The 72,089-nt window shown below is 35.9% G+C and overlaps 1 long non-coding RNA gene across 1 annotated transcript; it reads left to right on the top strand.

Annotated features, from left to right (window-relative positions):
• The first annotated feature begins 34,369 nt into the window (after window positions 1–34,369).
• LOC129534681 (uncharacterized) lies at window positions 34,370–63,179 on the top strand. The gene is made up of 3 exons (XR_008681356.1): window positions 34,370–34,423; window positions 43,093–43,203; window positions 63,138–63,179. It is a non-coding gene; the product is annotated as an uncharacterized lncRNA (long non-coding RNA).
• Window positions 63,180–72,089: the final 8,910 nt, after the last annotated feature.

Here is a 72,089-nt window from a genome sequence, read left to right as displayed (position 1 = left end):
CATGAGATACCCAATCAAGCAGAGGAGTGACTAAAAAGGCACACCTGAACTTTATGTCTTCTGCAAGTTACCATATTAATCTTTTCCATCTGTATCTAAGCCCTTGCAAAGACAATCTTTAGTAACTGCATTAATAATTTCAACCCAATGTATTCTTCATTTCATTTTGACAGAATAAGAATATGCAAAAATGCAAAGACAATTGGAAAGAAGATGGCAAAGAGGTAGGTGGCTTAGGGGTTACTAAGTAGCTGGATCAGTTCTGGTTGCTGCTTCAGATCTGTTCTCCTTTTCCCACCCAGCTCTGTAGCCCTAGGCTGAACTGTATGCCCAAATCAACAGAATACTTCCCTTTTGGCTTTTGCTTAGGTTCAGCCTAAAAATATCATAACCAGAAAGGAGAAAGATTGAGGTCCAGCTTTCCATTCTTCTTTCTCCATCCAAGATGGGTTACCTCAGGCTGGGTTATTTGACCAAAAGTCACTGATTCTACCAAGAGATTCTCTTAAATACCCCTGTGCTACCTCTTTCTTCCTCTCTCTTTGCTGATAACTACTGTCTCTCCCCAGCTTCTAGGCTTGGGATGGTGATGGCGTGTGGTGTCCCGCTCCTTCCAATCCTGGGAAGGCAATGCTTTGTGGTTTCCTTGGCCCTTGGGGACCACTTTATAAATAGATTCCTGATTTTCCCCAAATCATCCAAATTGAGCATGCCATTTGTTATCTTGTCAGGACCCTGACTGGTTGGTCATTGGTACCAGGAGTGGTGTGAGGAAAAAGGCTCTTAGAGCATTCTGTGATTGAGTTCATCCCCTTTGGAGATATGCAGGGCAGCCACCTGGTTGTATGCGGGTAGGGCACAGATATCCTGTCCTGCAGTAGAGTCTTGCTTGGGATGGAGAGCAGCAGGGGACCATGGCCTGCGGAGATGAAGTGCCTGAGGCCATCAGTCACACTGGAATCCAAAGTGATTATGAAGGCAGGGCCTCAGCTGGTATTTTGATGCCTCTATAATGCAAGGAACTGAGAGATGTAAAGCTGTTGCACATTTGACGGAAAATACAGAGGCAAAATTAATAACTTCCCGTGACAGATTTGAAAGAGTTCCTCATCCCCCTCAGTTTGAGGACAGACACAGGTGAAGACCAAGCTGAGGGCCTGATGTAAAGGTTGTTTACACTGGGAAAATAGCACTGGTGGGCCTAAGGTGAGGGATAGGAACATGTAAGCAGACACCTAAGAGTCTGAGAAATTCAAACCTTGGTCTCCTTGGGGGAAGCAGCCCTCTGCATAAGTGAATTCCAACTGTCTTTCCTGGGCACTTGCCTACAGGAAGCTTCCGAAGACCCAGAGCTACCACCACTGCTGCTTTGAGGCCCATGGGCCCATGGTGAGATTTAGATCCCTTCATAAGTCAAGGAGGAAAGCTTAGACCTTCTGTAGGAGGAGCTCACCCACACTCCAAAAAGCTTATAGTCCTGTATAGATTCAGCAGTCTGCAGAGTATATATGGTATCAGGTCCTAAAAGAACTATGACAATAGAAGGCCAGATGGGACTGGATTAATGAAATGAGCCCATTACTTTTGGATTTAGGGTTCAACGAGTTAAATGAAGCCCATGATGGTGGCACTGACTTTCTGTGGTTGTGAAATTGAAACCCAGATGCAATGCTTTCATAAAAGAAGTAGGCTGACAAGCTGAGCACACTAGAGAAGCCTCAGCTTGTCAGCCTGCTTCTTTTATGAAAGGAGTCAAAGTTTCTGAAGTGTTAGCAACAAGGTTCTTTTCTGCATGCAAAAAGCCAGTCACTGTGGACACTAGCTTTTGCAAAAGAGAAAAGATTTCATTCACAAGGCTGCCATGTGAGGAGACACAAGAACAAATCTGAAATCAACCTCCCTAAAAATAGGGCTTGGGGGTAGTAAGGGATAAACAGCCAGTCTAAAGTGTGGACAAAGGTGATTGGTGGGTAGGAAAGATGAGATAATCGGGGTTTCTGTGTAAGTGTAATCAAGCCACATGGTTTATCACAGGATTCAACTGCATGAAATAGTGGCATAAGCATGACCTGAGGGTGGTATTTTTGGCCCTCTGATGTTAAAAGGTCACTCTTCAAGCACCCCAGCAGGCCTAGTTAAAGGTTGGTGGTCTCAAGCAGCTTAAACTGGACAAGAGCTGCCCCCTAGTTCCTGAAAAACAATTTTGAGCAACCGTAACTATCGTGACCCACAGTCAGGTGTCTATAAGGTGGGTAGTGGAATTTTAGAATCAACTGGAAGTAGGCAATTAAAAGCAAGCAAGGCAGGTTAGCTTTGGTGGCTTAATCAGGTGACCTTTCAGTTTCAGGAGAAGGCATTATTTTAAAAGGATTTGGTGCAAACTCTCACCCCTTGTGTAATCAAAATCTTCAGGAGGGCCCCCAAGGCACTACTCTCTTCTTTGATACAAAAATGCTTCAGTGAGAAGTGTCCCAGCATTCTTGAAAAGGTCTTGTTGACTGGGCACTGTGACTGAAGGCTGTAATCCCAGCACTTTGGGAGGCCGAGGCGGGCGGATCATGAGGTCAGGAGATCAAGACCATCCTGGCTAACACGGTGAAACCCCGTCTCTACTAAAAATTAAAAAAAATAAAATAAAAAAAATTTAAAAAGCCAGGCATGGTGGTGGGCACCTGTAGTCCCAGCTACTTAGGAGGCTGAGGCAGGAGAATGGCATGAACCCAAGAGGCGGAGCTTGCAGTGAGCCGGGATTGCGCCACTGCACTGCAGCCTGGGCTACAGAGCGAGATTCTGCCTCGAAAAAAAAAAAAAAAAAGGTTTTGTCTAGGGTTTTTATGTTTTGGGATTTTACATTTAAGTCTTCACTCTATCTTGAGTTAATTTTTGTATAAGGTTTAATGAAGAGGTCCAGTTTCTGTTTTCTGCATATGGCTAGTCAGTTTTCCCAGCACCATTTATTAAATAGGGAATCCTTTCCCCATTGCATTCAGGACATAGACATGGGCAAAGACTTCATGATGAAAACACCAAAAGCAATTGCAACAAAAGCCAAACTTGACAAATGGGGTCTAATTAAACTAAAGAGCTTCTACACAGCAAAAGAAACTAGCATCAGAGTGAACAGGCAACCTACAGAATGGGAGAAAATTTTTGCAGTCCACCCATCTGACAAAGGTCTAATATCCAGAATCTACAAGGAACTTAAACAAATTTACAAGAAAAAAACAAACAACCCCATCAAAAAGTGGGCAAAGGATATGAACAGACACTTCTCAAAAGAAGACATTTATATGGCCAGCAAGCATATGAAAAACAGCTCATCATCACTGATAATTAGAGAAATGCAAATCAAAACCACAATGAGATACCATCTCATGCCAGTCAGAATGGTGATTATTAAAACGTCAATAAACAGTAAATGCTGGCAAGGCTGTGGAGAAATAGGAACACTTTTACGTTGCTGATGGGAATGTAAATTAGTTCAGCCACCGTGGAAGAGAGTGTGGTGATTCTTCAAGAATCAAGAACCAGAAATAGGATTTGATCCAGCAATCCCATTACTGCATATATACCCAAAGGAATATAAATCATTCTACTATAAAGACACATGCACATGTATGTTTATTGCAGCACTATTTAAAATAGCAAAGATATGGAACCAACCCAAATGCCCATCAATGATAGACTGGATAAAGAAAATGTGGTACATAACCACCATGGAATACTATGCAGCCATAAAAAAGAATGAGATTATGTCCTTTGCAGGGTCATGGATGAAGCTGGAAGCCACCATCCTCAGCAAACTAACACAAGAACAAAAAACCAAATCGCACATATTCTCACTCATAAGTGGGAGTTAAACAATGAGAGCATATGGACACAGGGAGAGGAACAACACACACTGGGGCCTGTCGGGGGTTGCGGGGGCAAGGGAAGGGAGAGCATTAGGACAAATATCTAATGCATGTGGGGCTTAAAACCTAGGTGACAGGTGCAGCAAACAACCATGTCACATGTATACCTATGTAACAAACCTGCACATTCTTCACGTGTATCCCGGAACTTAAAGTAAAATTAAAAAAAAAAAAAAGTTGTTGTCATATATAGCTCTGAATGAGGAATTAATGTTGAGAATGCTGAAAGTGGAGTTAGATTCTTTTTTTTTTTTATTTTTTATTTTTTTGAGACGGAGTCTCGCTCTGTCGCCCAGGCTGGAGTGCAGTGGCACGATCTCGGCTCACTGCAAGCTCCGCCTCCTGGGTTCACGCCATTCTCCTGCCTCAGCCTCCTGAGTAGCTGGGACTACAGGCGCCCGCCACCATGCCCGGCTAATTTTTAGTATTTTTAGTAGAGACGGGGTTTCACTGTGTTAGCCAGGATGGTCTCGATCTCCTGACCTCGTGATCCACCCGCCTCGGCCTCCCAAAGTGCTGGGATTACAGGCGTGAGCCACCGCGCCCGGCCGGAGTTAGATTCTATAGTTGTGAAGTAGGTTCACTGTGCACAGATTACCAATCTGTAATTTCTACCACTTGCCTGCGTTCAATGAGACAGAACACTCACACAACCATTTAAGGAAGCCACTTCATTGCTCATATATAGGAAGCAAGAAATAAAAGAAGCATAGAATTTATGGCAAGTCAGTCCTTCAAGGCTCATGAAAAATGCAGGCTGAATGCAGTATTGTCTGGACATGCCCCATGTCACACTGCAACTAAGTGACTCTGAATGCATTCCACTCTAGGTTTTTTACACACTGAAGTCATTTGATTCAACGGGCTAAAGCATTGCAAAATGCAATTTTCTTGACGGAATAGGAATGGATCCCAGGCTGTTCTGAACAGACCCTCCTTCTCAGGCTGTTTCATGCTCAGCACATTTTATCATTGTTCTAAGAACTACAAGTGGGAAAGGCTGACTTACATGAACATTAGTGGACTATCTGATGTTCTGGCTTCTCATTTGCTTTAGCCAATAAGAGGTCAAGCAGAAGACTGGAGGGAGGTGGGAGGCTGAGCTATTGAATCACCTGGCCTTCTTCTAAGTGTGTGACTCTGAGCTGGCTGCACTCCTCAGCCAGGGTTAAAACTTCTGTTAGGCACTCCTCTACACACATCTCTGTCATTCCAGGCTCTGGCCTCTGCTCCTTCCAATCCCTTCTGGTCTCCTGTGCCACAGTATTCCTATGATACTGCACTATTTCTTTTGGTTTCTCTGTATCTTGCATACCTCTTTAGCCCCTTAATTAAATCCACCTCAAATTACCCAGTTTAAATGTAATGTCTCTTCTGTTCGGTTTTTCAGAATCTATGATTGCTACAAAGAAATAAGCAAGCTGATTCCTAACTTCCCAGCAGGGAAATCTGCAAAGCATTGATGTATAGAACCAGAGTCCTCAAAGACCCAGGAATTGGCAGGAGCACTTACCAGTGGGATTAGTATTGATGGGGTGGGGATGAAAAAGTAAGTTACAGTGAGTATAAATGGCTTGAAAGGATTTTAAATGCTAATACCCTCCTCTAGTTCCTTTTAGCTAAGTGACCTGCCAACCCCTTGCCAACCCTGAATTTTTGATTCCTCAGTGGAACAGAAGGTCTCTGGGCTGAAAAAAAGCTGGCACAATTGAAATTGCTGATACCATGACCAAAAAAGAGGAGTCCTGGGAATTTTCCTCAACTGAATCCTTAACAAAGAGCCCCTCTACACCTCTTTCTCCATTCTCCCCAAGCATGCTGATCGTCAATTCTTTATCTTTGAGTCAAATGCTGTAACAATTTTTCTCCGGGTAATCTAACCAGCGGAAGGGCAAAGAATACAAAATAGAAATGAGAGTTTGCCAGCAAATAGCCCATGCTTACCCTTTCACAGTAAAGCTCAGGCTGCACAAACCACACATGCAAGATCTGAGCTGACGGTCTCTGTTTTGTTGCTCTCCAGTACAAATTATGAGCAGTGACACAATGATTTCCAGACGTTGGAGAAAAATGTCTAACAGAAACAACAGACAGAAAAATACTAAATTGGAGCACTCTTGGCAGAGAGAAAAATACCTCAACTCCGCCATTAGTATCTTCAGAAATATAAATTATATGGCATCCACAAAACAGAAACATGAGCTTTCAGACAACATAAAGGTGCCCATGGAAATTGAAAACATAACAGCAGAAATAAACACCTAAATAAAGGATTTGGAAGATAAAGTGAATATAACTCCTAGGAAGTAGAGGAGGAAAGATAAAAAGATGGAAATTATAATAAAATAATTGCCCAGGAAGTTCAAACTCTGAATAATGAGGAATCTGGAATGGGAGAGTTTTTTAAACAATACAGATGAAGATATTATTAATAAATTAATTCAAGAAAATTTTCATTTACAGTAAAAAATCCTTAAATATGTGTATATTGGAAGAAATAAATCCAGAGCAAAGTACATCACTAGGAAATTTCAAAGTACTTATGACCAAGAGAAGATTCTACAACGTTTTAGAGAGACAAAGAGAAAAGCAGAAAGAGAGAGAGAGAGAATATGTAAACATGTGAAGAGCAACCTTGGACAATAGCATTCTCCTGACAATTCTGAAGGAATATAATACTCAGCCTCAAATTACATACCCAGGCAAGTTGTTAAAGGGTATGATGGTAGAATAAAAATATTTTTAGATAGTTAAAGTCTCAAAACATTATTGCAAGGGGTTGGGCCATTTCTGAAGAAGGTACAAAAGGATGTACTGACTGCATATGTGAGTGAGTCAAGGAAATGAATATACAGGATCCAGGAGCCAGGCTATCCGGTGCAGGAGGGAGGCAGAGGTCTCTCCTTGGGGCCTCTAAGAGGATGGTAGCTGGGCCCAGGAACAATGGGACAGCAAAGACAGAAGGTCAAGAAATGTCGTCAAGATGCCATTGGATTACTTTTTCACATTTAGAGTGAAGTGGATTATCACAGGTAGCAACTGTACCTCAGGTCAAAAAACTGAATATTGCCACCATCCAGAAGGCTCCTCATGTCCCTTCATAATAACTGCTTATGTTTCTTCTCAGAATGTAGCTCACATCCTACCTTTTAACACTATAGTTTCCTCTCTAATACTTAAATAGGATTATAAATTCATATCCTCTTTTGGCTTCACTTGTTCAATATTACATTGTGTGTGGTTATTACACATTCATTTTCATTACTCAATTGCATGAATGTGCACTAATTTGTTTATCCATTCTACTGTTGGTGAACATTTCGGTTGCTTCTTGCTTTGTGCTATTACAAATAATGCTGCTACCTGTGATTTTGCATGTCTTGGTGCATATGTGCACGCATTTCTTTTGGATATACATCTAGGCTGTAGGGTAAGCTTATGTTTAACTTTAATAGACAATTATATATTGTTTCCCAAAGTGACTATAACAAATTGTGCTCCTACCACTAGTGTACAAGAATTCCTTTTGCTACATATTTTCACCAACATAAGTATTTGTAGTACTTTTAATTTTAGTTATTCTGGGGTGTATATAGTGGTTTCCTATTGTGTTTCTACTCAGCTACTAAGTGGCATAACCAATAAACAATATCAAGGATATAGGACTGCAAAGTGTGATCTGTACTCTAGAGCTTGATGTACACTAATCCTGTAAAATTGGTGAAGTGAAATTTTTAAATCTCATATTTCCATTGAAACAGTATAAGTAAACAGCAAATGTATTGTCAAGTATTCATTTTTTTCCTCCAAATTTCTACTACCTAGGGCTAGTTTATGCAAACAGTGACCTATCTGCAAGAAACATTATTTTTTAGGAAAGAGATAATTCAATGCAAAAAGAAAAAAGAAAGGAAGGAGGAGTGGGAAAGGAAGAAAATGAAAGAGAAAGAAAGAGAGAGAGAGAAAAAGAAAGAAAGAGAGAAAGAAAGAAAGAAAAGAAAAGAAAGAAGAGAGAAAGAAAAAGAAAGAAAGAAAGAAAGAAAGAAAGAAAGAAAGAAAGAAAGAAAGAAAGAAAGAAAGAAAGGAAAAAGAGAAAGGGAAAGAGAAAGAAAAAATGAGCTGCTTCTTTTTATTGTTGACATGGCATATTTTTAACAATCAAATTTTCCAGAACAAAATAATGATATTATTCAAGAAAATTATTTATATTTTGTCAATATAATTAGAGCTTTAAATAGATGAAGCCTAGAGAAAATAAAGTATACCTGTGTATATAGCTTTGTAAGATAACGTATATCTATATTAGTCAGAGTTCTCCAGAAAAACGGAACCAACAGAATCTCTGTCTCTCTATCTACTGATCTAATTAGCAGACTTATTATGATGAATTAGTTCACATGGTTATGGAGGCAAAGAAGTACCACAGTTCGCTGTCTGCAAGCTGGAAACCCAGGAAAGCCAGTGGCACAGTTCCAGTCCAAGCCTGAAGGCCTGAGAACCAGGTGAGACAATGGTGTCAGCCCCAGTTGATGTGTTGAAGACCCATGTCCCAGCTCAGCCAGTCAGACAGAGGAGTTTCCTTCTTAGGCAGTATTTTCCTTCTATTCAGGCCTTCAACAAGCTGGATGAGGCCCACCCACATTGGGAAGGGCAATCTTCTTCACTCGGTCTACTCAATTAAATGTTAATTTCATCCAGAAACACCCTCACAGAAACTACAAGTTTTAACCAAATATCTGAGCACTCCGTAGCCCCGCCAACTGGACACATGAAATGAACCATTGCAACATGCAAATATGGCTAAAGATCATGAGGTTACCTGATGCACAGACATCTTCCTGCTGCCATAGAGTTCTAATCCTACAGTTATCTGTGGTTGGTGTATCGTGGTCGGCTTCTGTGTGGTATTTGTGCTCCCATTCGCTATCCTGTGCTGAGTGCAGAACCATGCATGTGTATATGGGTTTTTTCATTTTTAAGATATAACAAAATTGCCAAAAAAAAGTGATAAAGTATTTTAAATAAAACATCAGAAGTCAAAACAAAATTCCAAATAAGTAGAAAATTAAAATAGAAAATGTTAATTTAAGTATCTAACCAACACAGAGAAATTAAAAAGATTAGATCTGATATACTCATCATTCCTCTAGAAAAACATAACAATACTTTGATGTAAAGAATTCTATATAAAAGAAAATATTTTTAAATCAATTCTTTACTAAGAAAATTACTGATAATGTGTGAAGAGGTAAACTCAGTAAAAACTTTTAGTAATAATATTATATATTTTCATGTAAATATTGATATATATGTAAATATTTTATGTAAATATTGAGATGATATATTTTTATGTAAATATTGAAATAGCTAGTAAATATTGAGATAAGAGACTGTGTTGCTATAAGAATTGCTGGCAACCAAATGTGGTCATAATCTTATTTAACACTACATTGACAAAGACATTTTGTCATGCTCTCTTCTCTAAGTGCCCCCAGAGTGAGCCTGAAATCCATGCTTCAGTAAAAATGCATCGGAATTCGTTACACATTTTATTTCTTTATCCACACAACCATCACTGTGGTTTATGAGGAGAGAAAGAAGAAAAAGAGAGAAAAACATGGTAACTGGTTCTTAAACTTCTAAAGTCTCTACAGCAGAAATTGTATAGTTATAGTTTCCATGAGAAAATATCTTTCAAAAAAACACATCCTAAAACTAATGAATATTTAGTAAATTACTGAAAAATACAAGGTATCATATTGTAATGAAGCCTTTCCTGAACTGATATAAAAATTAACATAGTTTTTAAACAAAATGAATAAGCGCCAGAAGCATAGAACCATTGTAAAACTCATAGTAAACTGTTCTCATATTCATCCCTGACATATGCTAAAAATGGTTTTGTTTAGCGTTTTTAAATACTGTTAATAAAATATGTCATATACTTGTTGTCCATCTTTAAATTTTTGGCCAGTGTATATAGGAACACATGCACACACACACATACAGAGATAGAACCATCTGCATCTGTGAAGGGACCAGGGGAACGCTGAGATGCAGCTTAGCTGTCAAATGCAGTGAGTGGTGTGGGCTCTCCCTCCAATCTGGTTCAGCAGAACTGCACTTCTGTTCTCATGTGCAGCATTTAATAGGTTTCTATGTAATAGATATTTGGGAAAAACCAACATTTGAGATCTTATCTAACTGCTCATTGGGCAGTTCTAAATTAGTAGCCCAGTGGTGAATATTTTGACATGGGTAGGTCAGAGGTAGGTCAAGAAATTTCAGTAAATAATTGTCAAATCTCACCATCAACATTATGCCATTGTTGTATGGTTATTGTCATCATTATTAATTGTAAAGAAATATTACTTTCTTCTATGGTACTCTGAAAAATACCTGCTACTCCTAATTTATTACCCCAAGAATGGCCCACACAGGGCAGAGGTCCAGAGCTTTCTTTCATCTCTCTGTTGCTTTCCATTGTCACAGCAGGAAAATTATTGATGGCCCTTAATTTGTAGTAGGAAAAGTAATGCCAGCATTGATTCTATGGTAAGGAGGCCACATTCTGGGAAGAAAAACAAACCTTTTAAATATTTTCTTTTTTGAAACATTTTCCCAAATGAAATCATATGCTGTTTAGAGGCTTAATTTGGTTCGCTCACACTGAAGGGCCCCTGTTGTTAGTTCCGAAGTAATACAGCTTTTCCGTGAGCTCCTGCCTGGAATTTCAGCTGTGTTCTCGTGACCTGGAGGTATGTGGGCCATGGTCATCAGCCCAGGGGAAGGAACGCAGCACCTTTGGAAGCAGGCCACCCATGGTTACTGTCTGTTGCCTAATACGTTTTAATATCAAATACAGTGCACAAGAAGAAAGTGAATAAAATGCAACCACACTAAATTAGGAAACTTTATAAAATGAATACCCGTTAAATTACGCCCAAAACCTTAGACACCCCCATTGGGTAACTTCCCCATCACAGCCCTGGTCACCACATAGGTAACCACTCTTTTGAATTTTATGATAATCTCTTACTTTTCTTTTTAAAATAATTTATCACCTACATGTGTTTCCCTTAACGACATATCTGGGTTTTCTCCTGTCCTTGCATCCTACAATAATTTGAATCACATTCTATCTATTCTTTTATTTCTTTTTTCACATGAAACTATAACTGCTAGAGCCATCCACATTCATGTACATGTTTATAGTTCCTTCTAGTATTTGATGGTATGCATGTACAACAATGTATGTTTCAGTTCTTCTTTTGATGGACATTTATTTTTGTTTCTTCTTTCTTTTTGACCATCATGGGCATCCCTGCACATATATCTGAAGCACACATTAACAGATTACCTTAGGGCATCTCTCCAAGAGTGAAATCAGTAGATAACATCCTTTGTATTCAACATTCACGGATTCTGACAAATTATATTCCAGTTGGCAGGTGCCAATTAATACTCCTCTTTGTAGCATGTGGAAGTTTCTGTGACTTCACTCACATTGTTTAGTGTTTCCTGACATTTAAATTTTGACCATCATATCATATCGAATTGAACCTCATTGTTGTTTTAAATTATGATTCTCTTGATACTATAATGTTTGTTATTAAGGCACCTTTAAACAGTCTCCAATCCTAAAGTTCCTAAACTACGTTATATTCTGGGATTGTTATTATTTTGGCCTAATTAAGTCTAGAGTTGACTGTATGCTGTAGAAGTCCAATGTCATTTTCAAATACACAAATACTGTTCATCTACCATTTGTTGAAAGGGCCATTCTTTCCCTACTGCTCGACCATGCTCATCATACACCAAGTGTGTGAGCTTCCTTGAATGACCAAAATTACATTAAAACTATATGGCAAGGTGTTCAACATCCCAGTTATCATGAGAATGTGAATGAAAACTACAATTAGCTGCCTTAATAGGAGCACAAGATGACTAAAATTAAAAAGGCTGACAGTAATAAGTGTTTCAAGGATATGGAGTAACCAGAACTTAACTACACTACTATAGAGAATAAAATTGATCTAATAACACAGACAACTCCTTGGCAGAATCTTATAAATTTAAAAATATATTGTCATAGCCTGGGACCCATAGTTGAAGAATCTGAGGTATGGATTAAGTTTTGGTTCACCTAAAGGGGATATAATTCTCCTGTTTCTTTAGTGGGTCTTTTGCATTTTTGCTCAGTAATGATTTCTGCATTTACCTACTATTAGGCCTAAGCACTATCTCAAGTTTGGGGCTAGCTCATATAACTCTGCTTTGATTATTGCTGAACACATATTCTGTGCATATATGCCTGGTTTTATTCCTAAAGGTAAAATTTCTGGGCCATAGGATATGTATATGATTTGATACAGATATATGCACTTCTTAAGGTTCTCTCAAATGCCTCCTTCCTATTTCTATGACTTGGAGAGCACCTGAATAGTGCCATGTTCTTCCTCTATGTTGAACTTTTGTTCTGGAGATAAAAGTACTTTGATTATTATTTCTATATCTATTGAATAAAATAAGTTTGCTCCCAGTATGTCATTCTTTTTATATGTTACAGGACTTATTTTTCTAATTTTAAGTCTTCAATCTACATTTACGAATGAGATTAGTCTCTAATCCACAGTTCTCATAATGCCCTTGACAGCTTTGTATATCAAAGTCATGCTGAACTCTAAATTGATCCAAAGTGCTTCCAGGTTTCTTATTCTCTGGAAGAACTGGTAAATATTAGTGCTATTCTTTCTTAAATGTTTACTACACTTTATCATTGGACTTATTTTGTCTTGGTATTTCTTTGAAGAAGGTTTTAAAATAAGATTCAATTTCTTTAATAGATATAAGCTACTCAGATTTTCTTTCTTTTGTTTCAGTTTTGGTAAATCGTATTTTTCTACAAAGCTATATATTTCATAAAATTTTCAATTTTATATGTATAAATTTGCTTATAACAGTCGCTTCTTCCCATTTCAATATCTATAGTCTGTTGTGGTGTTCTTTTTCATTGAGGATATTGGTCATATTTATCTTCATAAGTTCTGTTTTTCATCTTTTCCAGAGGTAATTAGTTAACATTGCTTGAATCAATTATTAAATCAGATGTAAAAAATAATTATTTTTCTGATTATTTCCATTATTCTACTCGTATTGGCTGGCATTTTTTGTGTGTGAAGATAAAATATTCTCTTATTCTTGCTTTCTGAAACAACAAAATGTTCTCTGCCCACATTGTATTATTTGTTTCCTGCCTGAAATGTGCAATCGGGCATTTCTTTAAAAAGTCTCATTTCCTTTTAAAAGGAAATATATTTATAGGCTAATATCTGGCTATTCTCATTGCTAATTGAACATCATTGCTTCTCAATATTCTTAGTAGTTAAAGCTACAAAGTACACTTAAAATTCATATTTTTATGACACCTTAAATCTAAACCTAGCACTGTTCTATTTTTCCACAAATTCTCTCTTTCATTATTTGTTTTTCCTTTCTCTTATAGTGAAAATACTGGTTAGAAAAAAAAATCAGTAATTTTACTCCTTTGCTCTATTTCATAATAAATACAAAATAGTTTCAGAATTATGTTACTTCTAAAAAATTAGAAGCCTATCATGTAAGTGTCAATATTTTTGTAGGTTTTGGTTTTGTTTTTTTTTTTTCTATTTTAGAATTTCTCTGCATATATTTGGTGGGTTTCTTTTAGCCATATCATCTTTAGAATAAATTTTACTAGTTTAAGAAAGAAAAGTTTATAGTTTTTATAGCATTAGACTATGTTGTAGCCGAATGGAGACATCTTTCCAATGTGGAAACTTTTATATTTTTTCTTTATTTGATTACATGTTGTAAATAATCTCACAAAATGCTTAATAAAATAATGAGAGCAGACATCCTTACATTGTTTCCAATCTTGGTGACTAAATGTTCAATATGTTACATTTAAGTACGAGAGTAACTATAGCTTTCTTTATAGCTGCCATAAAATATTACCACGAATTTAGCACCTTTTATAAAATATTATTTTAAAATTATTTAGTCCAGAAGTCCGAAACAGGTCTCATTGGCTAAAATCAATGTGTCAGCAGGGCTGTGTTCCCTTCTGGAGACCCTTGGGAAAGGGCTGTTTTATTGTTCCTTCGTATTGTTGGCAGAATTACAAAGGCTCTTCACTTTTAAGGGTTTAGATGATTACATTAGGCAACCCAGATAATCCACGGTAATCTCACTATATCAAGGACTTTAGCTTTAATATCATTTGCATATTTTTTTGCCATGTAAGATATCATTCACAGATTTTGCGAAATTAGGGCATTAGGACATGAAAGTCTTCGGTGGTGCTGTTATTGTACTCACCACAATGCTTTTTTTAAAATTAGGAAAATGTAATCTTATTCATACATTGTGGAAAATTTTATTAGGAGTGGATGCTGAATTTTGACAAGTTTTTTTTTTAAATGAGCATAACTTTTTTCCCTCCTCTATTATCTAAATACAGTGAATTACCTTGATTTTTAAACACTAGGAAAACTTTGCATTGCTGGGTAGAGCACCACTTTTGTATGATGTGTTATTCTCTGTATAGTCTACTAGTTATGAACTGCTAGTATCTTACTGAAGATTTTGTTTGTTAGTGTTCATAAAACATACTGGTTTATAATGTTCTATTCTTGTAGTATCCTTGTTTGATTTTGGTATCTAAATTATGGTGGTGTCATAAAAGGAGCTGAGAAACATTTTCTCCTGTTTTCTGAGAAAGCTTGTGTGAATTGGCTTTATTTTTATCTTATTGTTTTATGTTCTACCATTGAAAACATCTGAGCCTAAAGTTTTCATTATGGAATGATATTGATTATTAATGTAATTTTAAAATAAATATGGATATGTTAGTCCATTTTAATGCTGCTATGAAGAAATACTCGAGACTGGGTAATTTATAGACTGGGTAATTTATAAAGAAAATAGGTTTAATTGACTCACAGTTTTGCATGACTTGGGAGGCCTCAGGAAACTTACAATCATGGTGGAAGGGGAAGCAAACACATCCTTCTTCACATGCCAGCAGAAGAGAGAATGAGAGCAGAGGGAAGGGGGAAACCCCTTATAAAACCATCAGATCTCTCATGAGAACTCACCCATTATCAAATTATCACGAGAATATTATGGGGGAAACTGCACCCATGATTGAACTATCTCCACCTGGGGAGATAGTTCATGGGGATTATTACAATTCATCGTGAGATTTGAGTGGGGACATAGAGCCAAACCATATCAATGGATATTCCAAAATTCTATTTTTATTCAGGTTTGTTCTGTTGTGCTCTTTAGTGAATATGTCTATTTTGTTGAGATTAACAAATTTACTGATAAAAAGTTATTCATAATATTCTTTTTATTCTTTTAATTTCTGAAATATGTGGTAATATTTCCTGCTTCATTACTAATATTAATAACTTGTGTTTCTTTGTAACCTTAATTAGTCTAACTAGAAATTTGTCATTTTATTTATCTTTTCAAAAATATGATTTATTATTTTTTCTTTTCTTTTTATTTCAAGAATTTCTTGTCTTAATTAAAATATTGTTTTTATTCTATTTCTGTGGGTTTAATTTCTTCCTCTTTTCCTAGCTTGTTAAGAAGGAAATTTGTATCATTTTTAATAAGCATTTCTTCCTTTTGAGATCTCAGATCTTTATAAAGTTCTATCGTATATCCTGGAAAGAAAGTATGTAGCTGTTCATTCATAGACTAGGAAAAAATACATTTTCCTCTACTTTTCATAGTTTTACTTGAAACGGACCCTGCAACAATAGACAGATTAGCAAAAGAAAAATAAATGAAAGTTTCATACACATACAGCTCATGTATATGTAGAAGATACTTTAAGAAATGAGGAAATCTCAAAGAGGTGGCTTTGAATTCAGGCTTAAATTCCATTTTCCACTGAAAGAAGGAAGGATGTGAGCAATAATGGGGAGGTGACCAGAAAAAGCATGGCAAATGAGAGTAAAGTTTTTATGCTGATGTAAGTCTGTGCCTTCTCCTTTGACAAGATAATCTATTTAGAGGCATCCTTCTCTCCCTGGTACAGAGAGAGACACTCTCACAAAAGGAGATCTCCTTTAGAGATGTAAATTGCCCTTACTAAATGGTATCTTCTACTTTGTTTTCAGAGCTTCTCCTGTGTCTGCAGTTTCTCAAAATAATCAGCTCAAAATAATCCTTATGCGAAAGAGGAATGATTTTGTGTGGCATTCTTGTCTCCATACATCAATTCTTTTTTTTTCTTTTTGTGAGGGAAGATACTTTAATGTTTTCTTGTATAGGTTTTTCATATTTCTTGCTGTAATATCTGCTCCCAGCATATTTTAGAGATTTTTGTTCTTGTTTCCATAACAAAAGACAATTTTTATTACTTTATTTCATCTTAAATTTTTATTTTGATCGTATAAAATCTGTTGATTTTTTATTAATTTTTAAACAATTCAAGGAATTTTTATCAATGAATTTCTAGTTCTTTCTAGTTATTCTATTAGTAAGTACAAACATTTAAAAATTTAATTCAAATTTTTATAACACTAATTATTCTCCTCATATCTTAATATAGTAGCTAAATTTTTCAAAATAATGGTACATCATAATGGACTTTTTTGCTTTAAAAAAATGGAGCAAAAAAGCCTGTAACATTTACCCATTAAGTAAGCTGCTGGCTTTGAGCTAGGTATATTAACATATTTTATTATGTTAAAGAGTTACCTTTCAACTTCCATTTTATTGATGTTTTAAACATTAATAAGCACTTAAAGATTTAAAGGCCTTTTCAAGTTCTATAGAGATAACTGTACTATTTTGTCTTAGATGAATTAATATGATGAATTCCTAATCCATCATTCCTAAACTCCTCTTCATATTAGTGTATTTTTTAATGCTATTGGATTATGTTTGCAAATATTTTCTTTAGGAATTTCACATTACTATAAAAAAGCGTGATTTATATGAAAATTTATTTTTTTGCTATCCTTACCAGATTAGAATGTCAATATTTTATTTGTTTGTGGCAAGTTGAGTTTTCTTCATTTCTTGATCTCTGAAACACTTTGTGTATTATTAGAACTATCTGTCTTAGAAAATTTTGTAAAATTCTTGTGTAAAAAATCTGGGCCTGCTTATTTTCATGTGGATATTCTTGAACAAAGTTCTCAATTTTTTTTTTGTAGAAAATGTCTTTTCTAAGCGGAATCAATTATAGCATACTAAAATTTCCTAAGAAATTGTCAATTTTACCTGTTTCCAAATTTATTTTCAAAAAATTAATAATATTAATCTAATATTTTAAAAATATTTTTCATTTTGAATCATTATTTCCTACTTATTGTGACAGCATCTGAATATTTATGTCTTCCCATTTTTGCTTCCTTATGTATCCATTGGTTTATCTATGGCATTGAAAATTTAAGAATCAATGTTATGATTTGTTTTGTAGTTCTGCCAATTTTTCATTCTCTCCGTCATTCAGTTTTAATTTTGCATTTGCTATTTTCTTCTTCATTTTACTTTTCTCTTTTGCTTTCTGTGCTTTTTGAATTGAGCATTTTCTTTCTCTATTTTTATTCTTTCATTTGTGTTTATGTGTCTAAGTTTATACATTTTCTTCAGAAGCTGTCTTATTTTTATCTCAAAGAGTCTGATGTGTAGCATGTTGTTGTTTTAAGAAATCTGGAAATTTGAATTTTATATCTCTTTAGAACTAAAAGTTGATTAATAGAGTTTAAAAAATCTTAAAATATGTGACATTTTTCTTGATTTTGTTATTATTTTCTTGTTTTACTGAATGTGATAACTATTTTTTCTACTCCCATGGAATTTGATGAGATTTCCTGCATAAAAATTGACTATCAAAAATTTTTGTGTGTTCTATTAAATCTTGAAGTATTGTTTTGAAAAAAATCGTGTACTTACTATTATTGGAATACAAAGATCTTTCACACACATACACACAACATCAATCTTACAGATTTTTATTGTTTATGTCTTTTATATTTTAGTTATTTTTGGGCTTGCATTATCTTGCCAAAATTTCAATTAAAATTCTAATTTTAGTGTTTTCATTTTTGTATCACCTATCCTTTCTGCTTTATAGAATGCATGTTGTGTTCTGTGATGCATAGATATTCATAAATATTTTATCTTCAATGTGAAATGTGGCCTTTCAATAGCAGAATATTCTTTGGATTGTTTAATATTCTGGCTCCCTTTTCTGATATCAGGATTACATCAAATGCTTTCCATTTGCTTGCATAAACTTCTATAGTGTTGTCCATCCTAATTCATTTTTTTTCTGAATTTGTGTTAGGTGTGTCTTTTGTAAAGAACATCAAATTTGGTTTTGAGCCAATTTTAATATTTTTTTGCAAGTGAGTTAAGCAAATTAACATTTATAAATATAACTGATATAATTAGCATCAACTGTGTTATAATATGTTAGATTCCTAAATATATTGTGAACTATATTATATTTATTGTAATTTTTCCTTTATGTGGTCTTTGTTTGATCTTTACTTGTAATTTTTTTGCTTTGTTTGATCTTGTAATTTTTTTTGGTGTATATGAAGCTATAGGAAAAGCATCCCCTCAGCCCTCTGAAGGTTCACAGAAAATGAACTGACAAAAGGCAGATTAGTAGGAGGAAAATCCATACAGAATTTCATTGACGTGTATGAGGGAAGATCACAGTAGAGTGAAACCCAAAAACCCAATGTGGTCCAGAGGCTTGTACATGCTTCTTCATAGAGGAAGGGCATATAGGGTGTGTAGGAGTAAATAATTTTCAGGAGAAATGAATGAGCCCAAAGAACAAGGACCTGGGACAAAGCTGTTTGTGGTCTGGGGGAGGTGGTGGGAAAGTGAGGGGTGAAACTTCACTGTGAACAAGGGCAGTTTTATTATGCAGATAAAGCCTCCCAGATAATCTCTCAAGCTGCCCTCAGAACAACAGATGAAAAAAATCTGGGTATCATGAGGACTTCCAGTTTTTTCTCTTTTCTAGTGGGTAATCTTTTCTGGTTATTTGATAAGATTTCTAAGAAAGGAGTCTTAAGACAATTGCGTTACTTTTGGAAATAAAGATTTTAGTCAGCTAAGGACAAGGGACTCTGGTGCTTCAGGAAAGAAAGAGGATCAGAGAGAGTGGGGCAGAAGGTCACAGAGAGACTTTGGTTCTGAGTCTTATTTCTGAGGCCTTTCACCTTTAGTTCACAGCACCCAGCATATCAAAATGCCATATTTTGGGGTATTGCTTTCTGTGTCCTGATAAAGCTTTATGTTTTTATTCAAGTAGAAGCCTTTAATAACACCTTTGATAATGTACTGAGATCTTCTTTTAGTTTCTACTTTTTGTTTAATCGTATTTAAATATTTTCTTTGAGTGTTATCTATCCATGTCATAAATTAATAAGCTTATACAACATTTTTCTCTCTCACTCTTTTCCTCCAATTTTAAGTTGTTATTTCTACTTAACCAAATCCTCTATCATTTATATACTACTTTTCCCCCTTAGAGATACTTTTTTTAAGTCTTAGATTTACAGTTGAACTTAGTCAATACTTATTACCAGCTGCCTCTCAGTCATCTCTTGGTGGATGAAGCATGTTTTTATTATTCTTTAGGAATTTCTTTTGAAAGCATTTTCCTGGCATTAGGGAAATGCAAATTAAAACCACAGTGAAATACCCGCTACTCATATGTTAGAATTGATTTTTAAAACACTGAAACTACTGAACCCTGGCAAATGGGATTGCAAAATGGTACAGCTGCCTTGGAACAATGTTTGGCAGTTTCTTAGAAAATGAAACTAGCACTTACTACATAACCCAGCAATCACGGTCTGAGCCATTTACACAAAAGAAATGAAAACCAATATTAAGAGACAATTACATGTCTTGGCCATCCTTTGGCATTTGATTTCCATACAAAGTTATAACGTTTTTGTTAATTTTAATAAATCTAAATCAGTCTAGAGGTAAGTAATTTCTTTATATTACTGAACCTTCATTTAAAGATGTGACCTTTTTTTAAAATGTTGTTCTGCTTATTAGTATCATATAGATACTCAATTTACACATATTTTTACTTTGTATACAACAAACTGAGCAAACTAGCAATGTCTTATATAGCGAGAAGGCTTTTGAGTTTTCTGTGTACATAGGTATGTCATTTGTAAAACTAGATTAATCAAAGAAGGGATTGATTTTCTTGGAAGCTGTGTTTCAAATCATTTGAGGAAAGGTCTATTTCAAATAATGCTTACCCTTTGTGGCCCCAACTTAATGTTGGATGATAATTCCAGGGCATCTCTCCCTCCTTTTTGAGAACAATTTTTGTCTCATTAGCCTCAAAAGGGGGTTAACATCTGCACTCAGCTTGTCAGCTTCTCAATGCCTCCGCTGAAAGCAGAAGCCAAAAAGAAACACTAGAATTGTCATACATTTCTATAAGAAATATGGTTTCAATGCTAGGTGCATCCTCCTGGTTTTCCATTTCTTTAGTATTTTAAGCATAGTTTTTAGCCTTCAATTAAATTTGTATTACCAATTGTAGGTAATCAAACATATGTTACCATATGGGATGCAACAAAAAGATCACAGTATCCCATATGTAATGTTCTTGCTAAGTTCCAATATGAATCAAATAATGATAAATAAAAATGAAAAATGGGAAACATTCTGCAAAACGACTGGGCTGTAATCTTCACAAATGTCATGGTAAGGCAATCACTTATATATATTTGAAGTGATCGGTGATATTCTTGCTCTATCATGGCTGAATGTAATGGTAAGATAGAGATTACAGTTTCTAAAATCACACCATCCTGTGAATCCTGAAGAAATCATTCAAATTTATTTTACGATGAGCCTTCTGGAAATATCTGAGTGGCACAGGAAAATTTGTTCATTAATGATAACTTGTCAAATGACTTCATATAAACACATTCATAAGGCAGAAAAGGAAAGAGATGATATGATAATATTTTTTATACATTTAGCAGTAGTTTATTAGAAGCAGAATACCTTGAGAACTGTTAGCTTTTGCACAAGTTTCTGACCTTAGAATCAATTACTTAGAGACTGTCCATCTAACTATTCCCCAACGAGCGTCATCTAATCGCACACACAGGCGTCAGGCGTACCCTAAATGATTTCTTGTTTTGTGTCAGGGTGGGATCCAATATCTGGCTGACCATTCAAACATTGAAAATTCTGAAGTACACAGCAGGCAATTCTCAAGAATTAACTATTTTGATACAGCAACTCTTATTGCAGATGATTTTTATTTTCACATAAATATAAAAATAAATCCACAACTACTTTTTATAGGTATAGAAAGTGTTAGCATTGATATGAAACCGAACATGAAAAAACATAACTTGTTTGCCAAGAATATCAAAAAAATTACATAATTTAGAATATTTACATGAACCCAAAGTTGCCCAAAGCATTGAACAAATGATCAAACCCAGTCTTCTTGAATAGAGGATAAATGAATACTGAAAATGCAAAGTAGATAGTGATAATGTAAGTACTGGCCATGAAGATTCATTTAATTTCATCAATATTTTTTCTTGAAAGAGTTTTCAGAATGCTATTGGCTAGTTAGGTCAATATTGCATTAATTATGACAGGTATAATAGCCATAATAAGTGTGGATTTCTCCTAAGTGCTATGACACAAGTAACATAAGGCTGTTGATCTTCGAAAAGAAGAACTAGCGAGACAAATAGTTGGACAATCCCAAATTTAAATATATATATATATACATATATATATATATGCACACACACACATATATATCCTCTACTTAATATTTCTCTTAAATTAAAAATGGGAAAGTGTAAAGAATACACATAGAGTAATTTTAAATTGCACATTAAGGAAAGGAAAAATATCTTTGTTGATGAGTAATACTTTAAAGAGTATAAGATAATTTTTAAGAAGCCATTTTTTAGTATAAGATAAAATGCCTGCTATGTAGAAAATTCAGAGTAGAAAAGCTAAATAAATAATTCTACCATCCAGAAATAATTAATGAAAACATTTTATTTTGTTGAGACACATGTACCTATCTTGAGATATTATCTTAAGATAAAAACACCTTAGATCTGTTGCCCTCCTCCCATTCATGCCTTCGTTCCCTCACAATTTATTGTCACATTATTTGTTAGAAATATTTATATTTCGTGAATAGTGCTACAATAAACATATGTGTGCATATGTCTTTATAGTAGAATTATTTATAATCCTTTGGGTATGTACCCAGTAATGGGATTGCTGGGTCAAATGGCATTTCTAGCTCTAGATCCTTGAGGAATCACCACGCTGTCTTCCACAATGGTTGAACTAATTTACACCCCCACCAGCAGTGTAAAAGTGTTCCTATTTCTCCACAACCTCTCTAGCATCTGTTGTTTCCTGACTTTTTAATAATCACCATTCTAAGTGGCGTGAGATGGTATCTCATTGTGGTTTTGATTTGCATTTCTCTAATGACCAATGATGATGAGCTTTTTTTCATATGTTTGTTGGCCACATAAATGTCTTCTGTTGAAAAGTATCTGTTCATATCCCTCGCTCACTTTTTGATGGGTTTGTTTGTTTTTTTCTTGTAAATTTGTTTAAGTTCCTTGTAGATTCTGGATATTAGCCCTTTGTTCGATGGATAGATTGCAAAAATATTCTCCCATTCTGTAAAAAGACTTGGAACTAACCCAAATGCCCATCAATAATAGACTGAATAAAGAAAATGTGGCACATGTACACCATGGAATACTATGCAGCCGTAAAAAAGAATGAGTTCATGTCCTTTGCAGAGACATGGACGAAGCCGGAAACTATCATTCTCAGCAAACTAACATAGGAACAGAAAACCAAACACTGCACGTTCTCAGTCATAAGTGGGAATTGAACAATGAGAACATATGGACACAGGGCAGGGAACATCACACACGGGGGCTTGTTGGGGAGTCGGGGGCAAGGGGAGGGATAGCATTAGGAGAAATATCTAACGTAGATGACGGGTTGATGGGTGCAGCAAACCACCATGGCATGTGTATACCTACGTAACAAACCTGCATGTTCTGCACATGTACCCCAGAACTTAAAGTATAATTTAAAAAAGAAATATTTATCTTTACAAAATGAGATCTTTCAGAAATTGCATATTCACCAACCCACTCCTAGTCCCCTATCCCAGAAGAGAACCATACTTTTGTGGATGGGGGAAGGTGGGTGTAAAGCTAAGGTTTACAAAATATTTAACTTAACATCTTATGTTTATTTCAGAAGTTTGTGTATATTTACATGTTCCAGATCAAAGAGGAAAACTGATTTTCATGGTAAAACAAAAAAGAGAGAGAGAGAATATAATGGTAGTGGAAAAAAAACCTGTCAATCTAGCATCCAAATCCATCACAAATATGTTTCCAGAATGAGGATAGAAGAAAAAAAATTCAGACCAAAAAAAATAATAAGAAAAAATGTGTGACCCGCACATCTGGTCTAAAGGATGTGGTAAAGGTGTTTTATGGCAGAAGAAAGATAATCTTACTGAAACATTCAAGAAGTAGAAAGGAACAAAAAGAAACAAACAAAAAAAACATAAATATTTGGAACCCTATTGGCCCTTAACGTTGGTCTCTAACTTCCTGTTCCAGACTTCATACCAGGATTCTTCTTGGCAGCTTCCCCTGAGATACTCAAAAACATTATGACATATCTTTTCATTTCTTCCATGTGTGAAAAATCCTCATTTAGATTCATTCTGAGGCTTGAGAACTGTCACAATCTGTGTTTTCTTAAGATGTGGTGATATTCTATTAATATTATCAGCATAGTCAATAATAGTGTTTTCTTCAGCACTTAGGTCATTCCTCTTCAAGCTGCTGCTGTGAAGTCAGACATGATTGATTTTCCTATTTTACAGAATATTGTTAAAAATTTGCCAAATGATTTGAGGGTTTCCCAGGCCTATCTGTAGTGTTTGAGGTACAGTTAGCATTAGAAAATATAGGAACTGAAATTCTAACCTGCTGTCAGCTGGATGAAATCTTGTCAGAGCACTGTCTAATTAATAAAAATGCACATCTCTAATACTTACTTGTCAACCCTATTTCATGGCAAGTACTGATTTGTTGGCATTGGACACTCACTTATTCTGAAATTTGACAGAATGCTTCCATTTCAACTGTGTAGACAATGGCAGAAATGTGCTAATCTCTACTCTTTCTTCCACATGGACTTTTTCTTTATTATATACATGACTTAATTGTGTCAAAGCGAAGTTTTTCTCTACATAATAAGTTGAATAAGTTATAGTGTTTAAGGTGAAATTTGACAGTTCAAAAAATAACATTTTTGTTATTTTGGCCAATCCTAATGCTTAATTATCTTACTGTGCCCCTTAGAGGTAGTTGAGAAATAATAAGAAAAGAAAATGTTTCCATTGGACAGAGTTTTAATTTTATTCCTCCAAGGTGCTTTTTCTGCTTCTAATAGAAAGACTGAGGTGTTTACCATCTATGCCTTAAACATAAAGACATCAACTTTCCAAATATCACCTAAAGTGGTCTGTGTGGTTGTATTAGTTCTTCATCAAAAAATAATGATGTCTCACAGTAAAAATGATGGACTGGTATAAACTGATATTATCCTTTTAGCTTTGCTAATTGTATCTTCATTTATCACTAAAAAATACAAGGTCCAAAGTATGTTTAATTTCCGTGCCATGTCTCAACCAAAGGGTATATTATTGTAAATGTACAGTAGGCAAAGTTCTGTTTTCCCACTTCATCTAGGGAAGTCATTTCTGTCAGACACAGGTTTAGGTACTTTGAAAATAACGACGCCCTTTTTCTCTTATAGGGGCTTCCAGTTCTGTTAGAGTGATTACAGGAAACCACATAGAAGGCATATAAATATAGATTATTACACTTACAAAGGAGAATCCAATACAGAGGGTCACATTTGCAAACTGAATAAAAATATATCAATTTTCAGATTTAATGAAAAATTTAAAATACACTATGGCCTGTTTTTTACACGACACTCATGTAAGGTTCATAGAATCACCGCTTAGGGCTTTAAACCCTCGGGTTCCCATGTAGCAGGGGAATCTTGACTCTTCACACATGTTTCTTCAGTATCTCCTAATAATGCAAACTTGGAAGAACCATATATTCAGGCTTCATAATTATTCGGAGTGCTTTAGTTCACAAGAGCCTATGTAAGTATGTATTTTTCCCAATTACCATCACAGAATAATCTGTACTCTCTTCTGGGTTTTTGATATACACAGTATTATATATATATGGGATACATACTTCTCAACATTAGCTAATATCTCAGTTATGAAAGTGATATCTATAGAGGGTTAGAGGGTTGCTTGAAAGGTGCATAGTCCATTCAACTGCCTTACCTGTCCACATTCTAGACCTTATTCAAAACTCCAGAAAGAGAATGCATATGTGGATTTGTTTGTTTGTTTTTGCAGGAGTTTTTGCTTCTTTTATATAGTACTTTTACTGAACTGGGGTTTGGCATCATGCCCTCGACTTCTGTAGAAGAACAGGTAAGAAACACGTAACACCATAAAACATGTATTTAGTTTGGGGATGCTGTTTTGGTTGTTATCTACTATGTCACACTGTGCCTCTTTATGAGGACTCATGGGAGTAATTTCCTTCAAATTTCTGTGTTCCTTTCCTGAGAAAATGGTTTGTTCTTCTCTTGGGGACATAATTTATTTGCTCTTCCATCTATACCAATTATATAAGGCCTTATGATATTCTTCACCTTATTATCCTTTACCATGAATTTCTCTCAACTTCTTAGTCTCATAGCAAACTGTAGTGATTTTTGTAAGTTATACCATATCTTTTTTTCAACATTTTGTCATGAAAATAAATAAAGTACATTTATCACCCTCATCATGTTGTTGGAATGAATAAGCACTGAAGAGGTTACTGAACACGTCTTGCTGGTGAGGCTACCATAATTAAAACCCAATTTAGATTATTAAAAATAGCCTCTGATTCCACTTCTGCCTAGGAAGGTGGAAAGAGTAGCTACAATATTAGCAGCCGGATATCCTGCAAATCATAACATACTCTGAAGCTAGCAGAGAGCAGGCAATCAAGCAGCCAAAAATCCAAGGAGAGGCAAGATCACTGGAGACACAGTGCAGGAGTGAAGAATGGTTGCCATATATGTGGGTGAAAAGAAAGCAGCTAACATTTTTAAGAGTTGCTGAAGACTGTCTGTTTGCTGGCATGAGAGTTAAGAAACTCCAGGGAACCCAGACACAAAGGGAGCTCACGTGCATTCGCAGGCTCTTTTCCATTGGTCCTCAACTGGATGATCACAAGAAGAATAGGAGCAGAGCTGAGGTCCAGAGAAAGTCTTCTGCAAGGATCAGTCACCATTGTGGGAAAGGTATGACACCATCCTTATTCCGGCTGCCCTGTCTCATATAGAGCAAACAAAAAAATTAAGCACAGAGCGGAGAAGAGACAAATTTGTCATGTAAAGATCCATCATTGATGGGAGACAGCAAAATAAAAGTCCTTCCACCCTTAGAGAAGGAACAGAAACACTTCTGTGATCCAGCACCTATACCAGTACTATTCGAGCTTTCATACCAGTAAGGGAGAGTCATGAAATTCTCTCCCACAAAAGACCAGACCCAAATATTTGGCAATGCTTGTTTACCACAGAGAAGAGGGGGAGAAATGAAGAAGAAGCCTCACCTTCAAGGAGCAGCCACACAAAAAGTAACAAAACCTGCAGGTGGGCTAAGACAATCCAGAATCCCCCTGCCTTTCACTATGAGGCTATCAAGCAGTGATTAAAGGCAGCAGCAGATGTATCATTTCCAGTCTGATATGTAAAGAATTTGGAGATTGTCACTCCCATCCTCACAAGAAAAGCAAAAAGCTGAACAAGCAGAAAATCATCATCTCTTACACCTGTCAGAGAACTGAGGTCACAGGACAAACATCTGCCCTCAATATTGGGGATACAGGTGAACACAGAGAACCATTCTTACCAGGAACAGAAACTCATGAGCAGAAGCAGACTGCTGGCACCTGTCAGAACACTTAGACTGCAGTTCATGAATTTCTGCAGACTCAGTGAGGAGGAGCTTGAGAATTATAAAGTCTGTTTGAGCAATCAAGATGTACTTCAATAGGTGAATAGATGAACATACCGTGGGATATCCATACAAGGGAGTAGTACCAGCAATGAAAAGAAATCAGCTACTAAGCTATGAAAAGACATGGAAGAATCTTAAAAGCATATTGCTAAGCAAAAGAAGCAAATGTGAAAAGATGATATACAGTATGATTCCAAATATATGACATTCTAGAAGAGGCAAAACTATGGAGACAGTAAAAATGTCAGCAGTTGCCAAGCATCTGGAGGGAGGGAGGGAGGGAAGGAGGGATGACTAGGAGGAGCGTAGAGGATTCTTAGAACAGGGCAACTGTTAGCATCCTGTAGTGCCAGAGATCTGTAATTATACATTTGTCAAAACCCACAGAAAGTACCACACAGAGAATGAACTAATGTATCAATATTTGCCCACCCATTGTAACAAATAAACTGAACTGATTCTAATAATAGGGAAACTGTGTGTAGTTGTAGCATGTGTATGTGGAGCATGTGTGTGTGCACACATACACATTAGAGTATATGGGAACTCTCTATTCTTTCTGTTCAATTTTTTGTATACCTAAAACTTCTCTGAAAAATACAGTTTATTTAATAAAAAAAAAAGTAACAACAGTTTACTTCTGGGATCAGGGAAAGAGTGGAGTGCCTTCTTTGTCATAAGCATATAAAAAAGCTAAAAGGTGAAATTGCAAAAAATTGCTAAAACTCCTCTGATCCCGAAGCCCTCACTCTACTAACAGATCCTAAACCCATCTCAAAAACTGACAACATACACACACACACACACACACACACACACACACAAGCACACACTACTGGTTTGAACAGAAGAACGATGTGCCCATTTCCAAGTAAAACTACTGTGTGCACCTTTCCTATAGCATGATGCCTGGCATACAGAGTCAAACACTATGATACAAAAAAAAAAAAAAAAGAGCAAGCAAAAACATTCCATTGTCAAGAGAAAAAGAAATCCAAACAACCAGATTCAGAGATCACCCAGAAATAAATATATAGCAAGATCATTAGAAAACATGCATTTAAATAGGGAATTTGAGCAGATCTTTAAAAACTATAAAAATCATATCATGGGAGTACTAGAAATAAAAATTGTGTCAGAATTCCTTTTATGAAATTATTATTAGACACAAAATAGCTGAAGAAAAAATAAGTAAAATTGAAAATAGGACAATAGAAATTATCCAAACTGAAACACAAAAAGAAAAATGAGAATTTTTTTTAAAGATGTACTTAAGAGTGGTGGATGATAAGAAACGGGCCACTATATTTGGAATACCAGAGGGAAGAGAGAGGAAAGCCATAGAGGAGACAATAATTGAGAATTTTCAGAAATCATGATGAAATCAAATCACAGATCCAATAATTTCAGAGAACTCCAAGGAGGTAAAAAGCCTAAATATGTAATATTCAAAGAGCTACGATGCAAAGATAAAGAGAAATGTTTGAAGACAGAGAAAAAAAGACACATTACATATAGAACAAAGATAAGGAATACGTCATACTTCTAATAAAACATTATATAAAACAAAACAGCAGAGCAGCCTTTTGACAGTATCAAAAACGAAATCTGAAACCCTGGAATTCTATGTTGTGTGAAAATATTTTTCAAAAATGAAGGTAGAGTAACATATTTCCCCTGAAAAAATATAAGAGTATTCATTGCCTGGAGATCTGAACTTAAAGAAATATGAAAGGAATTTCTTTAGTTACAAGAAACAAAATCAGACATAAAAATTTAGATTTACACAAAGGAATGAATAGCTTCAAATGGCAAACAGAATGTAATTTTAAAGTTCATATTTTTATTTTTCATTTATTTAAGAGATAATTAACATTTGGTAAAGAATAGTAACAATGTTTTGAGTATTTTATAAGGTATATTTTAACACATATGACAGCACTGGCACAAAGTTTGGGAGGGAGTAATTATGAAGTTCTTATACATACGGCATAATTATTTTGAAATTGGATGGTGATAAATTAAAGATTTACAGTGTAAGCCCTAAGATAAGACCAAAAACATGGAAAAAAGATTTGTAGCTTATAAGTTGTAGTAGAGAAACAATTGAATCATAAAAAAATAAATTAATCCAAAAGCAGGCAGAAAAAGAGAAAGAGAACAGAATAGATAAAAACAAAACAAAATAAAAAAGTAATAAGATACTAAATTTAAATATGATCATATCAATAATTATCTTAAATATAAATGGTATAAGCCCGCCCATTAAATGACAGATTTTTTATATTGAATATAAAAGCAAGATCAAACTATATGCAATTATAAGACATTTTCTCAAAAGTGTTAAAAGTCTTAAAAGCTATACCATTGAAAATGTTATGCTAACACTAACCAAAAGAAAGGTGAAGTGGCTGGACTTTAGAACATGACATACACCAATGATAATAAATACACGTCATGATAAAAGGACTAATTTATCAAGAAAACCTAACAATCTTAAATGTGTGACACATAACAACAGGGCTTGTATTTCAAAATACATGAAATAAAAAATTATAGAACTGAAAAGCTAAGTAGACCAATCCATAATTAAAGTCAGAGATTTCAACACCTCTTTCTCATAATCAGCAGAACAACTTGATAGATTATTATTGAGAATAATAGATAAGTGAATAACACTATCAACTAACACTCTGCTCAATGACAGTGGGATATATATTCTTTTCATGAACATACACCAAGATCGATCTCAACTTAGAAAATAAAACTTTAAAAATTGTAAACTTTTATATTCCTACAGAATATTTTCCTATAGAATATTTTTCTGACCACAGTGAAATTACACCAGTAACAAAATATATCTGGAAAATATTCAAATACTTGGAAGTTAAACAACACACGTCTCAATAACCCATCCCTTAATCATTCTAATGTTCAAAAATCAAATAAAATGAAGGCTTTTTCATTCTGCCATACCATGGAACAGGTTAAGCCTTTTGTACACAGGAAAAAAACCCATCATTTTTGTAGGTGTTCCCATGACAGATGGTTTAGCTCTCTTAGTCATCGAATGTATGAATAGTTCGAGACAAGAAGGTTAGCATTCTTGTCTCTCCTGGATGAAGTCGTGTCTTGTTTTGTTTTGTTTTAGTTTTACCGTAAGGTTTAGTTTTACCGAGAGGTATAGTTTTGCTTACGGACAAGATCAGTTCTAAGAAAATGCTGAATGTGTCTTTGCAATGAATAGATCCAGCTGAGCAAGATAACTTTAAATTTGATTACTCTTTCCTGGTTGGAAATACTGCAAAAATACCATGCAACGAAGAGTGATTCCAAAATATTAGAAGTGGTGTTATTTTTTTCAAATTCACTCAAAATTTTTAATTTTGAGAGCATATTCAAACTGCATTTTAGACTCTTTTCCAAAATCTGCAATCCACCCCCTTACATTGTATCATTACAGAGTATATTTTATAAATATGCGCATTGATAACAAATGTCTTGAAATTAAAACTATCTGTCAAGGCACATTTAGTTTTGTCTGATGTCTCTTTTCTTGCTGTCTTTAATGAGGGCAAAATTATACAAAGTTCATGAGTCAATGACCAAATCAGCAACATAAAATAACTATATTTTCAAGTACGAATTGTTTGAAGATGTTGGTATTCCAAATTTAATATGCTTTTAAGTTTATTGTTGAATCTTTCACCTTGTTGTTTCATTAAAAATGTTAGCGTTACAAATTTTATCGCTGTACTAACTACATATTATTGTAACACATTTAAATTCAAGCAAAAGAGAAACTCCACTCTAAAAATAAGCACTTTTATAGTTCATCATCTAGAATCAAGAGCCAAAATGTTAGCAGTCCAGAGGAAATGCTGCATAGTACCAAAAGAACATCACATTATAATTAAGTTAGTAATTGTTCAATAATTCTTAGGGTATTACTATATAAATGTACAGTTTCTCCATATATTTTTAAATGATATGTCTATTAAGACAGTTATTCTTCATAAGAGTAGTGTCTACGTTCAATGATCTCATCCCATTTCAACATTGAGAAAACATGCCAAACACCTTACATGTCTAATAATGCAGGTTGTGTCTTAGTACTCATTCAAGTGAATAATTCATATGCTTTTTCTTTTCTTTTCTTTTTTCTTTTCTTTTCTTTTCTTTTTTCTTTTCTTTTCTTTTCTTTTCTTTTCTTTTCTTTTCTTTTCTTTTCTTTTCTTTGAGATAGAGTCTTGCTCTGTCACCCAGGATGGAGTGCAGTGGCACGATCTCCGCTCACTGCCAGTTTCAAGCAGTTCTCGTGCCCAAGTCTCCCGAGTAGCTGGGACCACAGGTGGGCACCATAATGTCCAGTTAATGTTTTTGTATTTTTAGTAGAGATGGGGTTTCGTCATGTTGCCCTGGCTGGTCTCAAACTCCTAGGCTCAAGTGATCTGCCCACCTTGGCCTCCCAAAGTGCTGGGATTACAGATGCGAGCCACCGCGCCCAGCTGATAGCACACATTTTAAAGAAAAATATTTATAGGGTGTATTTTTTAAACTTGAAAATGTATTTATGTATCAAAGTATTGAATTCTCAATGTAATGGGAATTTTTAATAAATAAAACAATTGAGAAAACCATAGGGAAAAATATGTTTATTTGTGTCTCACAATGAGAATTAACAAAATTTTTATTTTCTTCTTCTGTGTGCATGTGTGGTGTTTGCGTAACTGAGATTTTTAAAAATCTTTACTTACTTTGAGTAATCTATAAAACAATGTATTTTTTTCTTGTATCATCACATAGTATGGAGAAGAATCACATTAAAATATATTCCCCAGGTTCACTGAGGGGGGTTGCATTTAAGCATTTAATAATTATAATTTGGGCTTAAATTACTTGTGCTATTAAAATTACTACATCAAGAAATACCTTTGCATATCAGTTCATTTGGCATTTTTAATCACTAGAAAGAATTCTTAAAAGTGAGATTATCAGATAAATATGAAAGAAGATCTTTAAGGATCTTGATACATGTTGTTAATTTTTTAAGATACTGCATATTTAGCTGTTTTTTTCCCACCAGTGTGGGAATGCTTATATCATGCAACCTTGTCATAATTTATCATTTTTATTTAAAATACATTTTATAATCCAAAGTTATTTCTAATTGCTTTTTGAATGCACATTTTATTATTCATGGAAATATTTTTGTATTTTCTATTAACAACTTTTTAATTCTCATCCTTTACTGTATATCAAATCATAGTTTTAACATGCTTCTTACCAAATTGAAATAATTTTAAACATGAATAATATTAAGGTATGTTACATTTGGCATATTAACATATTAATGACTTATATTTGCAACAAATGCTATTTTTATTATTTTGTTCATTTTTCTGAATGTAAGAGTAAATTATATTTACTCCAAAACATTAAGCACATAAAAATCCATAATTCTACAAACCCAAAAAATTGTTAATATTATATGTATATCCATAATTTTATGTACCTTAATCTATAAATATGTTTTTATTACTAGAAATATATTACTGTAATTATATATAATTATTTTCATTAAAGCTTTATTTTATTAATGATTTTCCATAGAAGTATTTTAATAGCTGTCAAATACTCTAAAATACGGAACAGTTTCATTTTTTCACCAATCTCATATTTTTGAAAGCTTAATGGTTTCCACGAATATCATACTGAAAAAAATATCTTGGTGGCTACATTTTTTGTGTTCTTTCTTTGCTTTTTCCTTAGGATTCACTTCCATAAGTAAAATTTTGGCTCAAAGAATATATAATCTAGCAAATTTATTGACTCAATATCACTATTTTTGCTTTAAGGAAATTGCAAGTATTTATACATACTCACCAGCACTCTGAGATACTCTGCTTTATGATTACTATTATATATGTGTATACACATACACATACACTTATATACACACATGTATAGACACATTTGCATGCATGTGCACACACACACATGCTTATGCACATACACATATATGCAAAACAGTGGCATTTAGATTAAAAAGCTTAGACATTTATTGTTTAAAATATTACATCATTCTTTTTTTTAGATTGAGTCTTGCTGTCTCGCCCAGGCTAGAGTGCAGTGGCATGATCTCAGCTCACTGCAACCTGCACCTCCCAGGTTCAAGCGATTCTCCTGCCTCGGCCTCCCGAGTAGCTGGGATTATAGACACGTGCCACCACGCCCGGCTAATTTTTGTATTTTTGTATAGACAGGGTTTTGCCATGTTGGCCAGGCTGGTCATGATCTCCTGACCACAATTGATCTGCCTAACTCGGCCTCCCAAATTGCTGGCATTACAGGCATGAGCCACCGCGCCCGTTCTTACATCATTCTTATAGTGGAGATCATACGTTTGTTTACATTTCTATTACCTTATTTTTTATGAATTGCACATTTTATAATGTAACTATTTTCTCTGATATAATTACAGTAAGTTCAAATACTTCTTTTTTTTTTCTTCTTTTTTTTGAGACGGAGTCTCACTGTGTTGCCCATGCTGCTGGAGTGCAGTGGCACGATCTCAGCTCACTGCAACCTCTGCCGCCCAGGTTCAAGCGATTCTCCTGCCTCAGCCTCCCGAGTAGCTGGGATTACAGGGGCGTGCCATCGCGCCTGGCTAATTTTTGTACTTTTAGTAGAGACAGGGTTTCACCATGTTGGCCAGTCTGGTCTTGAACTCCTGACCTCGTGATCCACCCGCCTTGGCCTCTCAAAGTGCTGGGATTACAGGCGTGAGCCAATGCACAAGGCCATCAAATACTTCTTAATATTATAAGGGGATCAACTCTTTCCCTGCTTTATAAAATATAATTTTCCCATGATTTGACTTCTTTTGGTAATTTTGTATTTTTATATATCAAATTAGTTAATTTTTTTCTGTAGTTGAAGGTTTTAAAAGGTATTTCCTGAGATTAAGTTCTAACAATGACTTACACTTTATTTTACTTTATTCGTGCTGTAAATTTACTCTATTATTTCACAACAATATTTAAGATTTTAATTGAGGATTTTCTGTTGTTTAAAAGCTTAATAGAAATTTAATTTATAGAGAGCATGTGTACATAATTGTGTCAACCATAAGCAGATAGCATGATGAGCTGTCACATATTTAACACCTGAGCAGCCAGCATTGACATCAAGAAAGGAATTGTGATCAAACACTGGAAGCCCCACGTGTCTCTCTCCAATGATTTCTCACCCCTCCCAAAATGGCAGCCACCATCCTCATGTGGTGGCTTACCATCATAAGGTAAGTTTGCTTCTTTTTAAAATTCGTGATAATGGCGTCATACAGTATGTTTCCGGCCAGAATTCTCTGGATTCTTTTGCTCAATATCATATTTGTGATAATCCTTTTCAACCATGTTGACACAAATACTCAGGGTTGTTTGCAATTTTGGGCAATAAAAAACAGTTTTGCAGGAACATCCTAGTATGTCTTTGGATGAACACAAGCTGGAATTCTGTGGGATATATAACTACGGATTGAATTTCTGTCACATAGAGCAGGCTTATGTTTAGCTTTACTAGATAATATTGGACAATTTATCAAAGTGGATGTATCAAATTATAACCCCTCCAGCAACATACGAGCACCCCAGTTGTTCCACATCTTTTCTGGTAAGTGCTTGCTTTTTCCTTTGTCTGTTTCATTTGCATGTTGGTGTGTTTTAGGACTATTGCGTTATGATTTCAATACATACTTTCTAGCTAACTCGTGAAGTTGAGCACAATCACATGCACATATTGGTGACTGGGATACCCTCCTCTATGAAATAACTTTTTTGGTCTCTTTTTCCACTTTTTTTTTTCCTTGTTTTGTTATTATTATTTTTTTTTTGTACTTTACATTGTGGGATACATGTGCAGAATGTGCAGGTTTATACATGTGCCATGGTGGTTTGCTGCACCTATCAATCCGTCATCTACGTTTTAAGCCCCGCATGCATTAGGTATTTGTCCTAATGCTCTCCCTCTCCTTTTCCCCGACCCTCAGACACGCCCCATTATGTGATGTTCCTTCCCTGTGTCCATATAGTCTCATTGTTCAACTCCCACTTATGAATGAGAACATGTGATATTTGGTTTTCTATTCCTGCGTTAGTTTGCTGAGGATGACGGTTTCCAGTTTCATCCATGTCCCTGCAAAGGGCCTGAACTCATTCTTTTTTTGGCTGCATAGTATTCCATGGTGTATGTGTGCCACATTTTGTTTATCCAGTCTATCATTGGTGGACATTTGGGTTGGTTCCAAGTCTTGTGCATTTGTCTTTATAGTAGAATGATTTATAATTCTTTGCAACCCCATCAAAAGGGGGCGAAGGATATGAACAGACACTTTTCAAAAGAAGTCATTTACGCGGCCAACAAACATATGAAAAAAAAGCTCATCATCACTGGTCATTAGAGAAATGCAAATCAAAACCACAATGAGATACCATCTCACTCCAGTTAGAATGGTGATCATTAAAAAGTCAGGAAACAGCAGATGCAGGCAAGAATGTAGAGAAATAGGAACGCTTTTATACTGTTGGTAGGAGTGTAAATTAGTTTAACCATTGTAGAAGACAGTGTGGTGATTCCTCAAGGATCTAGAACTAGAAATACCATTTTCCCACTTTTTAAATTGGGCTAATGGACTTTTTCTTTTTTATTGATTTGTAGCCATACTTTCTATACCTCATATATTTTGGATACTAGTACATTTCAGGTATATGTATTACAAATATCTTATCTTGCTCTGTTTCATACTCTTTTAGTGGTGTGTATTATCCAAAGGGTTGAACTGTCAAAAAAGATTCATACAGATCAGACATCTCACCTAACAAAAATTGCTTAATGTTTTCCTGGATTCAAGTAAAAAGCACATGCAGCTGTAGCAACCCTCTCTAACAGAGGCTCACCGCCTTTTCCTAACCGCCCCTTTTATTTTTAAAGGCACATTTTATTGTGCATTTTTATAGAACCAATGAACTAGTTCTGGTTATTCTAACAAAAGACTAACAATATGTGTGGTGCACACTAGCTCAGAGGAGGAAAGAGACAGGAGAGTTGAGATGAGTACATCCACCCACATGTAATTCTTAGATCCACAAATTCAGGTTTATTTACAACACTCTAGACCGAGAAGTATATCTTGCTAAAATATTTTGGGTTAAGAGTCCCACTGGTTATCCTGCTGCTAACAAATAACCGTTGTCTTGTTTATAAAGAGATCTGAGGGAAGTCAACACTGCCTCAGGTATCCTCATGGGGATAGTAAGGGCGTAAGGGGTCTGCCCTTACCTTTTTCATCCCTCCAGGTGTCTTTTGCTGAACAGAAGTTCTTAATTTTAAGGCAATCCAACTGTATTATTTTCTTTCGATCAACGTATTTGTGTTCTTGTTTCAGAAATATTTTGCTATCACAAGTTCAGGAAAATGTTCTTCTATGTTTTCTTATTATAGTCATATTATTTTACAAGGCACAATACACCTAAAATTGGTTTTTGTTTATATTGTGAGCTAAGGGTTAAGGTTCATTTTTTCATATTCAATAAACTCAACTTTCAATGAAAATATCTTCTTTCCCCACTTACTGTAACTTCAGGGATGCCTTTGTCATAATTACAGTATATGAATGTTCTTTTCTTTTTTACTGCTGTGGGTTTATGTTTACAACAAAGCTAAATTATCCTAATTACTGTAGTCTAGTAACAAGTCCTGATATCTGCTAGTGTAAACTCTCTGTCTCTGTTTCTTTTTTTTCTAAGTTTCCTTGGCTATCTTGAGAATTAGAAACTCCATGTACATTTTACAGTTCTCACACACACACACACACACACACACACGGATTTTTTTTGGAACTGTGTTGAATCTTTAAATCCATCTGGGTAAAATTGACATTTTTGCAATACTAAGTTTTCCAAACTATAATCATGGTATATTTTGTTCTTTTTATATTCCCCACTATTGTGTTGTGTGTTGTTTTTATTTGTCATTTTTATTACAGAGGACTTTCACATATTTTATCAGATTTGTCCTTAGATATTTGATCTTTTCAATGCTATTTTAAATGGTGTTATATTTTCAGCTTCATTTCTATTTAATGGTAATGAGAATATAAAAATAAAATTGATTTTGGCACATCGACTTTAAATCCAGCCATCTTGCTAAATTTACTCAAATCTAATATGTATACATATTCATCAGCTTCTATATGTTCACAATCATGTCATACACTAATAATTTTGCTTTCCTATGCAAAGATTGCCATTTGTTTACTTTAACCCTTTGTGGTCACTAAAACATCTAGTGCAATGTTTTATGTAAGTGGTGATGGTTCCTCTGTTAGGTAAAATTTGCCTCGGATCTCTTATATTCCTATACATCTTGTAAGTAAGCCCTTTTGTTTTAGACTAGGTATTCACGTATATTTAAATAGCGAACAGCCATAAAATCTAGAGATCCTATTGCTCCAGAGGTGCGTTTGCTCTCTAGTCTAATAAAGATAATGCCTCTCTCCAAGGCAAGGGGTAGGTTTGCTTTCAACCCCTGCAAAATATTCAAGTTCCCTAACCTTAGGGCTGCTCAGCTCTGATCTACACCCGCATCGTGCACAGCATCAACCTGGGCTGCTGCGTCATCCTATGGGACTTAGAAGACAAAGGGAATGAATACATCCTAGATGCTCACAGTGCTTGCCATGCTGAGAGAATCTGTCCTTGTCTGACACTCTTGTTTGTTCCTTTTCTGTTAGTATACATGAAAGAGCAAAACACTTCCATGAGCTTTTTAATTAGGGTAGTATCTCAAACTCTTCACAGTTTTTGACACTTGCTTCCAGATTTCCTTTTTAACCCCTGGGTTATTTGTTTGTTCCTGAGTTTCCGAGTGTTTGGAAATTTTCCTAACCTCAAAATAATTGATGTCTAATTCAGTTCTATTGTGATTAGAAAACAATCTGTATGATCTCAGTTATTTTAAATTTGTTGAAGTTTGTTTTATGGTTCACAATATACTGTAACTTGGCTTATGTTTTGTGAACTCTTGAATGTATTTTACTGTTATTGGGTGGAGTGTTTTATAAGTGTCAATTAGATACGCTTGTTGAGATAATGTCATTGAGTTCTTATGCATACTTGTTAATTTCTTTCCAGTTGTTTTATCAACGATTGGGGGAAAGTTGTCAAAGTTTTCAAAAATAATTGTGGATTTGTTGTTTCTCCTTGCAGTTTTATCAGGTTTTGCTTTGTGTGTTTTTAAGCCCTGTTCTTAGTCACATGTACATTTAGGATTACTAAGACTTCTAGATGAATTGAATATTTATATAATTTGATCACTGTTTATATATTTTTGTATATATAATATCTCTCTCTGCTTATGGTAATTTTATTTGTTTTGGATATATCTGCTGTACTTGATATTATGTTACCCTTGCTCTATTTTGGTTAATGTTTGCATAATACACCTTTCCATCATTTTACTTTCAGTCTGCATATAGCATTGTATTTGAGATGAATTTCTTATAGATAGCACATAGTTAGGTCATGATTTATAATCCAGTGCAATTAATGTCTTTCAGTTGGTACATTTAGGCCATTTATATTTTATAATCTGTGTTATCATAATATCAGTAATCACTGATAGATAAGGGCTTATGTCTGCCGTTTACTTCTTTGTTTTCTGTTTTTCCTATCTGCTTTTTATTTTTTTTCGGCTTTTATGCTCCTTAGTTGCTTGAAACCTTTTTTAGAATTTAATTTTGATTTATCAATAGTGTTTCTCAGTGTACCTTTTTATGCAGGTTTTTTAGTGATGACTCTATGTATTTCATTATATACACATAACTTACCGCAGTCTACATGTGTTAAAACTTTAAATTTTTTTTAAAATAATTTTTTATAGAGGTAAGGATCTCATTATGTTGCCCAGGCTGGTCTCAAACCCCTGGCCTCAAGTGATCCTCCTACCTCAACCTCCCAAAGGATACTTTATAAATTTGAGTGAATACAGAAATCATCCCTCCTTTTGTGCCACCTTAGCTTCCCCAGTTTACAATGGAATTGTCTCATATTTTTACACATATATTATCTGGTATATTTCATATATCAGAGGTATGACTTTTGCTGCAATATCACACATTATTTAGAAAATTCAAGAGGAAAAGCAGAGTCTATTAGATTAGTTTATCCAACCACATTCTTTCTTTGTCCAGATGTTCTAGGGTTACTTGTTTTATCATTTTCTTTCTGTTTAGAGAACTTCCCCTAGCCATTCTCGTAGAGTAAGTCTGCTGGTGACAAATTCTTTTATCCACTTTTTACCTGAGTATGTCTTGGTTTTTCCCTTCATTTCTGAAGGCTATTTTCAGTGGATATAGGATACTGAGTTGACCATGCTTTTCTCTCAACACTTGAAAAATGTTGTGCAACTTCCTTCTGGCTTCTGTGGTTTCTAATGGGAACTCTGCTGTCATTCTAATTATTTGTTATTCACAGGTATGGTGTTTTTTTTTCTCTCTCTCACTGCTCTCAAAAAAAATTTTTTTGTCTTTAGTTCCCAGAAGTTTAAATATCATTTTGTAGTTTTCCTTGCTTCTTGAATTATGTCTTTTACCAAATTTTGAAAAATTTCAGCCACTACTTTTCTAAGTACTTTTTCAGCTCCACACTCTTTCTCTTCTCCTTTCTTCACTAGAATACAACAAATGTTAAATATGTTTTATAGTTATGTAGCTTCTTGAGGCTCTGTTCATCATTTTATTCCAGTCTGTTTTCTCTCTGCCATCCTGACTGGATTTTTTCTATTGTTTTATTTTCAGGTTTACAGATTCTTTCCTTTGCATCTAAATTTTGTTTTGAGTTTATCTATAAATTTTTATTTATTTTTCAGTTCTAAAGTTTCTGATGGGTTCTTCTTTATAGTTTTTTGTTGTTGTTGAGCTTTCTGTCTTAGCTGATGCTGTCCATTTTTTTCATTTATTACAAGCATGTTTGCATTAATTTGTTGAAGCATTTTATAATGGCTAATATAAAATGTTAGAAATATCTGACATAATTCTAACATCTCTGTCAAGTCAGTTGGCATTTATTGATCATCTTTTCTTCACTTAACTTTATATCTTCCTGTTTCTCAGTGTGATGAATGATTTTTTTAAATTAAAACCTGGGGCTTGGGATATTACGGTAGGTGATTCTGGACCTTGTTTAAACCATCGGTTTTAGCTGGCTTCCTCTGATACCACTCCACCAAGGGAATGAGGAGGGATGCCGCTTCATTACTGCCCGAGGTAGTGAGTGCATCACAATGGTTTCCTTTTGGCCTCTACTGACATCAAAGTGGAGGTATCATTTCTACCGGGCAGTGGTTAAAATCTGACTCTTCACCCTATAGACTCCTCTGACATCACCCTAGGAAAAAAGAACTGTATTACCATGCCCATTTAAGACAGCAAAGGCTTACAGGGGATCCTATAATTCTATCCTTGCAAGATCATAACAATCTGGCAATTACTTATATTTGGGCATGTTTATTATTGTCATTATGTTTTTGTTTTCTATCTGACTTCCTGCTTTTTTTCCCTCCGTCTGTGCCCTTTCTATGGTTAATCAAGTATGTCGTGTAATTGAATTTTTTCTCTCTTATGTTGCTAGTTCTACATTATTTCATTTTAAGGTATACTTTAGAGATCAGACAATTCACTCTTGACATGTTATAGGCTAATAAAAATATTTTTTCTATGTCACTTAGACAAATATCTTTATTTAACTTTTACTTTTCAAATATTTTTTCTGGGTGTAGAGTTATGGGTTGGCAGATAAATTCTTTCAATCCTTTGAAGATGTCATTCCATTGCCTTTGGCTTTAGTTTTGTTGTCTTTTTCCTTGGTAAGAAATATAGCATAGGATTTCCTTCCATTATAGGTGGTGTGCCTTTATTTCTCTGGTTGTTTTCATGATTTTCTTTTTGTCTTTTGTTTTTCACCAATATTACTATGATGTGTCCAAGGTAATTTTCTATATAATTATCTTGTTTGGTATGAAGAGATTCTTTTTCTCATAGTTAAATGTCTTCCAAGATTTTTGTGAAATTCTCAATTATTACCATTTTAAATATTATTCTGCTTCATTTTTTCTCATTTCCATCTAGGTCTCCAATTAAGTTGACTTTAAAAACTTCTTATAAATTCTACATAGTTCTAATTGTCTTTTCTGTATATTCTATTTTTAGTAATCATTTCAGTTGGACTATTTTTTATGGAACATTTATACCACTTCACACAAACTGCCTTTTAGTGTATTCCACATTCTATCAAAATAATCTAATGATTCTTTAATTTAAAATACATTATCAGTCTTAGAATTTTCACTTGATCATTTCAATTATATAGATTTCCCCATTACCCATAAAATTCTCCATTTAATCTATTTTTCACAGATTTTTTGCCTGTTTTTCTTGAATCTATTAATCATAGTTTCTATTAAAATTTTTTTTCCCAGTTAAAGCCAATTTCTGGAACACCTGCAAAAGTGTTGCTATGTTTTTTTTTTTTCCTTTGCTCTTGGAAATAAAGTTTTATCATAGGTTTATGATATTTTTTCATTAAATGCCAGACAAAGCATGTACAAAATAGAGATTGCCCTGATGAAATTATTTTTCTCTAGCAAAGATTCATTCATTCTTCCCTTCCTGGTGAGAAAGAATCATCTGTTTATCTTGATATAATGAGACTGGGCTAAATCAAGGCAAGGCTGCCACCCTAATGTGTCTACTCTTGTCCTGTGGAGTTTTTAGCCAACTGACTATCCCCCTTTCCTTCACTGTCATGACTTAATCACTATTTTCAGTCTCACCCTCAAAGGTCTCTGATCTTCTTTCCAGTAGCTTTCTGTTTAAGTTATTAACCTGAAACTCCATGCAGTTTCGGTACTCAGCAAATGTCCTGGAGAGGAAGTGAACTTGCCAAATATTTCAAGCCTCCCCTCCCCATTGGTGGTCTCAACTCGTGCAGTTTTATTCTTGCTAAGCATTAACAAATGTCCACATGCAAAATGAGCTGTCAAAGGCCCACTCACATTCAGAGGTGCTTGAGTCTAGATTCCAAGGCCCTGGAGCTCTCATTGCTTTAGCAATTCTTCACTGACTTCATACACATCATTTCTCTATTTAACTTGCTCTACTAATTTTGTTAAACATGAATATTTGCCTCCTAATAGATAGTCTAACCAATTTGAAGGTAAAGTTCATGGTTTAAATGTAAACCTATTAGTCGGGTCAAATGTATCTGGGTATATGGTAGGCATTCTTTTCTTTTCCAAAGAGTTAACTAATTAATCTCTACAATATCATTTATGAAATAATGATTTTCCTATTGATGTGAAGTATATTATTTTTTACATTAAAATTAAACATAAAGTTGCAATGGTTTCTATCAATATATACCTTCTTCAGCACCACACTTAAAATAAAACTGTGACACATTAAAATATGTATATATATTTGACTGGCAAATCTCCATTATTACTTTCAGTTTTTATCATTTTTGTGGGTAGTCTCATGTAGGTATTATTTTAGGTAAATAAATATTGAACTTAGTGATTTTTTTTTTGAAATCAAAGAAGAAACCAATGCTGGAGTTTTGAATGAAACAATAAAATTAAAGCTCTTTTGTAGTGAATCAATATTTTTACTACCTTAAAACTTCTTATTCAAGGAATGGTACATATCTCTCTACAATTTTTTATAATTTTTACAATGTGGTTTTACTTATTTCTGTATATGTTTATGAACTGATATTGTATAATGAATGTTGTGAGTGAGATGATTCTTTGAGAATAATTTACAATGACATATCTGAAGTAGCTGTTTTATTGCTTCTGTCATGGGGTATGTTACGAAACTCTTACATTCTAACTAACACATTTTTTTCTTTTAAGTGTAAAAACCATCATGTACAACTCAACAATTTATTGAAACATAAACTCTGCCTGAATAAAGAAATAGGACATCACCAGCACTCCCAAGACTATCCTCTCCCTCACCTAAAGGTAATCACTATTCTAATATTTGTGGTTAGTACCCTCTTGCATTTTTATTGTATTATCACCTAACCGTACATATAGAAAGTATCCTAGTTTTTGTTAATTTTGTATACTCATAATGTTATTTTTTGACCCTCCTCTTTGGTCAAAATTCCATTTGAGATCCATTTATGCTGTTTTTGATAGCTGCAGCTTGTGAATATTTTCTGTTATCTAGAATATCATTGTATTTGTAGGTTATTTATTCACTCTCTTGCTAATGGATATTTTTATTATTTCCATTTTTGGCGGTTATATGAATAATGCTGCATTGAATATTTCTGTACATATTCCTTAGGAGTGTGCCTTGCCCTTGGGTAAAAACCTAGATGGGAAAATTTGGGGACATTATTTTAATATTTAATACATAATATTAAACTTTTCCCAAAGTGACATTATTGATTTATATGCACACCAGTATAGGAGATGTCCTATTGATCCACGTTTTGACAAATATTTTTAAAATTATAGTTATGTAGGTGACTGCAGTGATATCACATTGCTATTTTCATAGGAATTTCCCTCATTAGAAAGATGCTTGGGTGTATTTTCTTGTGTTGTCACCACTTAGATGCTCCAATTTGGAAATTTTGGTCCAGGCGTGTTCCTGACTATTCTGTCTGACCTGTGACTTTTCTTCTTAATTTGTAGAAGTTTTCTCTACATATTATTAGTGTGACTCTTTTTTAGATTATGTGTTGCAACTATTTTAGAACACCTTGCAGTTTCCCTTTTCATAATCTATATGGTGTCCCTAAGATCTGGAGTGATATCTTGTTTATTTGCCTCCATCTCTTTTTGTCTCCTGGTTGTTTATTTTTATATCAATTTTATTGATCTTTCCAAGAAACTAGTTTCGGTTTCAATGCTTTTTTTTTTCATTTTTTTAGCTTTCTATATTATTAATTTTTGTACTTATTTCATTTTTGTTTATTTATATTTTATACTTTCCTTATGTACAAATTTAAGTAATTGATTGGAGACTTTTCATCTTCCTAACACAAAAATTTGACCAGGCACAGTGGCTCACGCCTGTAACCCAGCACTTTGGGGGGCCAAGGCGGGCAGATCACCTGAGGTCAGGAGTTTGAGACCAGCCTGGCCAACATGGTGAAACCCTGCCCCTACTAAAAATACAAAAATTAGCCCAGCATGGTGGCGCATGCCTGTAATCCCAGCTACTTGGAAGGCTGAGGCAGGAGAATCATTTGAACCTGGGAAGCAGAGGTTGCAGTGAGACGAGATTGCACCATTGCACTCCAGCCTGGGCAACAGAGTGAGACTTCATCTAAAAAAAAAAAAGATAAAAATTTAATGCTATTCTAAGCAATACTTTCAGTGCAGTTCACAAATTTTAATATATTATTTTCTTTTCTTTATTTAAAATATTAAAATATCTTTTATAGTTTTTTAACCCATAGGTTATTTTAAACGGTGCTTATAAATATCCTAATATTTAGGGGATTTCCCAAATATCTTTCTGTTATTGATGCCTTATGTATTTTCCTGCAGTTCAAAAACATACTTTATATGATTTTAAGTCTCACATATTTATTGAGAATTATTCCATGGTGAGAATATGGTCTATGTATTATTAAGTGTTCTCCAGAGAAACAGAACCAAAAGGATATCTAATGATGTAGAAGAAAAGATCTGTTATGGACATTAGCTCACATGATTGTGGAGGCCGAGAGTCCCATAATCTGCCATCTGCAGGCAGGAGGGCCAGGAAAGCTATTGGTGCAACTCAGCCTGTGTCAAAAGGCCAAAAGCCTGAGACCCTTAGAATGGAGGTGGAGGTGGAATGGGGGCAGATGTGAGGGGGGTGACAGCCACTGGTATAAGTCCCAGAGCCAAAAGGTGGGAAAACCAGGAGCTCTGATGTCTGAGGGCAGGAGAAGATGGATGCCCCAGGTCAAGAAGAAGGAGCAATTCAGTTGTCCTCTGCCTTTTTGTTCTGTTCTGGCCCATAAGGGACTGGATCAAGCCAGCCCTTCTTGTTGAGAGCCAACTTCTTTACCCAGTCTACTGATTCAAATGCTAATCTCTTCCAAAAATATCCTTACAGACACAGCAAGAAATATTATTTTATCAGCTGTTGGGGCATCCCTAAACCCAATCAAATCAACACATAAAATTAATCACCACAGTCTACCCTTATGAATATTCCAGCTGCACATTCCATGAATGCTTTATGTTCACTTGAAAAGTGCACTTGTATTCCAACACTGTTGGGCAGATTATTATATAAAAGTCAATTAGGGTAGAGTTGTTAAATTTTTGGTACCCTAAAGCTTTTTCTCCTGATTCCATCAATTAATATGAGAGGAATGCTGAAATTCCCAGCTATAACTGTAAATTAATCTACATCTTTCTGTTTTCTTGGTTTTGATTCACACATTTTAAAGTTTTGTTTTTAGGTATATACACATTTATGATCATTAGACTCCTGTTATCATTATGGAATGTGATTCTTTGTCCTTGCACCTATCCCTTGTCTTGAAGTCTACATTGCCTTATGGAACACAGCTGTTCCTGTTTTCTTAAGATCGGTTTTTGTAGAAGATATCTCTTTTCATCCTTTTCAGTTTAACCCATTTGTATCTTTATATTTAGAAAGTGACTCTTGTAGATGGAATAAATATAATTCAATCCTGATTGTTTTAGCCAGTTGGATGATCTGTAATTTAATTTGAGTGGTTAGAAAATTCTAACAATATTTAACGTATCCATCAATATGACTGAGTTTAAAATTTATCATCGTGTTACTTATTCCTTATTTTATCTTTACCTATCTCCCTTTAAACTGACGTACTAAAATGATTCAACTTTACCTCATCTTTGTCTTGTGAAACTTGTGCCTTGTTCTGTCATTTGTGTGTGTGTATGTGTGTGTGTGTTTGTGTGTGTGAGAAAGAGAGAGAGAGAAAGAGAGGGAGAGAGAAAGAGACTGCTCTAGGATTCTCGTCTGTCTTTAATGTATCGTAATCAAAGATCAAATAATATTATACCACCTCAGAATAGTGTGAGAGCCACCACAGTGTACTTTCACCTCCCTCCCTTTATCCCTTGGACTACTGGTATCACATAAGAATGTCTATACACGTTGGGAATAGACCCCCAAATCTGGCCATAAACTGGACCCAAAACTGGCCGTCAACAAAATCTGTGCAGCACTGTGACATGTTTGTGATGGCCATGATGCCCACGCTGGGTTTATCAGAACGAGGGCAAGGAACACCTGGCCCACCCAGGGTGCAAAACCGCTTAAAGGCATTCTTAAACCACAAACAACAGCATGAGCAATCTGTGACTTAAGGGCTTGCTCCTGCTGCAGATAACTGGCCAGAGCCCATCCCTTTATTCAGCCCAACCCTTTGTTTCCCATAAGGAATACTTTTAGTTAATCTATAATCTATAGAAACAATGCTTATCACTGGCTTGCTGTCAATAAATACGTGGGTAAATCTCTGTTCGAGGCTCTCAGTTCTGAAGGGTGTGAGACCCCTGATTTCCCACTTCACACCTCTATATTTCTGTGTGTCTGTCTTTAATTCCTCCAGTGCAGCTGGGTTAGGGTCTCCCCGACCGAGCTGGTCTCGACAATACATCTCTACATGTATTTCTTATGTATGTACGTGAAATAAACAAGTCAAAAGATTGTGGTAATTTTTGCTTCAAATAGTCAGTTATCTTTAAAAGAGTTTTAAACGTGAAAATATTTTATATTTATCAATACATTCACCATTTCAAGTACTCTTCATTTATTTTTGTAGATTGAAGTTCCCATCCAGTGCCATTCTTTTTCTTCCTGAAAGGGTTGATATGATATTGTGTATAGTGCTTAGTGCTAGTTTCCTGACAATTAGTTTTCTTTAATTTCATTCATCAGAAGTCTTTATTTTGCCTTTGCTTTTATAGACTTTTTTCTGGGTATATAATTCTAGGGCTTTTCTTCAGAACTTTAAAGATATTTCTCTATTATCTTATTATTTTATAGTTTTTGATGAGAAATCTATTGCCATTCCTAGTTTTGCTTATGTGTATGTGATAGGACTTTTTTCTCTTTGGATGTTGTTATGATTTTCCTCTTTATCTCTGATTTTCAGTGATGTGATTATTAACATGCCTTCATGTGGTCCTCTTTATGTTTATTCTGTTTGGGGTTTATTGAAATTTTGGGGATCTTTGAGTTCATCATCTGTATTAGTTTGGAAAATTGTACCTATTATTTTATCAAATATTTGTTATATATTCCTTTTGTTTTCTTCTTGGACTTCGATTTCACATGTTTTAGAGCTTGATATTTTCCACAGGCAATTCACACTCTGCTCATTTTTCTTAATCTAATTACTCCCTATGCTTCATTTTATTATAGTTTCTTTTGTGATGTCTGTTATTTTCCGAACCTTCTCTGGCAATCTCTACTAGATTAGCGTTAATCTTATCCAGTATATATTTTTCAGATTATTTTCTCTAGAGGTTATATATGATTTTTCTTTTCTTGAGACAAGGTCTCTCTCTCTGTCACCTAGGCTGGAGTGCAGTGGTGCAATCACAGCTCCCTGCAGCCTCAACCTCCTGGGATCAAGTGATCCTCTTACCTCTAATAATTTCTAGTACCTATGTATTATCATAATTTTTCATAAATTAGTATTAAGCGCTTCACAAATAATGCAAGACCCTTACAGCAGTACCTGCTCATTTACCACCACTAGGTCTTTGTGCTCTGGGATCAGACATATTACTTCTACATATGTTATAAACTCCATAGTGTGTGGTTCTTAAATTGTCTTTTAAGTGGTTAGTTTTCTTGTAGTGTATTTAAGAAATATGAAAATAAGACTGGTCTCATGTTTACAATATTCACTTTGTCTCATGTTTGTAATATTCACTGCTCTCCCTTCACTTATGTACATCCAAATTTTCCTCTGTTATTTTTATTCGATCTGAAGAAACTTTAAAAATTTTCTATAATAAAAATCCACTGGTTAAACGCATAAATTGTCGTGTATCTAAAACTTCTCTATTTTTATTTTTGAAGGAGATATTCTCTGTATATGCAGAAATTCTGCTTGTATAGAGTTTCGTTTTCTTACTTCATTTTAAAGATGTTCCTCTACTGTTTTCTCTCTTGCATTGTTTTCAATGTGAAATTAGTGAACTTTTTTTTTAATTGTTGCTCCTCTGTGTGTAATTGTTTTGTGTTTCACTGTAGTAAAGTCCAAGCATGGCTTTGGTTGCCTTTATTCCGACTGGTAACTATTCAGCCTTTTAGTCCTGTGCAATATTTTTCTCCAGTGAGGAAAAAAAATTCAACTTTTTTATTTTAATATTTTTCCCTCTAGTCTTTTTTTTCCTCTCTCCTCTCCTTCTGGCTCTCAAATTGTACATATCTTTGGCACTAATATTGCCCTAAGATCACCACTAGCTTGTTCATTGTTTCACCGGTTTTTCCTCATGGTCATGTTTACTAATCTTCTTAGCTATAGTTTCCAATATGTTGTTAATCCCACTGGATGAATTTTTCACATATTCTATTTTTTAGTTCTGCAGTTTCAATGTTGTTTTTTGTAGTTTTACTTTCTCTATTGACAGCCTACTCTTTTTACTCATTATGTCCAAATAATGCTTTATTTCCCTAGGTACAAATGTAGTATATACTTAAAAATAATTCTATACTAATTTCAATAGCTCTGTCATTTCTCAGTCTCTTTCTATTGCTGTTTTCCTGGCTATATAATGTATTGGCTTCATATTTTTGGTACAATGTTTTAAAGAATTGAGTTTTTTTGTTATGTACCTTTAAAAGCTATTGGTTGTTTTGTTTTTCTTTTTTTCCTTAGACGGTAGTTAAATTCTGCTAGCCTCTTTGAGACTGTTTTTAGGCTTTGGCAGCAGAGGTTTAAAGAGGGAATTACTCAGTTTAATACCCAGATGCCTTCCCTGTGTCCAGTGTCTGCTCTGGGTATTTGAAGCTTCTCTCTTGCTCCGCACTTTCCTGTCTTCAATATTTTCATCCATCTTACGGATCCCCAGTGGCTGTACTCTTCCAAATTAAAACACATTCTTTTTCCTGTGCAACCAAATACACAGCCAGAAACTTTAGGGTGACGGAAAGCCTGGAACTCTCTTGCTGGGTAGCTCTTTCTTCATGGCTCATCCGCACAAATACCAGCTGCCTCAGCCTCGCAGGCCTCTCAGCTCCACCTCCTCATCCCCATGGGATTGTTTCACTCTGCTTAGCACTGACTCTCTTCCTGCAGTCCACCTGCAGGCAAAAGCCACCTAGATATCTTGCTTGTTTCCCATTTGTCAGGGATCACGCTACTCAATATCTGAAAAGAATTGCAGTGTATAATCTTCCCAGGTGCATATGTGTTGAAGACAAATGGATGGTTAGTCTGGTGACAGATACTCCATTATGGCCAGAATCAGATATATTACTCATTAGTTTTTAATAGCAATCTTACTTACGTTGGGCTCTAAAAACAAAATATGAAGGGATGATCCCTTTTCTTCTATTCTGTGGAAGAACTAAGGTAATTACTATTATTTCATGGAAAGATTTAATAGGATTCATTGTTGAAACAAGTTTGAAATTTTCTCTTAGGTATTTTCATAATACAAAATTCAATATATTTAATAGTTGAAAGACTTGTTAAGCCTTTTTTTAGTAAAAAAATTATGGGAGCTCTAAAAAATGGTTTTCTATGAAAGAAAAAATGTTTAACTTCAAACTTCCACAAATCCTAATAGCCACTGCTTCAAAGTATATTATATTGTAAGGTAAATATTCTGCTTTCAGATAAGTTATCATTTGTCTGTGGAAACAAGGAGACCCAGACAAACAAGGACTAAATAAGTATAATACCCACGTATTCTTTCTAAAAAAGTACTTGAAATATTTCAGCAGCTTGAGAGATGGATGAACCTTCCAAGTGAGTGTTTTTATAAAAAGGAGATAAAGAACGAATACAGGCAAAACTTTAACAAAATTGTACATTAAGAAGCAAGCTACACGCAAGGTTAAAAAAAGAATTATAAAATGACATGATAGACAGGAGCATATTTATCCTCATGTATTATTTTATAATTATTGCATATAGATCAAAGATTTAATCTTACATTAAATATAAATGTTGATGGGGCATATTTAAAACAATGTGGTATTAAACCACAGACATAGGCAACAACTCTTCCAGTTGCAAATGACATAAAGTCAACTCAGACCAACTGAAGTAAAAAGGCACTGCATGTTAAACACAGTTGATGGGAGGCTGTTGGCTTGGACCAGCCACCAGCATTAGGCCCCAGCAGACCAGACCAAACCAGAATGGAGGGACTTGTGCTATGCACGATGTAATCAAACTAAACTGTGAAATAGGCCAGTTTTCTCAAAAACAAAATTCCAGTCAACCTGAGCCAGCACAATAAGGAAGTCCCTTCCATTTAACCCTGTGAGAAAATAATTTTGAAACGACCAGTCCGCCTCTTGTTCTCTGTGTCTGCTTTCCTTAGCCGTTTTCTGTCCATAAAGCCAGACTTCCCTGGCTCAGCTCATTGGAACACTCATGCCATTTAATAGAATATATACAATTTACAAAGCTAATTGCCTAATGATAGACATTGGATATTTCTGTTTGTGTGGGTGTGGATGGATGGTGGGGGGGGTGTGTAGGTGTCAGGGAGCATAAGAAGGATGAAAAGAGAGATCCTCATGCATTTAAATTTAGGTCTAAAACAATGTCAAAAGCAGAATATATCAAAGCACATCCTAAAGCTTCTGAAATGTTTAACCCTTTGGCCTTTTTGTTAAGCCCAAATATCTTCTGTAACAACAAAAAAGTTGAAAAATCTGGACCATTTGACTTCAGAAAGAAAATGTGAGGCTTTGTAAATATTGTCATTTTGAAAATATGAGACTTTTTTTCTCCCTCATGTTGGATGTCATAGTTTTTAGGAGTTTTACCCAACTGGCATGAACCTAAACCGGGAAGGAGACACAGGATGTTAAGCAGTAAGGTTGGGTTATGCTAAAGAGTGGGTTATGAAGGTAAATAGCAAAAAAAGCCTGAAATGATGGGTTGTCAGCCTAGGTTAGGAGTACTTCATGATAGACTTGGAATGCTTGATTAAAGAAATTAAACTTCTATTTTAGTTAGTGAAGAACAAAGAGGACAATAGCATTTCCAAATCTCTTCTTTAGGCAGTGAATGGTTGAAATAAGTCAAGTCTGCTTTAAAGTATTACATGTAGACATAAGGGTAGAAGCTTTTATTATTTAGGTTTAAGGTACACTGCTCTCCAGTTTTTCTTTGCAGGGAAATATTTCAATGTCTTGTTTCCCTCAGTTCTGTACAATCAATTCTGGAATATTCAGCCAAATTCTAAAAGTAAAAATGTCTGTAAATGTAGCCTATATTCTAAATCTCAACTTCAGGTAGAAGATAGCTTTCTTTTACAACTTTCAAGACGTGTATCTCATAGTGCTATATATCCTCTTGATCCTGCAGATACAGAGGACATTTTATATTTCTTGCAAGTAAATTATAAATACATAGTACAGACTAACAGTATACCTTGAAGCTGTGACTCTTGGTTAAATGACCCTGTATAACAACATTAACTTAAATGTCTTATAAATTAAAACCGTTTCTTTTTTGTTGGCTTTATAGCAGGGTTACTAAAAACAATTTCTATACAGACCTTGAGCTTTGTGGCTGATTTATACTTATTGTGCTTTATGCACTGTGACTCCTCTATATGTTACATTCTCACTTCTTAGGAAACTCACTTTACTGCAAGACTTCTGTTTGCTATTGCACATATGTACTATAAAATAGGAAAAAGCTCTTTTAGATGTTGGCCAGTAATTTTTTTTACTTGACTTCTAAGACATAAAATCACCTTATGATTGAGATGGTGCTGTAGTTTACATGTTTGGCTTAAAACTGTAAGAACTTGAGAAAAGCTGCAGGCACTAATTATGCCTAGTACAATCATTCCTCCTCCTTTTTGTCTATTTGTAAAATCTATTACAAAAATCACCTTTTCCTATTTATATGTTAAAATTATCTTAATTATATCTTAGTATGAACATCTTGTATCAAATAAGAATATTCTATCCATTAAACAAATTGAACAAGATGAGAAACTGAATAATAAACATGTTTGGATACTTAGGGCAATAAACTCTGAGTTTAGATACTTTTCAGAAGAGAAAGAGCCACTGCACAGACAAAATATATTTGTTCCTCCAAGGACAAAGCATATATCTGAACTTTAGCTGGCTCTACCCGCCCCACGGAGGTGATGAGACAGGTTCATGAGTCAACAGGATCTGTTTATTGAAAAAGGCTGATAGAAAAATCTTCAGTGACAAAGTTCAAGGGAACAGATTCAGAAGAAACAGACAGAAATAACAAAACAAGTATTTTGCCTCAATATATGGATTTTTAAAATAAGAACTACTTAACCATTTTTTTACATATTGAAGTAAATTTTCTGTCATTTTTTAGTCTTCAAGACAATTTGTCAAATATTGTAGAATGAATTTCTGATACAGAAGAAAAGCAAAGCCTGTCTTTTGTATGAAAAGTATAGAATCAAATCAACCTGAAAGATATGGTTTGCATCACTATATGCTCTTAATTGAATGTTAATTGAATGTTGAATATGTTCTTAATTGAATGTTGTGACCTCATTGTTATGCTGCAGTTCATTTACCCATTCCTGCTAGAATTTATTTTGGTTTTTACAGCCATTTCAAAACTTCATTACTCTCCTTGTACCCAACACTTGGCTTTCATTCATCAGCAGATGACCTTGTCTACTAATTCATTAAGAATACTGAAATTGATAAGTGGGAACCACATAAATTTATCTCTTATGCAATGTGATGATGACTCAATCTTTATCATTAGCATTATTTATTGTAAGAGGCACCTTCTGCTGGCGTTATTAATTATATTATTATTTCCAAATTGTCTCTGTTTCTGTAGAAAGCCAGGAGTGAATAACTCTGCCCTGGGAACAAGAAACTATTTCCCTGCAGACTAAAGCGCTCCCTAGACTTTAACTTGCCCATTCCCCTTTCAACATATTATGACTATGAGGCAGAGATGTTATATTAATATACCAGAATTCTCTTTTTGGCTAGCTTGTTTTTAAAAAATTGTGAGTCTTCTTTAGGAAATTGCTGGAAAGTATAGAGAATGAGGTACTGAACAAAGAATTTACCAGGATGGCTCAAAATCCCATCGCACTAACCTGTTGGTTGTCTGAAAAGCAGACTAGAAGCCAGGCATGCCTCAGACTACCAACAAATAATCTGCCTTGAACAAACTCTAGCTAGGATCGTCAGAGACTGCTCCCCAAGTAGGCCTTGACCTTGGCTTAAAAAGACTTGAACTAGGGCCAGGTGCAGTGGCTCGCGCCTGTAATCCCAACACTTTGGGAGGCCGAAGCGGGCTAATCAACTGAGGTCAGGAGTTGGAGACTAGCCTGGCCAACATGGCAAACCCTGTCTCTGCTAAAAATAGAAAAAATTAGCTGGGCGTGGTAGCGGGTGCCTGTAATCCCAGCTACTTGAGAACTGATACAGGAGAATCGCTTGAACCCAGGAGGCGGAGGTTGCAGTGAGCCGAGATCGTGCCACTGTACGCCAGCCTGGGACTCAGATCGAGACTCTGCCACAGAAAAAAAAAAAAAAAAAAAAAGACTTGAAATAACATTGATATAGTTTCTGTGAGCTCAAGGTTGCATCCCTAGAATGACCCCGGTCCCCCTATGGTGCCTGCCTGAGAAAACTCGAGGCTGCCCAAAGAAAGCAGTTACTGTTTGCTTCAGCCAACAGCTATAAGATGGGGCCCTTGTTCACTAGTGTGTATGGAAGGGCAGGAGTCTAACTTTGACAAGGACTATTTAGCAAGCCCAGATGGCTTTTATGTGGACAATCTACCCTTCCTGCTTTTTGTAATTTTCATTTTGCTGGCTCTACTGGCTCCCCTTGCCTCCCTCCCCATTCCCTCATTGTCTCTTTAAGCATTCAATCACCTCGGAACAAATTAAAGTTGAGTTCAGTTCATGCTGGGCTTTTTCCTACTGTAATAGTTATTACAGATTAAAATATGTCCTTCCCACTTTAAGTTGTGTTAGTCTTCGTTTATCTTTGATGCCAATCCAACAAATTCTTGCTCTGAGGAAGAATGTGGCACAACAGAAATATAACAATAAGGAAGAATTGTCCAGGGTTTTCCTCTCAGACAGGTTGGTATTCACATTTATCAGAAGTCCACATCGAACTTGCATCACTTGGATTTGCTGAAAAACATAAAGTAAAGAGTTAAAATTAAAACAAGCATAAAGTGTTTCTGATACATTGAAGATAATCATAAATACAGCAGAAAAACTGAAAATAGATATTGGAACATACATTACAATGCAAATTGGCAAAGATAAAATTAACACTTGAATCTTTATTATCAAAATTAATAGTTTACATTTCTCTATGAAAAGATAGAGGATGATTCAGGGAATGAAAAAGTAATAGAAGGTGAATAAAAAATATACAATTGAATGATAAAGAGCCTTAGATTCACCTGTAATAACATATGGCAAAACAAATTTTAGATGGATTATACAGTTAAATGTTTACAAGATAATTAGGAAGCTATCATATTTTATCAACTCTAATATCTGTGTATTTTAACTTTTTTTTTTTTTGATACAGAGTCTCACTCTGTCGCCCAGGTTAGAGTGCTGTGCCATGATCTCAGCTCACTGCAGCTTCCGCCTCCTGGGTTCAAGTGATTCTCCTGACTCAGCCTCCCAAGTAACTAGGATTATAGGTGCACGCCACCATGCCTGGCTAATTTTTGTATTTTTAGTAGAGACGGGGTTTCACCATGTTGGCCAGGCTGCTCTCGAATTCCTGGCCTCAAGTGATCCATCCGCCTTGACCTCCCAAAGTGCTGGGATTACAGGCATGAGCCACTGTGCCTCTATTTCAACATTTTAATACCATTGAAATAGTGATTCATCTTTCAGTGAATGGCATGTAATAGTATTATTATTTTTTAGGAGTGCATAAAATAATTGTGTATTTTATAGTCAAAATACTTTAATTTTGATGAAGTATGATATATATAAAAGAAGGTAATTACTTATCTGATTTTGGGTGAGAGGAGGGTTTCTGAGTAATGTGGAAATTACTCTAAAATCATAATAGCTAAGCCAGACTCCACAAGAAAGATTGCACTGGATAAAAATGCAAACTGTAGTATTAAAAGTCAAACAACAAAGTGAGAAAAACTTTGCAATGTAAGTGACATATACTAAGTCACTACATTTTTTTTCATTTTCCATAATTTCATACTTCGAGAAAAGTTGGAAGGCTAATGTAAAAAATTCCAGTATACCCTTCACACAGATTCTTGAAATGTTTACATTTTCCTGTATTTGCTTTAGTCTTATCTCTTTCTATAGAAAACTAGATATATAGACAGATAGATGATGATAGAGGACAGATAGATATACAGCATATGTATTATATATATATAACCTTTAAAAATAAATTACTGAGATGGTATCTATTAATCAACAAATGATTCAGTACCTATTTTCTAAAAACAAGGACATTCTCTTACATAATCACAGTACAATAATAAAAATTAGAAAATTAACATTGATACAAAACGATTAAATTATTATTAAAATTTCAATGATTATTCAAATAATTTTCTTTTATAGGACAAAAAGCCAAGAGTATGAGTTGCATTCACTTATTGTGCTTCTTTCCTTTCCTTTAATCTGGAATATTTCTTTAATTTTACTTTATTTTTAATAACCTTGACTTTTTAATGACAGAGGGAAGTTATTTTTTCAAATGTTATTAAATTTGAATTTGTCTAGTGTTTCTTCAGTATTAAATAAACATCATTTATTCTTGTCAGAAATACCCTAGAATTGGTGCTATGTTTCTTTCATTACCTCATTTCAAAAGGCACAGAATATCAATTTATCCCAATACTGGTGATGTCAACTACTCGAATAAATTTGTGCTTGCCATATTTCTACACTGTAAAATTACTATATTTTATTTTGTAATATAAAAGTATCTTTTGTGTAGATATTTTGAGGATATGTAAACATACATCCTGTTAATCATCAAACCTTCTCCCACTAGTTTTAGCAATCATTGCCATTCCTTGCCTGAAACAACTACTACTACGTTACCATTTGTAATTTCCTAATTCTATCAATCTTCCTGTGAATATTAGTTAGGATGCCAATGTAAGAAAACGCCCCCATCGTTTGTTTATTTTTCTACTTACTTTCTTTTTCTTTTTTCTTCTTCTTTTTTTTTTTTTTTTTTTTGAGTCTCACTCTGTTGCCAGGCTGGAGTGCAATGGCATCATCTCAGCTCACTGCAACCTCCGACTACTGGGTTCAAGCAATTCTCTGGCCTCAGCCTCCTGAGTAGCTGGGATTACAGGCACCCGCCACCACGCCTGGCTAATTTTCGTATTTTTGTAGAGACAGGGTTTCACCATGTTGGCCAGGGTGGCCTCGATCTCTTGACCTTGTGGATCTGCCCACTTTGGCTTCCCAAAGTGCTGGGATTACGGGTGTGAGCCACTGCACTTGGCCTTATTTTTCTACTTACCTTTTTATTTTCTGATAGAAGTGTGGACTCATGGATTCTTATTTATTTAACAGGTAATACTCAATTAAAATTATTTTATTTTGATATGCAAATTGCCCCAACATTGTCCAGTGGGAGCCCCTTAAATCCCTTTATGGGGTGGGGTATGTGTGTATTGTCATGTTCTTTTATTCACTAAACATCTCCCTTACTTTCTGGCACAAAGAGATGTTGCACACTCATCCTCTACTTCATTACCCTAGTGCTGGCACCAGCCATCTTTCTAAAGAATCCTGATTTCTTTGGGTGAAGATGGGCATTTAGTTTGCTAATTGTTACTAGGATGTCATTCTCCCAGCCTTTCTTAGAGGACAGAGCTAAATATATATATATATATATATATATATACATATTCACTTAGAGAGATGGAGATAGATAGTTTAGATAGATATAGATAGTTACAGCCATATATATTCACAAGTAGACAGATATATTGTTAAAACTAGATGTCATTATATATATGCATAACCATTGATCTATATAAATATATCTGTACTTATATATGAAAATATATATCTGCCTATATATATTTAACTATACATAAATCTATATCCATATCTACTTGTCTATTTATATGAAACTGTGAGTTCTTGGTGCCTTTGACTTTATCACAACATTACAGGATTCATTTTAGCCTTTCCTTATTTATAACTTTCACCTTTGATAGTGAGAAACCTGATTCCCATTATCCACAATACATTTACTTCTTATTTGTTCAGTATTAGAACACACAAATAGTAATTTTAGATTTGCCATTTTTCTCTTTGTTTTAGGCTGAGAACATGGAGTCCCAATACTGTGTACAAATGTTACTTGGATTAGTTGTTGCTTCTCCCCCAGTGTGGTTAATGTTGTCCATTTAAAGTAAAGTAAGTACATTTGTTTCTGTTTTAAGTTGGCATTTTTCCCCATCTCTGTTGATTGTGTGTGTGTGTGTGTGTGTGTGTGTGTGTAATATGAAACATTAATACGTCTCCAAATGTCAACTATTCAAGAAAGACTACTCAGAGAAGTGACTCTCCCTCCATCCTACTTACACTCTTTCTAGTCCACCATTTTTCTTCCCATCCCAACCATTCATTGTGGACATTTCCAATTATTAAAAAATGAGACAGAAATTATATTCTATGTATAAAATTGTATCCTATTTATCATTGTAAATAACGTCTTAGTTCAGGTTCTCCAGAAGTATGGCTTGAGTTAAGGGCGTTGTCCACACTAGTTATTCAGGATGTGTTCCAGGAGGCCTAGAGGGAGCAGGGCAGAAACCAGGACAAAGTCAAGTAGATGTGGATTTCGGAGGAAGTGATATTCTGAGTGTCTTTGGCTGAATCACTGCAGTTGCCCAAGGGTGGTTCTCTGAAGGTTTCAGGTTCAATTGGTTAGGAGTTAAGAAACCAGAAGGAGAAGCCCTGGTACCCTGACCAGGGAAGAGGAACTAGATAAAGCAAGAAATCCTCTGCTCCAACATGGTTAACAAAATGCAGTCACTGAGCTTAACTGAAGGGTTAGCCAAACGAAAATAGGAAGACAAGGATGAGGATATTGACAGGGACATGAATTAGACTAACATGCCTGCAATCTCTACTCACACATTTGTGACATCAGAGCCTCAAGGTCATCCCTAACCTTTCTGGCAACAGATAAAGAAATAAATTTAGTATATCAATTAAGGATGACCATAAGTTAAAATATAGGCAAATATTGAAGAACTAAGAGTCCTCTTAGTAGTAAGATTGAACAGGAATTTCATCAGACTGACTTCATGAGTATTACTCTGTGAAATACTCTGAGCAATTTCATTCACAACATACACTCTCTAAAAGCAGCTGCTTTGACTGTGACCTTCAGTTCGGGTGTGTTTTTATACTAAAGCAGAACTCAGTAAAAGTTGTAAAACACATACATTTCTTAAGGCCCTTTTTTTCTTATTGTCCTTATAATTGCTAAGTTGTTTTCCTAATTATTGAACTACGATTCCTTCTTTGATACCAGAAATGGAGTTTCTCTTTCTTGGAAAGGTCTCCTATCAGGGATGTGGGACTAAAGGCAGAACCAAAATGACAAATTGGTGTGAAATACTGTCCCAGATGGCTCAAGGGCCTCTCTCTGTCTCTATCTCTCTTTATCTTTTTCTTTCTCTCATCTCTATCTCACTATTTCTATACCTATTTATGCATAACTATATCTCTATTTATCTATCCATTTATATTAACCTATGAGTCGATACTGGTATCTTTGTCTTCCACACAACACAGGATTGCAAAGACCTACCAGGTGCTGGGGAGTCTCCAGTTCCAACATGTTTCAAAATTACAGAAAATGAGGGTTCACATAGGAGATTTTCTCCTGACCTCTCAGGACATATCAGGGAGGCTGCATGAAGGTGTGTGTGCCACATGGCAGGAGGCACTTTGACACACTGGACTAGATTAGCAGGACAGCGTCCCAATAGGAAATAGTTCTGAAACCGAGTCATATATGGCAGTTGAAGAAATATAAAATAATTACATGTACTGGTATTTACAATCTCTGTAGGGGAATCTACAGCGTAAAAGTTTAAGCAATTTATGGGAGTTAAAGAGACACTTAAATTGTGAGGACAAACTTTAAACAAATAAAGTGACTCCAAAAAGAATAGAAACATCATGGGGAAAATTTACATCCAATGCGTGTTTCAACTAGATGCTGATTATAGTCCATATTTTCATCAACCAGGCTTTCAAGTCCTTTCAAACTGCCCGATATTATGGTTTTAGAAAACTACCTTTAATAGAGTTTGTCTTTGGGAACAAAAGGAAGTAACTTTACAATCTGTGAGAGTCTGAAAAAGTTACTGAACTTCTCTAACCCCAGTAAGGTTATCTATAAAATTTGAATAGGACTTTCATCTTGATTTCCAGTTGGTGATATTGAAGTAAGATGCTCTGCACAGTTTACAAAAAATGGGCATGACGCATGGTAGGTAAGCAATAAATGGGAATCTTTTTCCTCTCAGCCAAAGTTGCAGAATTTGTGCCAAGATCCATTTGGATAATAAATTCAAAGTATGTAGTAAGAAATATGGTAATACCATGAAAATTATACTTTCCTACATAAGACTTCATGATTTCTTAAAAAGCCACCAAACAAAAGTCAAAATTTTGCCTTCGGTTCCCATCCTCGCCCATTGCATATGTGGCACAATTATCGTCTCTGTAACTCCATTATTCCCTCATTTCACAACACTGAAAACATCCTCATTTACCTTTTATGGTTATTGTGAAAAATCAAATGATAAAAATGTATACTATCAGCTGTAAAATAATATAAAAACAGTAGGTGATGGTAATATCAATGTCATGTGATTATAGTCGTAAAAGTGTAAGTGTGGTACAAAGCTGAAATGCTAGACCCAGGGCAGAATAGTGTATTTCTTTTCTTGAGTAGATTCCTTATTTCAATTAGTGGAAAAAAATTCTGTGGATAAGAGTATGACACAGGAACAATTTTCAGATTTGAATGTTTTTGGTAATTATCACCTATAGAGTCACCTCCATGGCCCTTACACTCCACACCTGGGTCACAGATGGCAAAGCCTCTTGGCATTGACAGTGTTCTTGAGTGAGGATGGAGAACAGCCGCTTTCACAGGGCGTGGAAACAAGCCTCTAACCACACACAATTCTTACCCAACATTTCCTACTCTCCTTGAAAGCATTCATTTTTTAAAAAAAACTCCCAACGCTGCATCCATTAGGTAGAATAGGATAATTCAAGGGGCTCCCAAGACTTCACAGGACGAACTCACGTAAAGCTTCAATAACAATAAGGGATATAGCATGGTTAGAGGAAAATCCTCAGGAAAGCATTGTGTATCTAAAAGCACTACAAGCACCCCCGAACCCCAGGGTCCTTTCTCAGTGCCACAGAATGCACCTCAGGGTGACCATCTCCTCTGCCTCCTGGGGGTTCCCTGTCTTAGCACTTGAAGTTCTGTGTTCTAGGAACCTCTGGAGTCCGGTAACCCAGGATGGTTAGTCACTCCAGATGAGCTTCGTCTTCAGCTTAGGAACCATCTATATGTGATGAACTGTGGTTTCAGGGAATTCCAGGCAAAAGGTCCCATAAGATCTGCATTCCACTGGTTTTGCAGCAGGGTCAGTCTGGGTAACCTGGTGCGTCCAGGAGTAAACCACCCATGAATGGAAGTATTTGTAAAAAAAAAACTTATAGACATGTAAGCTTGGGTGTCTCCAGGGAACTTTCAAATTTTAAACAGCATATTATAGTTCACTAGTGAGCCCACCTCATTTCTGTTTTGGACAAGGGTCAAGATCAGATGTCCAGGCAACCCAGAAGAAAGCATAGAGCTATCCTGTCCAGCTGTAAGACTACCTTATCTTTTGCACTATTAAATTATTCTCGGTATCCAAGGAATTTAGAGTTGTAGAGAGACCAGCACAATCAGCCAGTGGTGGGCAAGACTCTAACTTGGAATCCCCGAGATGCCGCCCCCTGGTGTTCATCAGCATAATTGCCTCCCCTTGAATGTGGGCAGAGCAAGTGAACATGATGCAATTTCATTCCCGTGGTTGGGATACTAACTTTGAATTCAGCAAAAGGAGATTCTTCTGGTTGGGCCTGACTTTGTTAGGGAGCCATTTCAAAACCTGTGAAAGGACAGAAAGCTGCTGTCCTATTGGCTTTAGAAGAAAGCTAGCCGCCAGGCTGTGAGAGCAGGAGGCCACACACAGAGACCTTCCGGCAGCCTCTAAAAGTGAAAGCAGTCCCTGGAAGCTGAAAGTCCAGCATTTGGCCTTTACACTCTGAAATCTCAAAGACGCCATCAACTTTCAGAGATAAATCTCGTTACTCTTTAAACCCCAGATACTCAGTCTTGGTGCTCAAAAGTCAGTTTTTTAATGAATAAGAAGTAGCCAAACTGCTGGAAATGAATTTCAATAGATCACTCAGTGGACTATAGAAAAGATTGAGGGTGATGCAACACTCTGAAAAGGTCATGATCTTTAAGCCTTATCTAAAGACATCACAGGCACATGAAGAGGATTAAAATCACATTGAAAGCATTGTTTACCCATAGCTAATGACCAAATGGAATTTCATTTCTTTTGTTATTACAGCTATTTTCTAAGCGAATGGACATGTACTTTGGTAAATGGGTTTAACCTTTCACAGACAGAAAAAATAAGAGGATTTTCATTTAATCTCTCTTCTACAAAGCTAATGCTGAAATGAAACTCCTCCAGCCATTGTATTTTTGTACAATGCATTATATGACTTTACAATACTTAAAATTTTAGTCATATGTACACAAAGGAGATCATTAGCATACCAAATATCCCTAAAATGATACAGGTCAAAGTTACTATTGTGTACATGGCAATGACATATATTTCTCTGATAAAAAGTCATTATTTCTTAGCCTATTAAAGTTGGAATTGTCAAATATTTAATTTTCCATGCTAAATTTAATTTTATCAAGAACATGATTATTGTAGGCATACATATTTAACATCACTATCTAAAATGGCATATAATCAAACTCCAGTCTTGTTAAAATTTCACAAAAATAGAACTACCTAATACTACTTGAGGTCTTAGTTCAAAGAATCAGAGAATAGAAGGAAGGTAAGAAGGTAAAAAAATATATATTCTCCTCCCTTCTGTTTTTAGTGGAACAATCCCTATGCTACCTTTTTCATTCCATTATTGTAAGAATTCTCCTGAAATTTTCTTCCTTCTTTTCCACTCTCCTCATCCATCTCTTCCTCTTTCTAAGCCACCTCGATTACTGATTCCTCCCTTCATACATCATCTCCCCTTTCTTTGACTCTAATTCATGTCCTTCTTTTAAAATAAAATAAAGTTAACCATCACCTTATTTTGATTTATGTACAAGTCTCTCTTACGTAGTCTGTGAGGAAAATAACAATAAAAAGAACTTCCCCTAACAAAGCTATTCCATGTAGCCTTTCATCGCATCTGCCTCTTTCACCTGAAAGAAAGGCTGGTGCTTCATGTCTAACTAGGCAACAGTACCATCCTATCTGAATGAAATCAGATTTCCAGCAATAACAATGAAAACAACGTGACTGGGCCTATTACAGTTTGATGCTTTGCAGTATCGTCAATCAATTTGTCAGCATCAGTAAGACCGCCTAGCCTTAGCTGGCTCTATTTTTCCATCCCAGGCATGCACTGCTGCCCGTCCTTATATAGAAGGCTATCATCGCAGAAGTAATGACTACCAAGGTAATTGGACCTGTCACACCTGGCAGCCTGGTTTCCAGCTTGTGGGAGAAAGGTTTGCATCCCAGAGCTGAAGAAATGGGTTCGCGTTCAATGAGATGAAGCCATTTTGAAAAGGTTGTCCACGTAATATATCTCTTATAATAAACCCAACTTCTGTCTTTTCCACTGGGCTCGTGTTTGTATGATTTTTTTTAATACTGCCTATTTTGCTTTTGGTTGAAGGATTGGAATCTGTTTAATTTTTTATTAAGTGTAAGGAAGTAGAAGGTAAAACAGTTGTTTAATGTGTATCATTATAAACTTTTAACAAGTTTGCAAAATATTATCTTTGTTCATAATTATTTCAACATAGGATCTTTTATCTTCTGTTTCAAAACACAAGGAATCTATAGTTTTCACTTCTTCTGCCTACTTTTGTCTTTTGTCCACTTTTTCAATTGTGTTTAGTTGACATTATGACACTGAGCATTCTCATCTCACTTCCTTATCATTTTCTGTTGCTCTTCCAAGACATCGTGTAGTCGGGCTCATTGGTTCCACAGTACAGGACTTTCAGCCAGACTCCTTCTTCCACAATTTGATGGGTGGAACTTTCTGTTCTCTGCATTACCTTCGATTTTGATTTTATTTTCTGATGTAATTTTGCTTGGGGCACAATCTCTGTTTTCTGTAGTTTTTTTTTTTCCCCTTGGTTAAAGATACATTACTCCCTCTTTGATTTTGTGAACAAGAATAACATCAAAATATTATTTTTATTTTTATGTCAACAAACTGTCTGAAATGAAAGATGTTATTTTGGGTGTTCAAGGATAACCCCCACATTACTCTCAGCAATTAATATGAAAACTGTAAATTAATTTCCTTTACACCTTAAGTAAGAATTAACATACTTAGAGAATAATCTTGTACTGCCATGCACTGATTTTGCAGATTGTGATAATGGGTGTTGAAGCACTGAGTTCAAAAGAGCTGGGGGTTATGGACAGAAAGGTGATAGCAAGAGGAGACTCTTTATAGTGCAGAAATCTTAAACAACAGGGAAGGCAGTGACGCTCAGTTTCCTAAAACAAAATGTCCCCAAAGGTTATCCAATCAAATCTCAGCCTAACCCCTGAGACAGTACAAAACACATAATAGGCACTTAAAGCATGATGTCTACCAGGAAATTAGATAAATGCATGAACTAATATATTCAGAGTAATATTTTTATAAAAATGAAAAAACAGAGAAAGAGAGAGAGCAAAAGAAAATATAATCACACGAGTTCAGCAACTTCTCCCTCTCTCTATTCATTTCTAAACACCCACAGGATTTCCTGACTTACAGAATTTTGGGAACCAATTCCCTTTAAATCACCAAACTTTGCTATAGTAATGGGTAAAATAAGGTGCTTGGATGCTCACTTTATAATCATAGCACTTCATATTATATAACATTTTAAAGTTTACTGAGTGCTTTACAAAATGCATTATCTCATTTAAATTCATCTTCTGCAAATGATTTCATATTGCCCAGATGAGTGTCAGTACACCTTAACAAAATTTTAAAGCAAAAATGGTCATATTGCCTGATGAATACAGCTCTGCTCACAATTTTTTTTTTTTTAATGGTTAGAAGAACACATTGTATTTGCATTTAAGCTTGCAGGCACGAAAGTGATATCTGGAAAATACACTCACCAGATAAATAAGCTAACTGCTCTGCTTAAATCTATCATTGGTTGTTTCAAATATAGGACAAGGAAACTGAAAAGCTTGTTCAGGCTGGAAAATCCAATTATAATTTTATTTATTTATTTTTACTTTTTATTTTTTATTTTTTTTTAGACAGAGTCTCACTCTGTCACCAGGCTGGAGTGCAGTGGCACGATCTAGGCTCACTGCAACCTCCACCTCCTGGATTCAAGCAATTCTCCTGCCTCAGCCTCCTGAGTAGCTGGAACTACAGGTGTGCAGCACCACGCCCGGCTAATTTTTTTGTATTTTTAGTAAGGACGGGGTTTCACATGTTACCCAGGATGGTCTCGATCTCCTGACCTCGTGATCTGCCTGCCTCAGCCTCCCAAAGTGCTGGGATTACAGGCATGAGCCACCACCCCTGGCTCAATCATAATTTTAAATGAGGGGAAAGGTTCCTGTGATCGCCCTCGTCCCAAACCCTGGGAGTCATGTTGCAGATTGGGATTTGAGCACAGTGGTGGCCTCCCCAGGTGAGCTGGGTGGTGGCAGGGAGGGCTCATTATGATCCAGTCAGTAGGGCTGCACTGACAATAGAGAACTCAGCAACAAGAACTATCTAGTGGTCACCATGCACCAATCATTCAAAACAATGTCAGGGAATACTCCTCCCAAACAGGACAAACCATATCCCCAAACCCTTATCCACAGCCTACCTGGCTGCAGTTGAGACAGGACGTTTCAAGATAAAAATTCTAAAACAGGAGACAGCTGCCCTGAAGAGTCTTTGCATAGTGCAACTCATCCCCATACTACTGGAGGCCCAGGCCCCTACAGCCTTAAACTTCCTAGATGCATCCATGTTGAGTTCCAATAAGAGTAGAAACTCCCACATTCAGAATACACATCATAATCATGTATCAGTAGAACACATGGGCCTTAAGCTCACTTAGATAATTAACTGATTATCCTAATAAGAAACATACTATTTTATAACAGCTAACTGTTCTATAGGAATCAAATGATGTGATTTCAAATGTCATGTTTTGAATATTTGAGTTTCAATCCCCTCATTAATCACCCACAGTAAACTGATTCATTACAGGTATTAATTCAGTTTTGTCTGTTGCTGTCAGATTACTAATGCCACAAGCATAAAGTGTGTCATTATAGAACTTATTATCAGTATAAAATTTCTGCAAAGATTACAGAGATTTGGCTTGATAAGAGCAAAATGAGTCAAGAGTGATGGAGAATAATTATCTCAAATGGTTAAATTAAACAATCAGTCTTTTCAGCTGGAAATAAAGCCCCATTATCAGTCCTGGACTATCTTTTGAAGAAGATGGATTCCACTTCAAGTGCTTCCTCAGAGTTTGAGGCTGAGACCTACCTTCTCCATGCCATTATCCTTTCCAGGTAATTTCTGTCATCTGCTGGCTTCAAGGAAGCACCATGCTCAGAGCCTTTCAGATGTCTTTGAAATCAAAGGTAAGGCTCTCTGATTTATTTTCCTCTTTTCCCCTTAAATAGCATTCAAGTGCTGCAGGAATTAAATGTGCATGATTTCGCCTGGTGAATTTTAGGATATGTGAATTTAATCTTATAAAGCATGGCTTCAGAGTGTGTAACTGTTCTACTTTAGCTGTAACTTTAAGCACATAAGAATGAAAATGAATTACTGATGACAAAGCAATTACTCCAACTCTTGTAGTTCAAGTTAAGCTGAAATAAAAGTACTTCTGTTGCAATGAAATAAATAAAAGACTTGGTTACATATATAGAGAAGATCTGGGTGGAAACTTCTTTCATATTTTTATTTTTACATGCATGAATTCAGTTTTCTCCTTAGGGTTCCAAGAAGATAAGGACTAGAAGAGGAAACTATTGTTTGCTGAATCCCACTATTTCCCAGGCTCAGCAGTCAAGTGGGCCTTCTCACTGATCCCTGAACAGAGATATAGGTCTTCTCTAAGGTTCACACAGCTCTTCTTAAGTGGTTGAGTTGATATCATATATCTCTGAACCAAGTGTTCTGTCTTCATTTGTTTTGTACTGCTGTAACAGAATACCACAAACTGCATAATTTATGAATAAAATAAATTTACTTTTTATGGTTCTGGAGGCCAGGAAGTCCAATAGCAAGGTGCCAGTATCTGGCAAGGCCTTCTTTCTGCATTATCCCATGGCAGAAGGTGAATGGGCAAGAGACAGCAAGACAGCAGTAGGGCTGAACTCACTTTCATAACAAACCCACTCTCTCAAGAACGGGTACCCACTTCTGCTATAACAACATGAATCCTTTCACAAGGGCAGAACCCTCATGATCTAATCACCTCTTAAAGATCCCATCTCTCAACAACGTTGCTTTGGGGATTAAGTTTCCAACACGTGAACTTTGGGGGACACAATTGAACCATGGCATGTCTAAAGATGGTACTGCACCATCAAGAAGTAAGAATGTTCTAGGTATCCAGAAAGCCAATCCAAACATTTCCTTCATCTTGATAAAGTTGCAGAGGTCTGGCTGTTCAGTGTTCTCTGGAGAAGGACTTACATGCTGGGTCTTCCTTCCAGAATAGACTGAGCTACTCTGCAAATCTCAGCAAAGCCTGCACTAGAGAAGTGTCTACCCACTTTTAGCACTCATGCCTCGATTATATTATTCCATATGATCCTCTGCAACAGAAGATAAGGTGACAGTGTTTATCCTCTGAAATCTGTGGAAGACAGTATTGGCTTGCACACCCCAAAAGGAAGGGAAAAGTAGCTCAGATAATAGAACTGGAGTGTACACACTCTAACAGCCACCACTCAGAGACAAAGTAGACTCTGAATCTGTGTGCATGAATCCTGTGAAGACCTAAGCTATTCACTTAGCAGCCACAGAGACCACCACTATGAATGGGGCACTAGTCCTCAAGGGTGAGGACTCTTAGTGCATAAACTGGCCATATTCTTTTTGGGGTTTGGACAGTCCTCTCCTGGTGAGTCCTGAAGAAGCCTAAAATTATGTCTGGCCTTTAGGGAATACCTAATTGGCTGAGAAGACATTGAAAAATTTCTAACATGGAGAAATGAAACAGTCTGTATTTATTAGGGACCCTGAGCCTATGGGTCCTGACCCTGACTCCTCCATGTAGTAAGAGTCATATGAGGGCTGGATTGACTGAGTCCATTAACTGTAAGTGATCACTGATTAGTCTCCTCCAAAGCAGACCATGGAAAGTCTTACCCAGGCACAGCTATTTACAGAGGTGGTCAGTATATACCAGGCTTCATCTGCATTGGAATTATAAATGTGACCCATATACACAAGTACTCCAATCTCACCCTTCACCTCTCACTACCATTGACTGCAAATTTTCCCCAGAATCTCATTTCCGGATATAACTAAATATTTCCAGAATAATTACATAGGCTACAAGAAGATCCCCTAGAACCTAAACTTTACTTCCCCCCAAAACTTCTCCCCTAAGCTATACAAGCTGAGGAGAAGCTTTGGGTCACATAAAAGAGGGCAATGCCCACATCCCCAGCTCTTCCTGCTTCATTTCTCCTCACAGCCCATCTTATCTTTACATCACAGCTTCTCCTCCAGGATGCTGCATCAGTGGTTCCAAATTGGGGTTCGGGGGCAGGAATGCCCTCAAGTGGAATACAGACCCTCACTCCCACCCACATCCAGGTGTGCTGCACTGGAGTCATTCTGCATATGTGGCAATTTTTTTTTTCTTTTCTTTTTTGAGATGGAGTTTCACTCTTGTCACCCAGGCTGGAGTGCAATGGCGCGATCTCGGCTCACTGCAACCTCCTCCTCCCAGGTTCAAGTGATTCTCCTGCTTCAGCCTCCCATGTAGCTGGGATTACAGATGCCCACCACCACACCCAACTAATTTTGTATTTTTACTAAAAATGGGGTTTTGTCATTTTGGTCAGGCTGCTCTCGACCTCCTGACCTCAGGTGATCCTCCCGCCTCGGCCTTCCAAAGTGCTGGGATTGAGGCATGAGCCACCACTCCTGGCCTGTTCCCTTGAAATCTCGGTAACATCCCTCTTATGTCAAGTGTCCTTCAGAGCCTTCAAGTCAGTCATGCAATAATGCCCACGGAGAGCCAGAGATTGCCATAGATGAGGACAAAATGTTCACAAAGCATCCAAGTTCCCTGCTGCACTCTAATGGAGGGAGGTAGACATATGTATGTAAATGTAACAGTAGACGATATAATTTTAAAATGTTTTTCCCAAACATTAATTATGGTAAGAAGAAGGACTAATGAAGATTTGGAAGGAGGGTGGAAGGTCTATCTGAGGAGCAGACCTAAAAGATTGGAATCAAATGCCACGTGAAGATATGGGGCAAGAGCAGAGGAACTGCAGGTGCAAAGACAGAGAGAAATGAGATTTGTGCAATGAAGGAAAAGAGAAGGGCAGGGAGGCAGAGTCCAAGGCACAGGGAGAAAGTCACAGGATGAGGAGAGATGGGTGGGCAGGGCCCTGCAGGTGTGGTGAGGCGTGTGGATTTCCTTCTCATTACAAAGGACTCTGATGGATTTTAGGCTGATAGCAACTTGATCTGATTTTACTTTTAAAAGATCACTCTGGCTTCTATGCAGAGAATAGACTGAAGGAAACCAGGAAAACCAGTTTTAGTTAGGAAAATGGTGCATTTGAGGATGACAGTGGCCTGGCCCATGACTTCCTCCTCAATATCTGTGAGTTTCGAAGCAAGACCAAGTGGGCACACCCAACCCATGCCATACTTTTTCACCTTGCTTTCTCCTGTTCCTGACAAGGGGGATGCATTTACATTTTGGACACAGTGGCCCTCATTGCCAAGTTCCATCCACAGCTCTCAGCTCTCTGGATAAGAGTGTTCACACCCACCACATTGCACAGCCCTGAAAGAGGAAACTTCAGTGTCTTGGATTCCCATAGTGTGACCTAGAATGGTGGGGACAGCATGTCTCCTTGGCATTGCTGCTGCATCCCCCTTGGGCAAGGGTACAGCCATGGAAAGGTGGCTCTTTGCCTTCTTCAGCACAGGGCCCAGGTCTAAGGACAGTGCCAACCCAAACAAGGACAGCAATTTACTGTCATCTGCAGGGTGTATTTTGCGGTTGAGCCATCCACTGTGCTGAAGGCCTGAATACCCATTAGATAGGTCCGTCTCTGAGTAACAGTTGAAGAGATGGTCTGATGCTCCTCAAAGAGATTCTGCATTTCATAAAAACTGAAGACTACGCATAGATACCTGTGTTAAGTACAATTGAATATTTCATGACATTAAAATCTTCTCTGAACATTTTTTCTTAGTTAAGATAATTGCCTTTCTGGAGCTCACACTGTACAAAATCTTTCATATCATCAGCCAAATACTACAAAAATATTTTCTCCCTGAATTCATTTAGCAAGCATTGGACATAAACATTGTCATCTCTATTTTATAGATGAAGTAAGTGATGATTTAAAAAGGTTAAGCAACAGAAGAATTTCCTATGCAAGTCTAGACCTCCAAGGTGCACGCTTCTACCTTTATAGCCTTTGGAGGCCTCAAAAGAGCTTACAAATCCAACAGCTCATCTCCTCTAGCTCTTCCCCGTATTCCAAACCAGATCCCAAAGACTGAGAGAATAATGTCAAATCTCAAAGTAAAGACTATTGCTCTCCCTCCCAGTTCTTACTGTGCAGCTTAACAACTGCTCGGTTCCTTCCTGGCTTCACACACACACACACACACACACACACACACACACACCATGGCTACAGAGCGTGGTTTCTTTGTAATTTATTTTCTTTATGTGGGAACCGAGTACTGTTATGTTTTGCCATTTTGAGAAGGATATATAAAGATATGCTCTGCATTTCATAGTGGCTGGATTGGAGGGCAAGGTTAGAAATAGAGGTTAAAGTATGTGTGTTGCTGGAGGGAAAGCATATTTTTACTTTCCCTTTTTCTACTTGGCAAGCAGATGGCTGGAACCTTCTATGAGTGCCAGGAAGAAACAGCTGGCAAATCAAAACATACTGCAAGTGGTTAGAAGTGCTTATGAGCATTTGGAAGAAGCAACAATTTTGAAAGAGGGGAAAAGTTCAAGCCATACTTAACATGCAGAGATGAGCTTGAAGCAAGAAGCTGGAATGCTACAGAAACTGAGCAGAGGCAGGATCCAGCATGAATTGCCAACCCTCCTCAAAAGGTGCCTGCCTGAGTAGGATGCAATGGCCATAATGCACCTGAAAGGAAAGGTAATTCAGAGAAAATGAGGAAGAAGGTGGGAGACGGAGAGAGACCAAGAAGACAGGGAAGGGCCAACAGGAGATCAGTAGGAAAAGAGCAGAGCCAGAGAATCAGGGTGATGAGTGGGAAGAACAAAGGAGAGACAATTGAAGGTGCCTTCCCGCTGGAGGGGTCAGCTCATCTCTGAATTCTGGAATTCTCACTTGTTTTCATATTGCTTTGACATGACTCTCCCTTTGAGCATTTAAAGCCAAACACTTGGTCCCCAGCACCTCCTGTTTTTCTGCATAGAAAAAGAACAGGATGTTGATAAACAGGACTGAATGCAAGGATCCTCAAAGCTCTTTCTGAATGGAGCTGACTCCCAATCTGAAGTTGGGAGCAAACAAGTAAAACACTTCCCAGGCCCACTCAGACCCACAGCAGTTTCATAGCCAGGTACTTGGGATGGCAGGATCCTCCCACAATTCACAAGTGAGGAGTTCAAATTACTACAGAAGTGTGACTCGTCACTAGCATCAGATACGCTTGGAATCCTTGCACCAGGCTGTCTGTGTGACAATGAGTTGGTCACTTATACTCTGGGAGCCCTGGTTGCCTCCTTTGGAACCAACATCCATCTCATAGTTTGACATGGAAATTAAGTGAGACAAAACAATCAAATGACCAAACAAAATGTTCTGCACACTTGGGGATGCTCCATTAATTTCAAAAACTATTTCACTGATGACCTCAGAAGATAGTCATGGGCCATGACAGTGATAAACCTATAACAGATAATTACTACTTCACATTATTTTATGATTGACAGTTGCCATATATGGTCATTAGTATTTCCATTCATTTTTTGCTATTTTTATATAAAGAAATGTTTCCTTTTCTTCAATATATTCAGGATCTGAGAGTCATGAGGATTATGGATTTCAAAAAGGGTAGGTCAAACATCTAAAATGTTTATGTCGAAGACTCTAAAA

This window comes from Gorilla gorilla, chromosome 6 (assembly GCF_029281585.2).
Source record: "Gorilla gorilla gorilla isolate KB3781 chromosome 6, NHGRI_mGorGor1-v2.1_pri, whole genome shotgun sequence".
NCBI lineage: Eukaryota > Metazoa > Chordata > Mammalia > Primates > Hominidae > Gorilla > Gorilla gorilla.
The sequence above is the reverse complement of the archived record's forward strand: the minus strand, read 5'-3'. Positions and strand labels throughout refer to the sequence as shown.